Consider the following 72,089-nt stretch of genomic DNA (forward strand, 5'->3'; position numbering starts at 1 on the left):
GTTCAACCAACAGACCCCCATCATCAGAGACAAACAACCTCTCAAACATAGCCCTCAAATCAATTAGAGACTTGCAGCTCAAAGCATCTGCAACTACGTTCCCCTTCCCTGGATGATACTCGATCGCACAATCATAATCTTTTAGTAACTCGATTCAGCGCCTCTATCTCAAGTTCAACTCCTTCTGGGTTAGGAGGTACTTAAGACTCTTATAATTGGTGTATATCACACACCTTTCACTGTACAGATAGTAATGCCAAATCTTAAACGCGAAGACTACGATAGTTAACTTCAAATCATAAGTCAGATAGTTACACTCATGCGGCCTGAACTACCCCGACGTATAAGCAACTATCGTACCTTCATGTATCAACACACAACCTAGTCCCGTATAAAAAGCATCGATGTAGACCACATACTTCTTACTGGATACCAGCTGTGTTTGTAACAGCCCGATATAAGGCCTAGTCAGAATAGTGGACTTGGGACCACAAATCTGGAGTCGAATAAATTATCTTATTATTATTTTAGAGTCATTGCATGTTTATATTAGTGTATGAAAATTTTGGTGAGTTAATTTTGACGTTCTTGAGCTCAATTGGGAAAAAGGACTAAATCGCATAAAATGAAAAAGTCCTAAATTGATAGCTAAAAGTGTCAAATAGCTAAAGAATTAAAATTGGGGGCCTTTAAAGGGAAATTAGACCCTTAGAAATAGGGTGGTCGGTCATAGGGGACAATGAATTAAAAAATTTCAATGTTAGGTAATTGATTTTTTTTTGACTTTTTGACTAAAGTAGAAATCAAATAATCGAAGGATGATATCACCCCTTTTCACCTCTCTTTTTTCACCGATTTTACCAGTAAAGAAATGGGGTTTTAAGAGCTTGAAAATTCAACAACTTTAAGCCTTCACAAGTAAGTGGTTTTTATGGCTTTTCTTGAATATTTTTGTACTTTTGAAGCATAAGCTTTCAAATGAGGATACTATTTTGCAAAATAATCAAGAGTGTAGGGTTTTTCCATGAAAGGGTTTGTAATGTTTACTGAGTTTTTATGGAATAAAATAAGTCTTGGGTGTGTTATAAACAACTTTTGTGAAAGGTGTTAGCATGAAAACACCTAAAAGGACCATTTTACATAAGTTATAAAATAGATGATAAATGTGTGAAGTAGTGGGAATTTTGAGTTTCTATAAGAGTAGAAAGTGTTCAGCTAGGCTTAATATATGATGAAATTCGATAAAAATCAATTTTTTGGGCCTAGGGGTAAAATGGTCATTTTACCAAAGATATGGATTTTCGATGCTTAATTTTATTTATTGACTAAATAAGTGCATTTTTGCGATTATAGACCAAGAATTGCCAAATCTGAACTTAAACTAGGGGAAAGCCAAGCAAATCGATTAAATCGACTAGTCGCCACATTTTGTAATCCGAGGTAAGTTGCATGTAAATAATACAACTACAATGTTAATGTATGTGTTGAATGGTACTTGAATTTAATATAGCATGAATTTCTTGATTGTGGAATTGAGAAAGCATGATAGTAATAGAAATAGTAGAGTTTCCGTTTGAACCTAAGAAATAAATCGGATATTCATGCCATAACATATGGTTATCGTGAGCTAGTGTAAGACATGTCTAGGACATGCATCGGTCTTGAGACATAAGCCAGTGTAAGACATGTCTGGGACATGCATCAGCTATGAGATGTGTTAGTGTAAGACCATGTCTGGGACATGGCATCAGCACAGATATGCTAGAACTTGTGTAAGACTATGTCTGGGACATGGCATCAGCACCTGACCCCATGTTTGAGGTGAAATGAGTATTCGATTATGTTCCAAATGGTCTAACGGTGAAAGTATGATTTCAAGTTAAAAAGGAAAGTATAACCGTGTTATGAGTGGTACAGGTACCTATATGGTATATATCAAATGTGAGCTCAATATATGTTAAATAAGGTGTATTGAATATTGATAAGTAAGTTTTGCTTATGCCACTTGTGTATTATGGTACTTGTTGATGAATGGTAAAGTTATGTTGTATATTTATTTATATGCAACTTACTAAGCTTTACTCCCTCTCCTTTTCTGTTTTCTTATAGTGCCACTTATCTAGCTCAAGGACCAACGAAAGTTAGAGATATCGATCACACTATCAATCGAGTATTCGGTATAGTTTTATTTATATTTTTGAATATAGCATGTATAAGGAACTAGACTTGTGTTATGTGTTATTATTAATTTGGCCAAATGTGTTGGCATGGGATAAATCCCTCATTTTGTATTAAGCCTTGAACGATGGCTAATATTCATTTATATATATATATATGCAAAGATGTTATTTTCATGGATGAGTAAAATGCACAAATGGAATATTATTTATTGTGGCTGATTTGGTTGCATGAGATAACCTTATATTGGTTTTGGTTACCATTGTGTAGGTTGTGTAAATAAGGGTGGCTAAGAGGCTTGGTAAATAGCCTTATATTGTCCACACGGGTAGACATACGAGCGTGTCTAGGTCATGTGTGACCCACGGTCTGTCCTATGGGTATGTGGTCCGGCCTTGTGTCCCCTGCACGTAAAAATTTCAAGTCAATATGCATGATAGTAAACACACAGGTAGAGACACGACCGTGTGTCTTAGCCGTGTGAGGGACATGGCCTAGCACACAGGCATGTGCCTTGGCCATGTGACATTTTGGGGATACTGACGTTAGAAACAAAATGTTCATGTTTTTGCACACGGGCTAGCACACAGGCGTGTCGTGGCTATGTGAAAGACACGGGCCAGGCACACAGGCGTGTGCCAGGCCGTGTGAAAACCCGTGTGAAAACCCTTATAGGTGTGCATTTAGAATTAATTCTATACGGGTGGAGGACACGGGCGTGTCCCTATATTGCTTAGGCCGTGTGAGCCATACGGGTCATCAGCACGACCATGTTGACATGGCCACACGAGCGTGTTACCCTTCTACACGGGCGTGTGCCCTGTTTCAAAGTCAAATTTTCTATAGATGGTTTAAGAACTCAGATTGATACCGAATAGTTTTCTATGCTCGATTTGGAGCTCATAAGCCCATAATAAGAAGTTTAAAGTAGAAATTGAAAAAGTTCAAATTTGGACCAAGTCTTGGTGACTTGGAGAACGTTTGTGTGCATGAGATCGAGTTAGGTAATGCCTCATATTCTGCTCCGGTGTAGGTTACGGGTATGGGGTGTTACAGTGTCAATACAGGCACTTCGATCAAAATCGACTTCAGCTTCTCAAAACACTGCTGCCTCTCATCAGTCCACTCAAAGGCAGTGTTCTTTTGAAGCAACTTCGTCAAAAGAGCAACAATGCTGGAAAACCCCTCAACAAAGCAACAGTAATAACTAACTAACCCCAAGAAACTTTTGACTTCAGAGGTAGTCCTCGACGGCTTCCAATCCAAAATCGCCTCAACCTTCTTCGGATCAACTTGAATACCCTTAGTTGAAATGACATGACTAAAAAAAGCCACTTCACGAAGCCAAAACTCACACTTGCTCAACTTCACATGCAACTGCTTCTCCTAAAAAACTTGTAAAACCACTTTCAGGTGCTCATCTTGCTCATTCTCTGATCGAGAATACACAAATATATCATCTATGAAAACCATTATGAACCAATCCAGGTAGGAATGGAATACTTGATTCATCATGTCTATAAATGTGGCAGGCGCATTCTTCAACCCGAATAGAATGACAAGAAACTCGTAATAACCATATCGAGTCTTGAAAGTAGTCTTCATCACATCCAAATCCTTAACCTTCAACTGATAATATCAAACCTCAGATCAATCTTCGAGAAAACTGAAGCTCCTCAAACTAGTCAAATAGATCATCAATCCTCGGTAGTAGATATTTATGCTTGATAGTCAACTTATTCAGCATGAAAAAATCGATGTACAACCTCAAAGTCTCATCCTTCTTATTCACAAACAACACTGGTGCTCCCCACAAAGACACACTAGAATGACAGAAATGTGCAAGTGTATATAATCGCAACAAGTAATAAAGTGACAAGTAGGGGTGAGCAAAATTCGATTCGATTAGAAAAAATAGAAAAAAATTTGAATTTCGAATTATTCGAATCGAGTTAATCGAGTTAATCGAATCAACGCGAATTTTTTTTCGAATTCCGAGTTCGAGTCAAGTTGAATTTTCGAATTCGAATAACTCGAATAATTCGAATAAACCGAATATAAACTATTTTTTTATTTTTTTAAAATATTAACCTTTTAATTCTTTAACCATTCCCCTAAGCCCATGCCCATCAGCCCAAAATTTTTTTCCCCCAAAATCCAAATTAAATCCCCAACCGGTCAACCCCCACCCAAATTCTAAAATTCTGTCGGTATTTTTGAAACCCCAAACCCCACATTCAATTTTTTCTTTCTGTTCTCTCCTCCAAGTCTCCACTCCACTTTCCAATCTCTATTTTTATTTTGAAACCCTAAATCTATCTTTCTCAAAAAGCCTGAAATAAACGCTCTTCTTCTTCTTCTTCTTCTTCTTCTTCTTCTTCTTCTTCTTCTTCTTCTTCTTCTTCTTCTTCTTCACATCAAAATCTTTACCTTCAAAAATCGAGTTGCTGTTGTTCTCTTCTATTTTAAACTCCAATTTGTTTCATTTTAAGGTAAGATTTATCTTGAAACTTCTTCCTTTGAATTCCTCATCTGCTTGAGTGCTTGACTGCCTCTACTTCTTAGTAATTTATTACACCCATTTTTAGTAATTTTTAAGTTTAATTCTTGTTGTTTATTGGAAGTGTTTAGTAATTTTAATATAACTATCATATTGCTTTGACGATTAATTTGGTACTTTATAACTTGAATATTTTAAATTTTAGAATTAGAAAAATCTTAAATATTATAAATTCTTAATTCCAACGTGCTAAACTCTAAAGAACCCAAAGGTTATTCTGCTGCTGCAAGAAATAATCCAATGGTAATAAAAATTAATTTTAAAGCCTACTGATCCAACATGAAACAGATTGCTAACACCAACATATGCATGCATTTCATAGCTATATCACTCAAGTTGGTAATGCATTTCATTGTAATTTTAAAGATGACTGCTAAGTAGTACTGATTAAGGTCTAGATATTTTATTTTAAGTTTTTCCTGTCTGATGCTTATTTTCACATGGATGCTTCATTCAAGAGTCAGTATAAAATTTTAAGTTAAATTAATTTCCATGGTTCCAAGTTGGATTGGCGGTATAAAAAAGTCACTCTATTCTCAATCGGTCTTTGCAAGTTGCAACTTGCTAAATATCGATATCCCTGTTTGTTTAGATTTAGATATAAGTAACGAATTTTGTTATCCGAAACTCAAATATAAACAATCAATGTAATTTATAAGTATATTCTTTTATTTTTAAACAAATCTATTATGTGCTTTGAATATTTTTAAATAGATAGGAGAATATTTAATTTATTCTACTGTACTATTATATTAATTAATTTTTAATTTAACCGATTTATTAGGTTTGATTTTAAATCAATTATTGGTCATGGTTAGTGATTGCAACAAATGTTTACTTGTAGATGAGTGATCCAAAGCGAGATGGTTCAACTCAAAGTTCACAAAATTCTTCCCCAAGTAAAGATGATCAAACAACAACCAATGAAAATGTTCGAAAAAAGATTACTCCAAAAGCATCTTATTGGAACCATTTCACCAAATTTGTGACTAAAGAGGGGGAGAAGAGAGCAAGGTGCAATACATGTGATGTTACTTACACCATGGAATCAACTTCGGGTTCTACAACGAATTTGAATAACCATTTGAAAATATGCCTAAAAAGACCTCAAGGTAATACTTCTAATCCGAAGCAATCAGAATTAGCAATTGTGAAGGTTAGCCAAGAAACAACGGATTTATCAACTTGGGTGTTTGATAAAGATGTTGTTAGAAAAGCATTAGTTCGTATGATAATTGTGGATGAACTACCTTTTAAAATTGTAGAGAGAGAGGGTTTCAAATACTTTCTTTCTATAGCCCGCCCACGGTTTAGTCTTCCATCTCGTTGGACAATTAGAAGGGATTGTCTTGATTTATTTAACTCCATGAAGAGTGTGATGAAGAACTATTTTGAAAAAGATATAAGTAGAGTTTGTTTGACTACAGACACTTCGACTTCATTGCAGATGATATCTTATATGGTTTTAACAGCACATTGGGTGGATGATGAGTAGAGGTTGCAAAAAAGGATGATAAATTTTTGCCCAATATCCGCTCATAGAGGTGAAAGCATAGGTCAAGCCATTGAAAAATGTCTTTGAGATTGGGGGATTGAGAGGGTCTTCACTATTACAGTTGATAATGCATCTGCCAATAGTGTTGCCATTGAATATTTGAGAAAGAAATTCAATCACCGAAATGCTTCTGCTGCAAATGGAAAATTTATTCATATGAGATGTGTTGCACTCATTCTTAATCTCCTTGTGCAATACGGTATTAAGGATGCTTCTGTGTCTATGGATCGAGTTAGAGGTGCTGTGAGGTATATAAGAGCATTACCATCGAGGTTGACAAAATTCAACCAACGGGTAAAAGAAGAAATGATAGATAGTAAGGCTCAATTGTGTTTAGATGTGCCTACTAGATGGAACTCAACATATATGATGTTAAAGGTGGCTGAAAAATATGAGCGTGCATTTGAATCATATGTACGTGATGACCATAATTTTTTCTTGATCTTACTGCTGGAGATGGAGTTCCTACATTTGATGATTGGGAAATTGTTCGAAAAGTTATAAAAGTATTGGAGCCTTTTTATCATCTTACATTGAAGGTGTCCAGATCTTTGCATGTTACCTCTCATTCACTTTTTGAAGTATTGACGGATGTGTATTGCCTTTTTGATGGGTGGCAAGATTGTGGAGATCTAGACATAATTTCTATGACTTCCAAAATGAGAGAGAAATATAATAAGTATTGGGGTGAAAGAAACAAGATCAACATGCTAGTTTACTTGGCAGTCATCTTTGATCTGCGATGTAAAATGAGTTTTTTGGACTTTGGAGTCAACTTGCTTTTTCCTAATGTTGCTAATGACATTATGAAAATGATTGATAAAGAATTGCATTGCTTGTTCAATGAGTATTCTTCTAATGCCGGGAGAATTCAATTGTTTGAAGGTAGATCTAGTTCTTTGACAAATCTTTGTAGTTCAATGGAAATAGATCAGTCAGAAATGAAAACGGGCTTAGCCAAACAAAAACACCTTAAAAAGAAGAAACAAGTTGGATTAGAAAGCAAATCTGAGTTGGATAGATATTTGGGTGAGGATGAAGAAGTAAACAATTCAAGTTCATTTGATTTACTGTTGTGGTGGAAAATGAACAGTCCTAGATTCCCTATTCTTGCACAAATGGCTCGAGATATTCTTGCTACTCCTATTTCAACGGTTGCCTCAGAAAGTGTATTTAGCACGGTGGACGTGTTCTCGATAGTTTTAGAAGTTCTCTAACTCATCTCATGGTCGAGGCTTTGGTTTGCACACAAGATTGGCTTCGAAAATCTAATGATGCCATCAATCTTGAAGATTATGTTGATGAACTTCAAACCATGGAAGATGGTAATACATAAATTTTCATTTATAAAATAAGCTTTTGTGTTATTTATATTAGTAATCATTCCCATAATTTAACTAATACTTTTGTATTTAAATTTGCTAGACTTATCCAAAATACCCGAAGAACAAGAAGGTAATATACTTAGTATTAGTTTATAAAGTTAAACGTTTATTTAATTTATTTTTGTGAACATTTTTCATCATTTAACTAACTCATTCAATACTTTTACTAGATGTTTCAAGATTATCAATGCCATTGTCAACGATGTTTGAAGCACAAGAAGAAACTTAAACTATTTTATAATGGTTCTTGAACTGATGTGTTATTGTTATTAGTTTAGTTTGGTTTGTTATTTTTGTTGGTTAATTGGACTTTTGTTGTGTTCTTTTTTGTTTACTTGTTTGGACTGGTGTAGGTTTCTATTATATTTTGGACTTCTACTTATGTTTTTTTTTATTATAATGTTGTTGTTTAGTTCGACTCATGTTTTTTACTTCGACTTTTACTTATGTTTTTATAATAATCTTGTTGTATTGTTTTTGTTGTTTATTTGGACTCATGTTGGTTATTTAGGTTGATGTTGTGTTGTTTTTATTTATTCACTTATTTATTTCAATTTCTGGTTGTATGATCATGTTTAGAAATTTTAAAGAAAATTGTTTTTTTTGAAAAATTTTAAAGAAAATCATTTTTTAAAAAATTAACTCGAACAAATATATTCGATTCGAATTTCATCTCACTCGACTCGATTCGAGAAAATTTCAAATAAAGTTAGGATGATAAAATTAGATTCGAAAACTCGATTAACTCGAAAATTTTTGAGTCGATTCGACTCGATTCAATCGAATGCTCACCCCTAGTGACAAGTAAATGTCGAGTTATTCTACCCACAGGGACTGTGAAAAGAATTATTTATGAATGCAATTTAAAACACTCTGGTGAAGAAAAATATTTTGATTTGAGGAGGTGATTAAAAACTAGGATTTTTAACTAAGTAAAATAAATAAATAGAAAATAAAAGTTCCAATGCACGAGTTCAAAAGATAATTTTAATTAAGATTGTGTTAGATTAATTACATTTCTTAACTTAGAATTATTAAACTCATGTTTATGTTGTTACGAACAAACTCATGGCAACTTGGTAATTTGCTAACTTATGAACATACTTACCTATCAAAATCCATTTATCTCTTGACTATATCTCTATGTAAATTCAACCGATTAAACAAATTTTATAAGCAAATGTGTTAATGCGCATACATACTTATGAAATTAAAATAATCTCTTGTACATATATCTATGCCAATTGAAACAATTAATTCAATCTCATAAGCACATAAAAGATTACATGAGGTAACAATATATTTCTACCTTGAAACAGTTTAATGACAATAATCTTGCAATTTATGCAAGGCTAATGTATCGTTAGATATCGTTGCTAATTTAATCCTCAGCTACCTTAGATGATTAAACATGCACTGATTAAGTATCGTGTCAATTAATTAGAATTTCAATCCGTTTAAATAATTAATTCATTAGTTACCTTACAATTGTAATGCAAGAATAAGTTAGTCATGGATTTACTTAATCAAACATCTTACCGAGACCTATAACGACACAAACACAATTTTAATAACTCAAGTAGTCAAAATGCAATCAACCTAACACGAATTCAATTTAAGCCATATTAATTAAATTAAACAATTCAACATCTCAAATATTCATAGACATGTTCATCATAACAACAAAATTAAAAGGATAGGGAACAAGAATCAAATTTGATGTTTTCTCCGTAGTTTGACTAGTTTGCTCCACTCTTCCTTCTCCGCTTGTTCTTGTCGAATCGAGGCTTCTACGAACACTTGAATGTTGCTCCAAATGGTGGTTGATTGAATCTTTTTCAAGAGGTGAAATTGGCAAGGGAATAGGGGAAGAAAATGAAGAAAAACGGAAAGGAATGAAGAGAGAGAAATGAGAGAAAATGGAAGAGATGAGAAGGGTTGAGATGTGTGTGAAGTGAGCAGCCAAGGGGGGTATTTATAGGTTGAGAAGGCTGCTAAAAATATCCAAAATCAGTAGCCAAAGACTCCCCCCATTGCCGGCCACACATGTGGCATGTTTGAAGATTTCAAATATGCTATTTTAAAGTAGGGGAAATCTAAAAAGGCATAAATAGTAGAGGGATTTGAATGCAATTTGAAGGAGCCAAATAATCAGAAAAGAAAGCTAATTGGGTTAGCATTTGGGATGGCTTTGGGCTGCCCAGTGCTCGGTTGGATCGGTTTTCTCAGTTCAGCTCAACTGGGCCCCTTTTCATAATTAATTAACAATAAATTATTTAACCTAAATTAAATTGGATTAAAATTAAAATTAATTATATTATGAATTAATGCACATAATTTGGACTGTCTTAGGCTGAAAAAATTAATTTGCCTTGATGCTTCAAAATTGCTTTTCGATTTTGTGTTTCTAATAGTGTCTACTGAACCATTTTTCGCCATTTGTGCAAATCTGTTGAAAATAATCAAAATTAATCAAGATTTGATATAAAATTAATTAAAATTCAACATGTTCATAATTTGGGTACAATTTAATTATTTTATAAATATTGTTTATTTTTCGACACAAATTTTACTAAAACTGCATGAATTTAAGTTAAAAAGAGCATGAAAAGTGTGTACATTTTCGTGTTTCTACACACTTGAACGAATGAACCCACGATCCAACAACTCTTGCAACTGAAGTTTCAACTCTATCAGTTCCTTAGGTCCCATGCAATCAGCGCAACAGACACTGGAGGAGTACCAAGATAGAGCTCAATACCGAAGTCAATTTCTTTATCCGGCAGCATACCAAGCAACTCCTCAGAAAACACATCCAAAAAATCATAGACAGCCAGAATATCATCCAACCTCATCTCCTTACTATCGACATTTAGGATATATGCTAGATAAGCTTCGCAACCTTTCTAGACCAACTTATCAACACGAAGTGAAAAAATCACATCCGAAAATAACTCAAATTTCTTACCACCAAAAATAACTTCTGAACCGCCAGCACTACACAGAGTCACCAACTTCGCTCGCAATCCACCTTAGCCCGATGCTCAGACAACCAATTTATACCCAGAATGATGTCGAAACCCTAAAATAGCAACTCAACTAGATTAATTGGAAACACATGTCCCTAAACCATCAGAACACAACAACGATATACTCAATCCACCACTACATTATCACCTAAAGGGATCTTCACCATAACACTCGATCTAGATGTTCCTATAACAATCCCTAACTCTCTAGCTACGTTTCTTAGGATAAACGACCTCGTCACACCAGAATCAACTAAAGCTAGCAGAGAAAAAGACTGTAGTGTGAAAGTACCCACGGTAACATCAGTGGCCTCTCTAGTTTAGGGCTCCCTCATTACATAAACTTTGGCTAGACCACCATTACCACCTTGAGCAGCACCCGCTGACAAACACCTCTACCACCATCACTTTTGCCACAACTTCTCCCTCGAGCTGGAGTAGGTGTAGCAGCAACAACAGCGATAAATTGATTGCGTACAATAACGGCTCTCCTCGAATAGTTACTCACACGGTGCTCCATCGAACCACAGATAAGATAAGCATCCGTCATCCTCCAATACTCACCACGATGACGTCGACTACAATGCTCACATATCAGTCATAGAGCAGCCCCCTGATCAGCAGGGCCAGCCTAAACTCTCGTAGCATGTCTATCTTGACCATGACTACTAACAACACGCCATCTAAATATATCGAAATAACTTCTCTTACCCTTACGACCAGAACCACTAGCAGCCTCAGTTGACCTCTTAACAAGTCAAGACGAAGCAACTTAAGGCTCTTCCCCCAAAGTCTCCTCTAACGTATAAGCCTTCTCAACTAACTCATCGAAGACCTCAATATTCTAAGCAACCAAGTAGAGCTTAATCTCACGATTCAACCCAAACCTAAGCCTCTTACAACGGTTCATGTAACAGCCCATTTTTAGTAAAATTGGAACGGTGGTTTTGAGACTACAAATCTAATGTAAAAATATTTATTTTATTATTATTTTAATGTCTACGGTATGCTAGTAGTGTCGTATAAAAATTTCGTTAAGAAATTTTATCATTTGCATGCTTAATTAAGTAAAAATGACTAAATCATAAAAGATGCAAAATTAGAGTTCTATAAGTTAAAAGTACCAAATGGCTATGAAATTAAATGGTTAAGGGATTTATATGGTAATTAGACCATTAAGTTAAATAGTGGACAAAGATGGACATTAAATGGGTGAATTTTTAAGTATTAAACAAAGGTGAAAAAAGTAATTTAATAAATTAGTTAATTAAAAATAATTTAGCCAAAAGCTATCATCTTTGTTTTGTCCATCTTCCATAAAAAATTAGGGTGAAAAACACCATTGGATAGTCTTGAAGATTCGGCCAAGTCTTCTTTATGCATGTGAATGAATTTTCATCTCGTTCTTAATGATTTTTATGTTTTAGAAGTCGTTGTAGCTTAGTCTAGTTAGCCCAGGGACTAATTTGCAAAAATGCTAAAAGGTTAAGGTTTTGCCATGATTTTTTTCATTTGATTTTTGATGTTTGATTGAGGGAAATGAATCTTTGATGATCTATAAACAACTTTTGTAAAGTGATTTTTGTTGAAAATGTTAATTAGGGATTTATTTGTAAAATGTGTAAAATTCATGGTGAAATTGAGAAATAATGATTTGTATGAGTTTCCATAGGTTTATAGTGAATTTGGGTAGCTTAGTATGTGATGAAATTGCATGAATTTCAATTTACGGGCTTAAGGACTAAATTGTAAAGAAGTTAAAATATTATGGGTAAAAGTGTAAATTGCAAAAGTATGTATTTGGACTAAATTGAATAGAATGAATATTTAATGGATTGAATTTTCTTATTTACATCAAGTTAAGCCTCGTACGAATCTAGATTGAGGGAAAGATAAAGTATCGGTTTAGTAGATCCTATTTCGTTGTTTTTGTGATCGAGGTAAGTTCCTATGTTTAAATAGCGTTTTAATGTATTTAATTTAAATGTTGTTATGTTATTCATTATATCATGTCACAACAGAAATCCAACAATGTTACGACGAATATCGTGTCCCATTTGAACCTTAGGAATATATAGTGTACCCCTGTATGTGTTGTAACATTGACGAAAGTGGCCCTAAGTCCCAAAATTTCAAGGTGTGTCACGACATTGCACCTCAATGTCGCGACATTGGCACATTACTAGGGTGTCATAACACGGAACCCCTGTGTCGCGACATCAATGCAAATTTTTTCAAGGTTAACCTAACCCATTACATAAACCCGACAGCCAAACCCTTATTTTAACCGATTTCTAACCTAAAAACACCACTTTTAGTCAAATTTAAACACTCTAACCCTATTTTTAAACAACCTTTAACTGCAAAACATCTCAAAAACCTTTCAAATTCTTTTAACTTTAAAATCCCCCATTCTCCTCATCTTTTCTCATTATTCTTGCTTCAATCTCTATTTCTTTCTTTGTTTTCTTTTCTTTTGCATGTACAAGCTCTACATTAACTGTCGATTTGCAATGTAATTATACAAGGGACAATGAGCATTTGATATAATAAGGTTAAGGGTTCCTTTTAAAGTTCTACTATTACATTACATTATTGATTTAGGGAATATATGGCTTGAATCTTTAGTTCACTAGTCGAATATCTTTGAAAAGTGTCTAATAGGAAAACTAAATGAACTAATGAATAACAGGCACCGGTGGTTGCAAATCCCTCTAACTTTCCAAACCCAAATATCAAAATTTTTTTCTTAGAACTTCAAAGGAAGATATTCATACAACAAAGGGGTTTAAAACCATTGATGGTATTGTGTAAGGAGATATTGGCATTGGTTTGATGCCATATGTGAGAGCATTTTTCTGTAACCTCCAAAGAACTTATTGTAATCCCAGTAGTACAAGAATTTTATGTATCATTTAGGGATAGAGAGTCTAGAAGACCATACGAAGCTGTTTGGGGAAAGGTACCCATACAGGGCATAGATGTGCATGTCACCCCTAGGGAAATTTGTGAATTTTATAATGCTCCGTATTATGAATCCGATTTTGTCAAAAATAGTAATTTAGAATATTTTAAAGATATTAATATGGATAACTTTATAAACTACCTAAGAAGGGGTAGGGGTGATTGGAAGCACCACCCTAACATTGATATTCCCACTTCCTTTACTCAAACAATAACGTTTCCTATCCCAAAAATGTGGATGCAATTTTTATGCAATAGAATTGCATCTTGTAACGCCTCTTACCCATATCCAACGTCGGAATAGGGTACGAGGCATTATCGGACTTAAACTCAAACAACATTCAAAACCGAGACATGAATTTCCACTCAAATTTAAAACTTTTCGAAAACATTCATATTGTCTCTTAAACAAGCCTACAAGGCCCAAAACATGCATTAGGAGTGGCTCGGGACTAAACTGAGAACTTTAGAAAACTTCCCAACACTTAGAAAAATTTTCACCAAAATAGAGGTCACACGCCCGTGTGGCTTTGGGACACGCCTGTGTAGGTAGGCCATGTGGACACACACGCCCGTGTCCCTAACCCGTGTAACTCTCTGTTTATGACGTCATCAACAAATTGAAGTCACATGGCAAAATCACACGCCCATGTGATAGGCTATGTGGCAAATTTAATTTTCAAATTTTTTCATAAAATAGGTGCAGACTTCGCACGCCATGGGCACACGCCCATGTCCCTAGGCCGTGTCTATCACACGGCTGAGACACACGGCCGTGTCTCTGCCTATGTGGACAAAATAAGGCTATTTACAAAGCCATTTTGCCACCCTTACTTACACCAATCTACATAAAAAAAGCAACACCAATCCAAGCATATACATATAACCAAATCAACCACAAACAAGATATCAATACATCATTTACACATACCAACAACTATCATGCATAAACATCACATATTTTCCTTTCCATTCATGCCAATTTCATATTCATGATAAGCATCATCACATAAACATTCCAATAACCAATAAGAATAATATTAGCCAACTTCCAATGGCCATATATAAAATGAATCATTAACCATTACAATGCCAACACACTTGGCTAAACCAATATGACATGTAACAAAATGACCAAGTCCCTATACATGCCATACTCAAAATATTGAAACCAATTATCCCCAAAACAATCATTTGATAGTGTGAATTGAGCTCCGACGTCCCTCGATCTTTGAGCTAGCTTGGCGACACTATAAGGAATAGAAGGGAAAAAGGGAGTAAGCTTTTAATGCTTAGAAAGTTTGCTTTTAATGCTTAGTAAGTTTGCATGCAAATAATAAGCAACATAATCATACATTATTCATATAATTACTAAACATAAATTAGAAAAATTATCATCAAGTATTTTAGGCTTAGCTTACTCATTAGCACTCTTACCAAGAGTTCATCTCATACTAAAGTCTAGGGGTGAGCAAAATTCGATTCGATTCGATTCGAAAAAATCGAAAAAAAATCGAATTTCGAATTATTCGAATTGAGTTAATCGAGTTAATCGAATTAATTGAATCAACTCGAATTTTTTTCGAATTTCTAGTTCGAGTCGAGTTGAATTCCTGAATTCAAATAACTCGAATAATTCGAATCAACAGAATATAAACTATATTTTTAAAATTTTTAGGCTTTTACTAATTACTAAACCTAATTACCCTTAAGCCCAAATATTTTATTTTATCCCATTTTTCCCCACCCCAACCACAAGCCCGTTTGCCCAAAAATTTATTTTCCCAAAACCCAAACCCAATTCCTCCCCTAAGTCAATTCAAACCCCCAGGCCCCATGCCATGCTCTAGTAGCCAATTCCAATTAATTTTCTTATTCTCTCCAGACTTTATTTTTCACGAAACCATAAAATTAAACACTGTTATTCAAACCCCCCATTTCCACGAAACCTTACTCTATTTTGCTAAAAAAAAACCCTAAAATTAAAATCCTTCTTCTTCTTTTAGTTCATTCCAACCTTCAAATTAAAATCTTTACCTCCAAATCGAGTTGTTGTTCCTTCTGACTGAGGCACTTTGTTCGCTTCCATTTTAAGCTCAAGTTTTTGCATCTTTAAGGTTTGTCTTGACTCTTGAAACATTTTTGAATTATTGAAGACTTTATTTTGATTCAATGGTTAAATTATTGAAGACTTTGTTTTGAAGTATTAAAGACTTTGTTCCTTCTGACTGTTATAAATATAATGTGTTATTAAGTGTTATCTATTTCCTAGGGGTTTACTAATTTATAAGATTTTTTTAAAAACTTAGTTAATTAATTTTGTATTACTGGTTCAAGTTGTAATTATTAGATTCTCGTATGATTTTTATCCTTATGAATTAACTAATTTTTCTTCAATGATTGAAGAAGAAAAAACCTACAGCAGTGGGCAATGATAGGGGGTTTAAGGGATTTTAGCTTTATCCACTATTCCACTTAATGTACAATAACCCTTAACAAATATGAATTAGTATCCTTAGAATGTGTTATTAAGTGTTATCTATTTCCTAGGAGTTTACTAATTTATAAGAATTTTTTAAAACTTAGTTAATTAATTTTTATTATTGGTTCAAGTTGTAATAATTAATTAATTTTTTTATTACTGGTTCAAGTTGTAATTAGTAAATTCTCGTATGATTTTTATCCTTATGAATTAGCTAATTTTTCTTCAATGATTGAAGAAGAAAAAACCTATAGCAGTGGGCGATGGGGATTCAGGGGATTTTAGCTTTATCCACTTGATGTACAATAACCCTTAACAAATATGAATTAGTATCCTTATAAATTAGCTAATTTACTAATTACAACCCCAATAGATTTTATTAATTACCAAAAACAAAAATTGAACTAGTAACTGCCAATTAACCAGAAAATAGATGTTCATAAAATAATTTGAAAATGAAAAATCTATGTTCGGTAGATATAGAATTATAGATTATAGATATCTAGTAAGAAATTGGGCTACCTAACTAGGGGTGACCTATTGATAGGGTTTACTTTTCTAAAAGTAACAAGACACATTTTTAACTAAAATTTCCATCTTATTCTTTTTTTTTGTTTGTTTAATTTATGCTATTGTACTATTATATTAATTAATTTTTAATTTAACCGATTTATTAGGTTTGATTTTAAATCAATTATTGGTCATGGTTAGTGATTGCAACAAATATTTACTTGTAGATGAGTGATCCAAAGCGAGATGGTTCAACTCAAAGTTCACAAAATTCTTCCCCAAGTAAAGATAATCAAACAACAACCAATGAAAATGTTCGAAAAAATATTACTCCAAGAGCATCTTATTGGAACCATTTCACCAAATTTGTGACTAAAAAGGAGGAGAAGAGAGTAAGGTGCAATACATGTGATGTTACTTACACCATGGAATCAACTTCGGGTTCTACAACGAATTTGAATAACCATTTGAAAACATGCCTAAAAAGACCTCGAGGTAATACTTCTAATCCGAAGTAATCAGAATTAGCATTTGTGAAGGTTAGCCAAGAAACAACGGATTTATCAACTTGGGTGTTTGATAAAGATGTTGTTAGAAAAGCATTAGTTCGTATGATAATTGTAGATGAACTACCTTTTAAAATTGTAGAGGGAGAGGGTTTCAAATACTTTCTTTCTATAGCCTGCCCACGGTTTAGTCTTCCATTTCGTTGGACAATTAGAAGGGATTGTCTTGATTTATTTAACTCCATGAAGAGTGTGATGAAGAACTATTTTGAAAAAGATATAAGTAGAGTTTGTTTGACTATAGACACTTCAACTTCATTGCAGAGGATATCTTATATGGTTTTAACAGCACATTGGGTGGATGATGAGTGGAAGTTGCAAAAAAGGATGATAAATTTTTGCCCAATATCCACTCATAGAGGTGAAAGCATAGGTCAAGCCATTGAAAAATGTCTTTGAGATTGGGGGATTGAGAGGGTCTTCACTATTAAGGTTGATAATGCATCCGCCAATAGTGTTGCCATTGAATATTTTAGAAAGAATTCAATCATCGAAATGCTTCTGCTGCAAATGGAAAATTTATTCATATGAGATGTGTTGCACTTATTCTTAATCTCCTTGTGCAATACGGTATTAAGGATGCTTCTGTGTCTGTGGATCGAGTTAGAGGTGCTGTGAGGTATATAAGAGCATCACCATCGAGGTTGACAAAATTCAACCAACGGGTAAAAGAAGAAATGATAGATAGTAAGGCTCAATTGTGTTTAGATGTGCCTACTAGATGGAACTCAACATATATGATGTTAAAGGTGGCTGAAAAATATGAGCGTGCATTTGAATCATATGTACTTGTTGACCATAATTTTTTTCTTGATCTTACTGCTGGAGATGGAGTTCCTACATTTGATGATTGGGAAATTGTTCGAAGAGTTATAAAAGTATTGGAGCCTTTTTATCATCTTACATTGAAGGTGTCCGGATCTTTGCATGTTACCTCTCATTCACTTTTTGAAGTATTGACGGATGTACATTGCCTTTTTGATGGGTGGCAAGATTGTGGAGATCTAGACATAATTTCTATGACTTCCAAAATGAGAGAGAAATATAATAAGTATTGGGGTGAAGGAAACAAGATCAACATGCTAGTTTACTTGGCAGTCATCTTTGATCTACGATGTAAAATGAGTTTTTTGGACTTTGGAGTCAACTTGCTTTTTCCTAATGTTGCTAATGACATTATGAAAATGATTGATAAAGAATTGCATTGCTTGTTCAATGAGTATTCTTCTAATGCCGGGAGAATTGAATTGTTTGAAGGTAGATTTAGTTCTTCAACTAATCTTTGCAGTTCAATGGAAATAGATCAGTCAGAAATGAAAACGGGCTTGGCCAAACAAAAATACCTTAAGAAGAAAAAACAAGTTGGATTAGAAAGCAAATCTGAGTTGGATAGATATTTGGGTAAGGATGAAAAAGTAAACAATTCAAGTTCATTTGATTTACTATTATGGTGGAAAATGAACAGTCCTAGATTCCCTATTCTTGCACAAATGGCTCGAGATATTCTTGCTAGTCCTATCTCAATAGTTGCCTCGGAAAGTGCATTTAGCAAGGGTGGACGTGTTCTCGATAGTTTTAGAAGTTCTCTAACTCCTCTCATGGTCGAGGCTTTAGTTTGCACACAAGGTTGGCTTTGGAAATCTAGTGATGCCATCAATCTTGAAGATTATGTTGATGAACTTCAAATCATGGAAGACGGTAATATAAAAATTTTAATTTATAAAATAAGTTTTTGTATTATTTATATTAGTAAGCATCCCCATAATTTAACTAACACTTTTGTTTTTAAATTTGCTAGATTTATTCAAAATACCCGAAGATCAAGAAGGTAATATACTTAACATTAGTTTATAAAGTTAAATGTTTATTTAATTTATTTTTGAAAACATTTTTTATCATTTAACTAACTCAATCAATACTTTTACTAGATGTTTCAAGATTATCAACGGTGATTGAAGCACAAGAAGAAAGTTAAACTATTCTATAATGGTTTTTGAACTGATGTTAGTTTGGTTTGGTTTGTTATTGTTGTTGGATAATTGAGCTTTTGTTGTGTTCTTTTTTTTTTTTTGGACTGGTGTAGGTTTTTATTGTATTTTAGACTTTTGCTTATGTTTTTTTTATTACAATGTTGTTGTATTGTTTTTGTTGTTTATTTGGACTCATGAAGAAACTTAAACTATTCTATAATGGTTTTTGAACTGATATGTTATTGTTATTAGTTTGGTTTGGTTTGTTATTGTTGTTGGTTAATTGAACTTTCATTGTGTTCTTTTTTTTTGTTTGTTTGGAGTGGTGTAGGTTTCTATTGTATTTTGAACTTTTGCTCATGTTTTTTTATTTATAATATTGTTGTTTACTTCAACTCATGCTGTTTACTTTAACTTTTACTTATGTTTTTTATTATAATCTTGTTGTATTTTTTGTTGTTTTTTGGACTAATGTTGTTTATTTGGATTGATGTTGTGTTGCTTGTATTTATTCACTTATTTACTTTAATTTTTTGTTATATGATCATGTTTAAAAACTTTAAAGAAAATTATTTTTTTGAAAAATTACATAAAAATAAATAACGCTAGAGTAATTTTTTTTTAAACTTAACTCGAATAAATATATTCGATTCGATTCGATTCAATTCGAATTCCATCTCACTCGACTAGATTCGAGAAAATTTCAAATAAATTTAAGATGATAAAATAAGATTCGAAAACTCGATTAACTCGAAAATTTTTGATTCGAAAACTCGATTAACTCGAAAATTTTCGATTCAATTCGATCGAATGCTCACCCCTACTAAAGTCCATACTCATGAGTTTTATGTACATACCTATACCAACTCATAACATAGTTGCACACATTGTCATCTTTGAAATACTCTTCGGATTACTCGTTGAACACTTGGAATACTATCGGACACACGAAAGTCTTGCACATAAGTGCCACATATATAGCCAATGCTACCTCATATTTCATAACACATAGGGCTCACACTTGAGCTAATCACAGGCTTGCTCACACAAGTTGTCAGTCAAGATGTAGCTACATGGACTGCTCACACAAGCTGTCAGGTATCTACAACACGTGCCGGACTACCCAGCCATTGGTAGGACGTACATGACCAGCACCCGGATTCACATAAATCACATAACTCGTGGTTTCCTAGTGACATGTCACTTGTATCCTAAACTATTCCCAAGGTTCAACCGAGATTTTTCTCATCGTCAAAACTTTGTTGAATATTTCCATAGAAGCAATCATACAATTTATGCAATATTAAGCATTAAATACATAATATAACACTGCATTATTTACACCCAAACTTACCTCGGTACAAAATGGTAGGAAATGGACCTAATCGTCAATAACCTTGTTCTTCCCCCGATTAAGGTCTGAACTTCATTTTTCTTGATTTATAATAGCAAATTTAACTTATTTAATTATCATATTACTTAATGCTGTCCAAAAATTAACTTATGGCAAAATTATATTTTTACTCCTAAACTTTGACATATTTATAAATTAGTCCTTAGCTCGTAAAATGAAATGTATCAATTTTCTTTGTTACCCAAGCCTAGCCAAACTTAAATCATGCTCATAACAGCTCACATTTTTCATCAAGTCATATTGCTACTACCCATTTTTACAACTTTTACAAATAAGTCATTTTTATGCATTTTCACTAAAAATCACTTAGTAAAAGTTGTTTATCACACCTTAAACATACAATATCTTCCATCAAACATCAAAATACATGCATGTCACATATGGGTAAATTTTTAAACATGAACCCTACTTCAAAATAATTGTAGAAATAGATAAATCGGGTTACGAGGACTTCAAAAATATAAAGAACATTAAAAACGGGGCTAGGATGTACTTACAATCAAGCTTGAAAGATGACAAAACCCTAGCTATGGACTCCTTAAAAAATTCGGCCAAGGTGAAGAAGATGGACACCAATTTTGACTTGATTTTCCCTTTTTTATTCTTTTATTTACCAAATGACCAAAATGCCCTTTTTGCCAAACTTTAAAATTTTATCTCACCATGTCCATTTTTGTCCACTAACTTAAAAAATGGTCTAATTGTCATATAAGGACCTCTAATTTAAAATTTCATAGCAATTGGACACCTTTAACAAGTAGAACTCAACTTTGGCACTTTTTATGATTTAGTCCTTTTGACTAAATTGAGTGCCCAAACATCAAAAATTTTTGAATGATATTTTCACAGAATAGTTCCATAAAATTGTAGACCATAAAAATATAATAAAAATGGATTTTTCTATGTCAGATTTGTGGTCCTAAAACTACTGTTTCGACTAGCGCTAAAATCGAGCTGTTACACACCTACTCTAAATGTCTCTAATGTAAGTACTTTTTGAGCGGTGTTGTATGCAATCTTGAAGAAAAAACATGTATGTATCGATACGTGAATCTACCACTATATGAAGAGGTGCATCAATGGCCAGAAAGTTGGGGTCTTCTTCCCTCACTTAGTGACGGCCCTATATAGAAAGTCGGAGTTCCAATGACCGCAATAGAACAATCCATGAAGCGACCTAAAAGTGCAATTGGAGATTCGATGTACACATGGTATACAGAGATTCAGAGAAAATAAATATGAGATTAGAACAAACGTCAAAAAGAAAGGATGGTCGTCCCAACTTCATTAAAACAAAAAACAACATCAACATCGTGGAGAGACATAGAGGGAAGTTAGATTTTCGTTAAATATTTAACAGTATGAAGATTAAAAATAATATGATAAAATTAAAAAAAAAATAAGAAGATAAAAGTGGAGTGATTGGAGTATATAGGTAATATACTCAAGGCCCAAATTCAAAAAGATCCAATAGCCCATACTACAACAATATCCATTACAATCAATTGGAATCCGAATCAAAGAAGAATTGGGAAGGAAGATAAAAATAAAAATAAAAGGTGAAAATAAAACCGAACATAGGGTTCCGCTTCTCTTCTCTTCTATTAACAGAGATTGCCGTTGAAGACTTAAAAAAAAAAAAATTCAATAATGGCGAACTCAATGGCAAGGTCGTTCCTTCAGGTTGCGGCAACGGAGGAGGTTGCTTCCCCTCTTCGAGTTGTTCAAATCGAAGGCCTGGTGCTCTTTCATTCCCTCTTCTAATTTATTTTTAACCTAATTTTCTTTTGATTTCGATTATCTTATCAGTAAATGTTTTTGAAAAACTAGGTGATATTAAAAATAATCAAACATTGCAAGGAGTTTTCACCTGCACTGGTTACAGGCCAGCTTCTTGGATTAGATGTTGGCAGTGTTCTTGAAGTTACTAACTGTTTTCCTTTCCCGGTAATCTGGCAAATCTCCTTTTGTTTTTGAGAATTTTTTTTATTTGAATTAGGAAGTCTCATGTTTTATTCGTTGAGGCAGATCCGCGAGGAAGACGAGGAGATTGAAGCTGATGGAGCTAATTATCAGCTTGAGATGATGAGATGTCTAAGGGAGGTTAATGTTGATAACAACACTGTTGGATGGTAATGTCTTTCTGCTTTATTTAATTTTTTGGTTGTTTGATTTTTACTTTTGTTAATTGTTTTTACTTGGTACTTTGAATTCAAGTATCAGCGTCGTATTTGTACTTTGTCATGTAAATTTTTAATCATGTTTAATGAGTTCTCTTATTTGATATGTGAATAATTTGTATTATATCGATTTTGAGGCATTTGTGTGTTTCTTGTATTCATGTTATTTTTCTGCGTGTTATGTTTGTGTGGTGTCTAGTATTTCCAAGTTTGGTAGTGGGTAAAAGTTAAATTCGAATTTGATTGAATCAATGGTCTATGATAATGAACATCCAAACATAATCTTTAATACTATTGCAGCTATTCATTGAAGGTAACTTTTTGTTTTTTGATTTCTTTGAATACTGGTGTTTGTTTTTCTGTAGTTTTTTTCTTTTGGAAACAGATAACAAACACTACATCAAGCTCAGCCTAACATTGTGTAGTATTTGATGGATGCGTTTTTAGATTTATGAAATTGGGCTTGGGTGTGAGTGTTGGATACTGGTATTTCCCAAGATGGGGGGGGGGGGGTATGTTCTATTTTTTAGGTTTTTCCATGTATTTGGAGGGTTCTTGGAGGATCATATCTCTATACCCATATCTGATTATGTATTAGACATGAGTGCATCAAGAAAAATGCGGAGTCGGAGCAACATAGTCTTATATGCTAATGGAGTTAGGAATAACAGAACTGTATATATGATTTCTGAGTCCTAATAGCTCCAGTAAGTTAAGAATTAATTGTGAATTCATAATACCATTATGGCAGCATCCATTGTATTAATCTACCTTAAGTTATGCTTATATTATGAGCCTTTCTGCTTTTATTTCATGGTGTGATCTTTTCCTTGTATATTTTCAGGTACCAATCAACAATTTTGGGTTCATACCAAACGGTGGAGTTGATTGAGACCTTTACGAATTATCAGGTATTTTTGAATTTTAGAGTGCCTCTTCACCTTTGTGTTATTTCCACTCAATGTGGGGAAATCTTTGCTTCAGATTAATGAGCCTTCCGTCCCTGCTTCTTTTAACTCAGCAAGAACAGCAGAGCTAGAATTAAAATGTAACATGGCAGACATGTCATTGCCTGTTAAAAGGAACATGTCCGGTTGTCCCTGCTTTAACATGAACTGGAGTAAATGAAACATCCTTGTCACCTAAGTTGACTTTTTATTTTCCTTCAACTATCCCTATCAGACATATTTCGACATGCCAAATATTTGGAAGAACTTTTTAAAAAGTAAAGTATGGCCATGTCATGCACATCTTTATTTGACCCTCTTCCTTGAATTTGAGCAACATAGCCTGATTGACTTGTTCCATGCTAGAAATAATTTTGGGAAATCTTTTGATAACATGGATTCCTATTTCTTTGTGATGTTCTGTGGTCAAGAATATTGGCTGATTCTCGTGAAACCATTACATTCATTCAACACCAATTCTTTTTATCCATTAACGTTTTAGAGGATTTCACAAAACCATTATTATTTAGTTTTCAACTTTGTTTCTTGAAACTCTTGAATTTTGTATAAAATTGTGCCTAATGTTGAGCATGACATTTTTCTTCAAGCATGGATAAAATTTTAAAATAAAAGCAAATGGTGAGGCTCTATGCCTTTTCTTTGAACTTGCAACTTTGTGTTGCTTTCCATTTAAATTCACTTGTCAACTATAATTTCATTATTTTATTTGTATTTTGGAGTATTTATTTATCTGCTTATTTATTAACCCATGCAGGAGAATATTAGGAGGTGTGTGTGCATTATCTATGACCCTTCAAGGTCAAATCAAGGTGTCTTGGCTCTCAAGGCTTTGAAGCTATCTGATTCTTTTATGGAACTTTACCGAGCTAATAACTTCACTGGAGAGAAGTATGGTTTCTCCTTGCTATCAAAAGCTATAAATATCAAATTCATATTGTCTGATATTAGTAATGGCCTCTTTGCTGTTATAGGTTGCGGGAGAAAAACTTATCATGGGTCGATATTTTTGAGGAAATTCCTGTAAGCTTCTAGGGCTTCAACTATTTACTATTTCATTGAAATAATGCAATTGATTGTAGAGCTTCCATATCCATTAGCATTATCTTTTATTAAATAACCATGATGCTCAGGATTCAAATAAGAGATGCATTCCTGATAACTATTCTGCATATGACGAATGACTGATTCTTTCAGCAGAACTAAAATATGCTGCAAGTAGGGATAGCAGCATTTGATATATGCATTTTTTGTAATATCTGAATCCGAATCTTCATAATTGCCATAAAATGTGTTTGAGAATCCTTGAGGTTATCATAACTTATTTTATTACACTCAGAATGGCATTGATATGTAAAATTGATTGGATGAGTTGGTAGATTAGGATTTCTTTACGTTCACCCAAAATAGTGTATTTTGCAAATGTAATAAACATGGTTCCCACTTTTATGTTAATGTCTGTGCTGCTTTTTTTTGTTCTTTGGACAGATCAAAGTCTCAAATTCTGCACTTATCAGTGCCTTTATGACTGAGCTGGAATCTGATACACCGGTCACACAGGTGAAATATATATTGTTGATTGAATAATTTTCTGTAGTGCTGTTGTAAAAGAGTTTGTACTGTATCTTATTCGTACTTTGGGGTGGGCGTTGAATATTGGTGTCTGAGATGGGTATGATATATATTTCTAAGTTTTCCTATATATTTGGAAGATTATCCTCCTATATATATGTTTGAATATGTGTCGGGCATAAATGTCAGATATGGATACTTGGGGAACATGAAGAACTGAACTAATATACTTTGTACATGTGAAATTCGCTTTCTTTTGACAGTAATTCTCTGTTTTAGTGTGATTATGACCGTCTGCAATTGTCAACTAAACCATATATGGAGAGGAATGTGGAATTTTTGATCGAATGCATGGATGATTTGTCAATGGAACAACAGAAGGTATGCATTTGGCATTCCCCTTTATCTGACATTGTACTTCTACCGTTAGTTGTAATTTTATGATTTAACATAATTGCCTTTTATTTTATTTGATTATACTTTTTTCTCGTTTTGCAGTTTCAATTTTACTATAGGAGTCTGTCACGACAGCAAGCCCAGCAACAGGCATGGCTTCAGAAAAGAAGGTAGTATACTTAAGCTATCCATGTTATTCAAACAAACTCTTCTAACCTTTTAAATGATTTTCCTGGGAAGAGGGGGGAAATGTAGAACAAAATCGTCTAGTAAATTTAAAGGAATTGTTATCTAATTTCTGCTCTCGAATTTTCTGGGGCTCAAAGCTTTCAAGTCGAATTAGTTGAAGAGTGTTCTTTTTTTAGGATTTTGTGGACCATAATTATTAAAAGTCAGAAAGATTAAAGTTCTCACCTCTCTTTTACGTATTATATGGTCAGGCATTTCTTAGAAAATAAATTTTGTTATGCATGTTTGTTTTGTATCTATAGGACAGAGAACATGGCTCGAAAAGCTGCTGGGGAGGAGCCTCTGCCAGAGGAGGACCCCTCAAATCCGATCTTCAAGCCAATCCCTGAACCATCACGTTTGGAGAGCTTTCTCGTAACAAATCAAATTGCTAATTACTGCAACCAAATCAACGGGTATGTTTGTGTATTTTTGGCTGGTATTGTCTTTTAGGATAGCCTGACATCTCTAAAGCTCCAAGGCTTAAAAAAATGGATTAGCAGTTGAACCGGTGAGATCATCAGTTGAGTTCTAGATTCAGCTGGTTCAAATTTCATACCTGAAGAAAATGAGTAGAAATGATGTAATCTAGGTTTTTTGCAGGGTTGCCGGGCAAAACTTCAACAGATTGTATTTAATGAAGTCCTTGCAGGATAATTGATGGGGAATCAATCTTTTGAAGCATTTTGCAATTCGAGTAGAATTTTTAATTCATGACTAGCTGTAATATTCCTTTTTATGGATGAACAAGATAATTACTTTTGGTTTTTTCTTAAATCACTTTTTTTGTTATCACTATTTGTTTAGCTTTTACATACTAATGTAGGTGTTCATGGCTAGGCTTGTTTCGTCTGTATTATTACATTTCGGCCTATAATATTAGATTAAACATTTTAACATTTTGATCATATAATAGAGGAATAATCTATTCATTAAATAATTTTTGATTACTGGTGTAATCTTAAATTTTGGACTATTTTTTCCTTAATTAAAGTTTAGATTAATTAAAAACAAAAATATTTTTTCCTTATCAGTGAACTCCTACATTATAATTATAATCATGGTATTTTATTTAATAATTTATATATTCGTTAATTATAACTATATTTATAGTAGTAATCACTTTTCAAAAATTCTTACAATTAATTTATTTAAATAATATATAAATTTTAATAATAAGAAATAATTGTAATAATTTTGTTTAAAACTTTTTTTTATTATTATAGCAAGGAAAATTAAGTGAAATGCAGACCTGCCTATGGGTTGGGTTACCTGACTTGGCTCGAAGACTTATTCGAAAAGTGGGAGGGTTTGGGTAAAAATATAGGTCTGAAAATAAGTTTGGGTAAAAAAAAAAGGCCTATTTAGAAAATGGGCTAGGCCTTGGGTAAAACTTTTTTGGTCCGATCTCGGCCCAAATATACAAAAAATTGCTTTTTTTTTTATTGTTCTTGCTTTTTTTGTTTTTTATTATTTCACTATTTTGCTACAATTTCACTACAATATTGCTACTATTTTATTGTTATTGTTTGGATATTTTATAACTTTTGTTTTATTGATAATTTTGTTACTATTTTAGATGCATTTGCTTATTAAGTTGCACTTATCTTAGTATTATTTAAGTATACATATTATTTTTTAATTTGTTGGGAAATATTTATTTTAATTTTTTTAGTATTTTTTTATGTATTCTATATGTTTTAAAAAAACATAAATAAATAAAAATCAATACTGGTCCGCCTAGGTTTCAACATTTTTATCCGGGCTAGACTCGGGCTTAATAAACGGGCTTAAAATTTTGGTTGGCCTAGCCTGAACCCAGTCCGACTTATGGACACCTCTAGTGAAATGTGCTTCTAGATAATATTATGTTCTGTCAACTAAACACCTAAATCTTACATTCTAACCAAATGAACCAAGTAAAATAATCTCACATTCCACTTATAATGTTATATTCCCTTAATCTTACTACGGAATGTAATATTATATTCAATGAACCAAACATCCCATTAGGATGTATTTGGCTCAGAGGAAAAACGGAAGGATGGAAAAATGGAAAGAAAATAAATTGAGCGATTCTACGTGGTAGGAAAGAAAAGTGAAGAAAAAAAATGAGAGGGATATGTTCAAACTAATATAAATTTTTAAAATTTCTAGTTTTAACTTTACCAAGCAATTGAAAAAGAATTTTTTTTTTCTTTTAGTTTTTCATCTTTTATATCAAACACATCTATGGAAAGAAATAAAAAGAATTATTTTCTATATTTTTATATTTCAATCCTTCAAAATTTTCATCTTTCTAATTTTTTTCACTCTTCCAAGCGAGGTCTTAATAGTTTTTTTTTTAATAAAATTAGGCGTTTGACATATTAATGAAATGGATCATTTTAAGGGTTTATTTTAACAACATTTGTAATAACTAGACCTATTCATGGGTCAAACTACCTACCCAGGTCTAAAGGCTCGCTCGTAATTTGAGAGGGTTTGGATAAAAATATTAGATTTGAAAAATGGGCTTAGGTAAAAAATAAGGCTTATTTAAAATAAGGGTCGGGCTCAGAATTGAACATTAAAGGATAATGGGGCTGATTGGGTTATGGTGGATGATGCTGTATCAGTGTCGAGCAATGATGGCTTTGGAGATGGGAGTAATAGATCCTATAACCAAAATTGTCCTAAGTTTGATGGGCATGATTTTTGGATTTGATGGTCTAAGATGGAACAATATTTTGAAGGGGAAGCAATGCCTGATATTGCTAAGGTTCAAATAATGATGCTTAAGCAAGAGAGGAAGATGTTGGATCGATATCATTTTTCACACAATAGAGGGGTGGATTTCACATGTTGGAGTGAGATTCATACCTGCAGCAATTGAATGAATGATTTAGATCTAACTTTTCTCAATAGAGGGGGTCAGTTGAGCACTACAGTGATGAGTTTGTTAGTATTCTTCATCAGTTGCAACTATTAGAGTCATATGCTCTTAGCATATTTTCTAGCAATTTGAAGAGATTTTTTAATATTTGTGTTTATTTAAGCCTAAGATATTGATTAAGGGTTTTCTTATGGCTAGACAAGTGGAAAGTATCTTGATTAGTAACTAGAGAAGAATTTTCCCTTATATTTCTTCTTCCTATGCTAGAACTAGTACTTTATTTTCTAATGCTCCATCTACTCAAAAGTGCTCTAATGGTTTTAGTGCTTTACTACTAATCTAGGTTCAATATCCTTTAAATTTAGGTTTGGTGGGCATAAAGCTAATACCAAATTACCTTCACATTTTGACATTGAAGAGAGGAAGAAGAAGGGCTTATGTTTTTGGTATAGAGCCAAGTTTGTTCCAAGGCATAATAAATGAACTAACTCTCAATTGTATCAGATTTTGATTGAGACCCATCATGAAGGGGATAAGAGGGGAGTTGCAAGAATGTGATGAACATTTAGATAGTAGTCAATAAGATAATGGGGAAGATGAGTTACCTATTTTTTATTCATATGCGATGCAAATGTCCCATGGAAATGACACAGTGGGACTTACAACCAAAATTGGTTCCAATTAGGTGTTCGTGTTGGTGGATTCAATGAGCACTCATAACTTTGTTGATGGAGCACTAGTTTGAACTTTGGGGTGTCCAGTTTGGAAGCAATATTAGTTGAAGGTGGTAGTTGCAGATGGAGCTTTATATACACTGGAAGCTTGTGCAAAAAAGTGAATTAGGAAACACAAGGTACTCAGTTTGTCATAGACTTCTTAGTGCTATGCTTGAAAGGATGATATGTAGTTGTAAGCATACAATGGTTATTGACCTGCCGCCAATTATGGTGGTAGTTTTAGTACATTTCGGCACTTAACAAGCTTATTTTCTAACCATTTTATAATTATTTATTGCATTTTTAACTTTCATAGTTTAAATTTAATTATTTGCAAAATAAGCGTTTTTATGCATTTTTTTAAATATTTTAATGACCCGTAAGGCCAACTTGGGCCTCGGGAACAACTAATGAGCTATTTGAGTGTGTAGGGTGCCAATTCATGCCCAAGAATGCAAAGGATGATGGTCGTGTCGCGACTCAGGGACTTCCGTGTCATAACGTAGGACTTCAAATAAAACTACTCTTAAATTAACCCTTTTACAAAACAATCCTCTTTTTAAAATTGGATTTCTTTTCCACATTATTTTCATAAATTGATTTAATTTTCTAAAAGCCATAGACATTTCCAGTTTACCATGATTCGAATTTCCGAACATTATTTTGATCTAAGATCTATAAATTACCCTCAAAACTTCTAGGCCCAATTTTGGGTTGTGACAACTCTTCCCCTCTAAAAAGCATTTCGTCCTCGAAATTCCCTGCTGACAAGTCACTTGCTTAATCACAAAATATGTTATTTCTACTTTTAAACCAACCTTTAAACCAACCACTACACTTTCGTTACGCAACTCTAATTCCTATTCTCTTTAACTTCCTACAGCTTCTCTTAAAGATCCTATTCAGTACCACAGACTATTCTACGGTAACTTCTCTAACAATTTCCTCTATTCTGTAACACCCCTAACCCGTATCCATCACCAGACTAGGGTTATGAGGCATTACTGAACATATCAAAACATTTTATAATCAATTCACAAATATCATCCACACATTATGGCATCATAGTCAAACATCATCACAAAGTCCATTTCTAAGGTCAACGAGACCTTAAACATGCATTAGGAAGGGGTTGGGGCTAATCCAAGCACATACAAAATTTCTCAAAACTAAACAAATTTTCAAAGTTATAAATGTCACATGCCCGCGTGTCTAGGCCGTGGCGGAACAGGGTCTACATTCTGACTTCTCTACAAGGCCACAAGACACGCTCGTGTGCCAGGCCGTGTGAAAATTAGGGAGGCTACTAACTTGGCCACACGGCCTAGCACACGCTCGTGTGTGCGACCATGTGGTCTGCCCAGGCTCACTTCGAAGTGGCCCTCGAGCGACATGGCAGAGACACACACCCATGTCCTTGCTCGTGTGGGCAAAAATAAGCCATTTACAAGGCCAATATGCCACCCATTTTGGGTCCTCCCTATAAGCATCAATTAAGCATCAATTGCACCATAATTTCAACCAATTTCAATCACAAAACATTCATCATTCATGTCATATAATCACCAACCAATTTCATCCTTATTATCCAAACCAAAACATACCAAAGTCACATACTAAACTCATTCATTTATACATGTCATTATCCCAATTTTTCACATCCATTCTCATATCAAAATCATACCATTTCCATAACTAATTCACATAACTAACTTACCAAATTGACCATTTCTCACTAGGCTATTTATGCACATCAAAACGTACTATTTCTTAACACAACTTTTATAACAAAAACCAAACCAAATAGCAACTTTAATCTAGCCATATCACATTGCATGATATACACTTCACAAATCATAATCAAATACTTCTAGCCTATACATGCTATACTTCGATATTCACATTTTCAAAAGGTACCAAAATAGAGCTCGATAGTGTGGTGATGATCCCCGAGCTTCCGGTAGCTTCGATAATCTATAAAACAATTGAAAAACACGCAAAGTAAGGTTTCAAAAACTTAGTAAGCCATATACAAATTAAGTTATCACATAACACAATTCTAAACCAATTCATTCATATAGCTCATGGAAAAATACAATCACATATCCATGTCTTATATAGCTCATTTGATCATAATTCACTCACATATAACATATGTCCACAAATGTACATATATTTACCTTTCATTCTCAAACAAGATATACATTTCAAATGTATCTGAATTGGCTATACATTCACATAGTCATTCGTTCCTCGGAATACCCGTTAAACCGTACAGAATCAAATAGGATATGCGGATAACTCGAAAAACCCGTATAATGCCAATGTCCCAGACGTGGTCTTACATGTAATCAAATATCGATGCCACTATTCCAGATAAGGTCTTACACGAAATCAAATACGATACCGATGTCCCATACATGGTCTTACACCTAAATCTCAAATCGATGCCAATGTTCCAGACATGGTCTCACACAATAACACACCTCTGAATCCTATGCCATGACATATGTATCCTAACTATTCCTATGGTTCGTACAGGACTTTTCGGACGTCATCACCTTAATATTCAACTCAAATAGCCATTCATCATTATTCAATAGCATATAAGCAATAATAATTCAATTCAAAACACATTTATTTGTATATCGACTTACCTCGTACAGGAATGAACGGAAACGAACGGTTATTCAACTACTTTTGACTTTCCCCAATCTAATTCTGTTTTCTTTGGTTTTTGATCTATACACATTCAAATTTAACTCTTTTATTCAAAAAATCATTCAATTCAATCCATATGCACATATTTAAGGCATTTTACAAATTAGCCCTCATATTTTCACATTTTACCACTTTAGTCCCTAATTCATAAAATCAAAAAATACACATAATTTCATATTACACATCTAGGCCAAATTTTCCTCTAGCCTATATAAGCCCATATATTTTATTTTTTTACATTTTAGTCCCTCAAAGTATCATTTTCACAATTTAGCCCAAATTACTCAAATTCATCAAAAATTCAAATACAAAACACATTAATCTAACACATGTCTTTCATTTTTCATCAATTAACATCACAAAGCTCATAATTTCATCAATGGATCAACTCAAAATCTTCATAAATTTCAAAAATTCAAGCATGGGCTAGCTAGAGAACTAAGCAATAATAACAAAAACATAGAAATAATAAAAAACCGAGTCAAAACCATACCTTAATCAAGCTTCTAAGTTGTCGAGCCCTAAAAACACATCCATGGCTTTCTTTCTTTTGTATTTTTGGCAAACAAGATGATAATATGACTAAAATTTGATTTTGTTTTATTTTATTAACCTTTATTAACACAATTACAAAAGTGTCCTTGATTAATAACCTTTAACACATAATAATTCATGTCCATGAAAGTCCATTAACATTAATCATGGCATATTCACATCATAAAAACTTTAATTAATAAGCCATAACGATTAGGCACTTTAACAAATAGCATGCTACTTTTGCATTTTACGCGATTAAGTCATTTTATCAAATCCATCACACAAACGATAAAATTAAATCACAGAATTTTCACACATATCAATTCACATATTATAAGCACGGAAAATAATATAAAAATATTTTTTTGACTCAGACTTGTGGTCCCAAAACCACTATTCTGACTAGGGTCTAAACCGGGCTGTTACATATTCACTACGACATTTTCATCTAAAGAACTCATAACTGTTTTCCCTAATCTAATAGTCTTTATTAGGATTTTTCACTTATTACCTAAATCGCTTAAAATTTACGAAGGCGTAGAACCTAAGTCTACTAGCGAGAATAAATGATTTATTACAAGACAAAAATACCTGCAATCTCGATAGTCGAATTTTGATTTTGCTGCTCCCTAACAGCATATACCTGAGCTAGACTTCCTGACTCAATCCTGAGTAGAAATAGTATGAGCAACAACTCACTGCCCAACTTGTCTCTAATTACCACCTCTACCTTAGCCACGACCTTTAGTAGGCACAGGTGCAGCTGTAAAACTCTGGGTCTGTAAAACCTAAACTCTGTTCGAACAATCCCTCAACAAGTGTTCCGTAAAGCCACACTTGAAACATCAACTTGTTAGTTTTTGACACTTTCCAGGATGCCTACGCTCACAGTTTCCATAAAGCGGCCATCAAAAACCACCCAATGATCCACCAGTACAACTACAACACTGTTCTACTGGCTAGATTGACTTGTTCAAAACTCATATCGTGCACTTCTATCAGAACCTTAGTATCACACCTTCTCTTAGACAATCATCCAGATACATTAGAACTAGCAGAAATTATCTTTCCCGATTCAATCACCACAGAGCACGACGGCTCAGCCAAATTTTCCTTCACAACTTTGACTTTCTCGACGAACTCAGCAAACAACTCCGTGTTCTAAGCTACCAAGTAAACCCGAATCTCAGATTAAGTCCCAAACGAAACCTTTTACAAAGGTCCCTCTTAGTAAGAATTATATAAGAAACATACTGACTAAGTCGTACGAACTCCGACTCATACTCAGCCATGGTCAAATTACCTTAAACTAAGTCCAAAAACTCTCGTTTACGAGCTTCCATAAACTGCTCACCTATAAACTTTCTCTTAAAAACCTCAAAAAAGTAATCTCAAGTCAACCAGTCTGTATTAGTACCTCACTTCACAGTATTCCATGAACGATGAGCCTCATCGTCAGGTAGGGACACAATACAACCCAATTTCTCCTCGTTAGAACATGATATTTGCTCGAGGATCCTTTCAACTCCTTCAAGCCAGTACTCAGCTAAAGTTGGATCGGTCCCTTTCACTCCAATAAACTCCTTACCACCCAACACCTGCAGACCTTCAAGTGGCAATCCTCAATTAACAAGTATAGAGTTGGCAGGTGCGAGGGTAGGGTTAGCACCAACAATCCTTTTGTGTGTTGTGGTGGAGCAATCGGAACATATACGAACATACAAAAATTCAAAGATGAGAAATATTTAGTTATTGACTAAAAACCAATTATAATGGGGAGTATTTATAACTTATTGGCTTAATGCATACAACACGTAAATCAACATAATCTCATGTTGAAATAGGAATTTTAGTTCTCATAAGTAATGGTTTAGACATTAATCAGGTGCGTTCAATCAATAATTTCTCTAAACTATTATATGCATAAATAACAACTTTTATAAAAGTTTTTCAAACTCAATCAATAAAAGACTGAGATATAAACTCATTAGTATTAGCAAGATGAATTGTTTTAATTGCATAATCTAAAATTAATTATTTAAACAAGAAATCTTGCAAACGACATGTTGCAAGTTGATAATGCATATGTGATTATTTTATAAATGTATCTACCAAAATCAAATAATATCAAAACCATCCACATGGTGGATGAATTGGCCCATATTCTTTTTAAAAATGCAAGACATTAAATCTCAACTTTAGCTAATGAGTTTCTAATAAGCAAATTTCATTGAGAACAAGAAACAAATGAGAATTCTCTAAATTAAAGAATCTTTTGGTTTTTTAATAAATGTCCATATGAATTCTCAATTAATTTTCGCATCATGTATGATCCAGAATGGTCTAACTGGTCATGCCAAGTAGTAAATGCATTTGTATCAGTAAACTTTTGGTTTATTTTAACATATATTTCAATTGTACTAATAATGTCAATACAAATTGTGACAAATTGAAAATTTTACTCCTATTCCTTTTACATATAAGTGCTATAATGATATTTACTACTAAAAATGTCTAAATCAATGTGAAGTTTATAATACTACTAAGTCAACAAAATAAATATAATTTCTAAACAATTATATGCAATATTCGCTTCAGGGAATATAACGCTCTGACTTATTTATTTTTGTTTCTGTAAATATCTGACACAAATATGTATCTGCTTCAGCGGTTAAGTGTTATGGGTGTGTGTTCCTGAAATGCAGAAAATCGAGCTTCAACGAAAGCTGAAAAACTACACTGTCGACGCCACACAAGCGTGTGCCTGGTCGTGTGGTTGGCCGTGTGCAAGACACTACCACGTGTTTGGCGAGAACATAGCCGTGTGATGGTGTAGGTGTGGTCGTGTGGGCCACACAGGTTAGGCCAAGTTGGGCGTGTAGGTTTTGGGCCCTGCCATGTGGGCCACACGGATAAGGCCAATCTGGGCATGTGGGCCCACACAGGCATGTAGGCCCAAAATTTTGAAAATTTCCCTAGATTGCACGGTTTGTTCGATTAAGCCCTGTAGGGTCGATAAGGGCTAACCAAACCCTAAACTATGAGATCTCATATTCTGATAATATGCCTTGTGTAGGATATTTATGAGTATATCTGTTCTGATTATGTATATATATTATCTCTGTTTATGAGCATGTTATGCATGATATTACTGTAACTGTTATTTCTATATATGTGACTGGGGTGGGTTTTGTATATGTGAAGGAAGTGATTTGTACGGTGACACTTCGCCTATATTCTGGCAGCTTGACTGCATATTATCTGTAATCTATCGCATCCTTACTATATTGTGTGTAGGGATGGGTGCGTGTTTTTAACCTCACATGGTGTGATGGGATAGTCAGAGATGGTGTGTAGAGGATGGGGGTAGGATTCTGCATATCAGTACTGCTTATCTGATTCTGTTATCTACATCTAAAATGGACATAAGTTTGAATATGTATTGGACTGTATATGAGATTTTTGTATGTATTGCATGTCTATTTCTGTTGGGTTACACACTGAGTTTCTGAAAACTCATATTTATTTTTTCGTTCTGCTCAAGTAATCCACAGACTTAAGGGGATCGGTGAGACAGAGCCTCACGGTAACCACAAGTTCGTACTGCTTAAGATCATGATATTTACTTATTTAATTAAGGAATATTTTTTTGGGAGTTTTGTAATTTATTGACTCTCCGGACTATTTGATTTTATTTTGGGATTTGGATTTAGACTTGACTTTTTATTTGCGTCGATAGGCTAAAAACATGGTTTTTACAAAATAATGATTTTCTGAAAATACGAATAGGATTATTAATTATAAGGATTTCTAAGACTTCTTCCATAAATTATGTTTTGACAATGAATTACTTAAATGACTTCTTTCAATAATAGTTTTTAACAAATAAAGGTTATAAAGATTTATCAAAATAACTCTATTTTTAAAACCTTCTTTGTGACATCTCCAGATTCGACCATTATGTCTAGACCGAGTTTGGGGTGTTACATTTAGTGGTATCAGAGTCAGGTTGCAAAACTCGAGCTGTGAAATTTTGGGTTCCAAAATTCTGTTTCAAAAAGAACTGATTTCCAAATAATTTGGATAATTTTCAGAAAGTATGTACTACACCGAGTCTCCGGCGCTGATTGTGTAAGTATTTCTAAACTTAGATAGAATATTCTAGAAACATTATAGTTAGTAATTTCTGAAACTATACTGAGTTGGTTAGAAACTGAAACCTCTGAAAATATTTCTGAACTTTTGATAACTTAAATAATAAAATACCTGCTAAGAAATACATGAACTGATGCAGAAAATTTTATAATGTAGATAAAAATTTGAAATATACGATGAGCGCTCGTAAAACTCACTTTCGTCGTATTCGTGGGCACAGTAGAGGCCGTAGGGGGCTCCCGCTGAGTCTTTATCTTTGGGCAATATGCCAACTTAGACACGAGTGAGACATCAGTTTCACCTGCTACTGAGACTAGGTCTCAAAGCCGTTCGGCTAGGGATGACACACTATACTAAGCCATGTTGAGGGTGTTGGAGAGAGTCGCTGGACCCTATTCTAGATCTATGGGCTGTGAGTTGGTAACTGAACCACTCCAGTCTAATAGAGGGTGTCATTAGAGTTGCCCCTACTGTGTCCGAGTATTGGTTGGAGGCCACCGAAAGGATTATGAATGATATAGACTGTACTCCTGAGCAGAAACTTAAGGGTTCAGTTTCCTTGCTTCGCGATAAGGCATATCAGTGGTGGTTATAGGTTAGGGAAGGTACTCAACTGGATCGTCTGAACTAGGATTTCTTTAAGACTGCTTTCTAGAGGAAGTATGTGGGCACGGGCTATGTAGATGCTCATAGGCGTGAGTTCATGAATCTCACACAAGGTGATAGACCTGTGGTCGAGTATGAAGCCGAGTTTCTGAGGTTGAGTCGCTATGCTCGAGGCATAGTGGAGTCTAAGTATGAGAAATGTGTTCACTTTGAGGATGATTTGAGAGACAGTTTGAGGGTTCTAATTGCTCCGCAAAGGGAGCGTGAGTTTTTTATTCTTGTGGATAATGCGAAGATCGCCGAAGAGGTTAAAGGCGTAGAGCGCCAAAATAGGGACTAAGAGAAGCAATAATAAGAGGGATTCAGAGTCCTCTAGTTCTGTCTAGAGACCTAAGAAATGGGTCGAACCTAATTGACCTATTAGAGTGGGGTTTCCTGTTGCTCCTACAAGGATTTAGCCTTGTGAGGATTGTAGTAGGAGTCAATCGGGTGAGTGTTGGAGGAGGTCAGGGGCTTGTTTGAGGTGTAGATCTTTGAAGCGTCGTATCAGAGAATATCCACAATGGGTTGATCAGATGCATGCTTCAAGATTGGGTTCTGTACAGCCTTAGAGGGTAGTTCAGTAGCCACCTAGAGGCTATAAACCGGTTAAGGGTGGTAATGGTATGGGTCGAGGACAGAGAGCACCAAGCAGAGGTGCTAGTCAAACTGAAGCGAGGTAGCCTATGTTGGTTTATACTTCTCGACGCCGAGAGGATAGAAATGCTCATGATGTTAGCACGGGTACATTCTTTATTTTTGATGTACCTTATACTACTATAATAGACATAGGTTTTACACACTCTTATGTAGCTAATACTGTTTTTGAAAACCCGGAGATTTCTGTTGAGAGCACTTCTAGTGATATTACTGCACTGAGTCCGTTGGGGTAGTCTGTTCAGGTTAATAAACTTTATAAGAATGTTCTATTAGAAGTACAAGGGGTCGTATTTCTGGCAAATTTGATAGAGCTTCTGTTTGGAGAGTTCAATTTAATTCTGGGTATGGACTGGTTGGTTGAGCACTGAGTTAGTTTGGATTGCGCGACTAAGAGGGTCATTCTGAGGACCAAAGATGATAAAGAGGTGGTTGAGATCGGTGAGTGTTAAGATTATCTATCCAATATAATCTCTGCTCTTGTGGTTGAGAAATTAGTTCATAAAATATGTGAGACGTATTTGACTTATGTCAGTGTTTCTATTTCTCGGAACTCTTCTATCGAGGGTATCAGAACAATGAGAGATTTTTTAGATATTTTTCTTGAGGAGCTACCGGGTTTACTTCTGAATCGGGAATTTGAGTTTGGCATTGAGCTTCTACTGAGTACAGCTCCAGTGTCCATCGTTCCCTACTGTATAGCACTGAATGAGCTTACAGAGCTCAAGGCTCAACTTCAAGAGCTTTTGGATCATGGCTTCATTTGCCTTAGTGTGTCTCTGTAGGGGGCACCGATTTTATTCATAAAGAAAAAAGATGGTACCATGAGGATATGTATTGACTATCGGCAGTTGAATAAACTGACGGTGAAGAATAAATAGTATCCACTTCCGAGGATCGACGATTTGTTTAATTAGTTCTAAGGGGCTTCAATGGTCTCAAAAATAGATCTCCAATCTGGGTATCATCAGCTTAGAGTTAAGGAAGTTGATATTCATAAAATAATGTTTAGAACTCATTACGGGCACTACGAGTTCCTAGTTATGCACTTTGGTCTGGCGAATGCCCCGGTTGCATTCATGAATTGATAACTGAGTCTTTCAGCCGTATCTAGATCAGTTCATCATAGTCTTCATCGATGATATTCTGGTTACTCTAAGACTAAGAACGAGCATGATGAGCATCTTAGAGTAGTGCTTCAGATACTCCGAGAGAAGTAACTCTACACTAAGTTGAGCAAGTGTGAGTTGTGGTTGTGAAAGGTAACTTTTCTGGGTAACGTGGTTTCTGATGGGAGGATTTGAGTTGATCTTAGAAACATTGAGGCTGTGCTTAATTGGAAATAGCCTAAGAACGTATTTGAGATCAGCAGTTTTCTGGGTCTTGCGGGATACTATGTGCAGTTTGTTTAGAAGTTTTCTCTAATTGCAACTCATTTGACTAAGCTTTTGCTTAAGGGTGTTCCTTTTTTTTGGTCTGATGCGCAACAATCGAGCTTTGAAAAGCTCAAGTCTGTTCTGACTTAGGCTCCTGTTCTGATATAGCCTGAATCTGGTAAAGAGTTTTGTAGTCTATTGTGATGCATCACACGTCGGTTTGGGATGTGTATTGATGCAAGACGATAAGGTCGTTGCTCATGCGTCTCGACAACTTAAGACTCACGAAAGGAATTATCTAATCCATGATCTAGAGTTGGCTATTGTCATTTTTATGTTGAAGATCTGGAGGCATTATCTATATCGTGAGAGGTGTATTATCTACACTGATCATAAAAGCCTCAAGTACCTTCTTACTCAGAAGGAGTTGAATCTTAGATAGTGTCGATGGATTGAGATGCTCAAAGATTATGACTACACGTTTGAGTATCATTCTGGTAAAGTCAATGTGGTGGCCGACGCTCTCAAGTGTAGAGCGATGACTGATTTGAGAGTGATGTTCTCACACCTTAGTCTATTTGATGATGGAGGTTTGTTAGCTGAGTTGTAAGTTAAGCTAACTTGGATTGATCAGATTTAGGATAAACAGTTAGGGGATGAGTCTTTGAGTTTACGGTTTCGTCAAATTGAGAGTGGCAGTACTTCTGATTTTGGGATGAATAAAGATGGGGTCCTGTGTTTTCGAAGTCGAATTTGTGTGCCGAATGACTCTGATCTAAGGCAGTCGATTCTAAGGGAGGCACATAATAGCCCTTATGCTATGCATCCAAGTGGAAATAAGATGTATTGGGATCTCCGTGAATTGTACTGGTAGTCGGGTTTGAAACATAGGCTTATAGATTTTGTTGCTCGTTGTTTGACGTGCCAGCAAGTTAAGGCTGAGAACCAGTTGCCTTCAGGTTTGCTACAACCCGTTAAGATTCTCTTATAGAAAATGGGAATGAGTGACGATGGACTTCGTTAGTGGGTTGCCTTTAACATTCATTAAGAAGGATTCTATTTGGGTCATCATGGATCGATTGACCAAGTCGGCTCATTTTATTCCGGTTCGTATAGACTACTCTCTACAAAAGTTAGCAAAGCTCTATATCTCCGAGATTATAAGACTACATGGGGTTCCTGTTTCGATAATTTCTGTTAGAGATCTTCGCTTCACTTCTTAGTTCTGAAAGAAATTGCACGAGGCACTAGGTTCGAGATTGGATTTCAGTACTACGTTCTGTCCTCAGACTGATGGTCAATCTAAGAGGATGATTTAGATACTAGAGGATATGCTTCGAAGTTGTGTAATTGATTTCTGAGGTAGTTGGGAAGATTTCCTGCCACTAGCTGAGTTCGCCTATAATAACAATTTCCAGTCTAGTATCCAAATAGAACCTTACGAGGCTTTGTATGGTCATAAGTGACGTGCTCCGCTATGTTGGACTGAGTTAGGTGAGCATCGGGTTTTAGGTCTTGAGTTGGTTTTCGAGACTGAAGATAAGGTTAGACTAATTTAGGATCGTCTGAAGGCGACTTCTGATAGACAGAAGTCTTATATAGATCTGAAGAGGAGAGATATTAAACATTCTGTGTTTCTCCGTAGAAGAAAGTTCTGAGATTCAGTCGTAAGGGCAAGTTGAGCCTTAGGTTTATTGGGTCGTATCAGATTCTGAAGCGTATGGGACCGGTTACTTATCAGTTAGAATTACGTTTAGAGTTGGACTGTATCCATGATATGTTCCACGTTTTGATGTTGAGGTGGTACCGGCTTGATCCATCTTACGTTGTCGCTATTAAAGAGATCGATGTTAGATCGAACTTGACTTTTGAGGAAGAGCTGGTTCAGATTTTGGATTGTGATGTTAAGGTTCTGAGGAGGAAATCCATATTATTAATGAAGGTTCTATGGCAGAATCATGGAACTGAGGAAGCCACGTGGGAACCTGAGAACTCGATGTGTCAGCAGTATCCTCATCTGTTCAGATCAGCTAAATTTCAAGGTTGAAATTTCTTTTAGGAGGTAGAGTTGTAACGCCCTGACTTATTTATTTCTATTTCTGTAAATATCTGACACAAATATGTATCTGCTTCAATAGTTAAGTGTTCTGGGTGTGTGTTCCCAAAAATAGAAAATCAAGCTTTGGCGAAAGCTGAAAAACAACACTGTCGATGCCACACGGGCGTGTGCCTAGCTGTGAGCCGTGTGTTTAACGAGGGCATGACCATGTGCAAGACACGACCGTGTGATGGTGTGGGTGTGGCCGTATGGGCCACACGGACTAGGCTAAGTAGGCGTGTGGGCCACACGAGCATGTGGGTTTTGGGCCAGGCCGTGTGGTCCACACGAGTAAGGCCAATCTAGGCGTGTGGGCCTACACAAGCAAGCCACACAGGCATGTGTGGCCAAAATTCTGAAATTTTCCCTAGGGTTGCACAGCTCGTTCCTATCGACTGTGGGCCTATTGTAGCGTCGGTAAGGGCTAACCAAACACTAAACTATAAGATCTGATATTCTGGTAATCTGTCTTGTGTAGGATATTGATGAGTATATTGTTCTGATTATGTATGTATATGATATCTGTTTATAAGCATGTTATGCATAATATTACTGTAACTGCTATTTCTGTATCTGTGACTGGGGTGGGTTTTGTATATGTGAAGGAAGTGATTTGTACAGCGACACTTCGCCTATATTCTGGCAGTTTGACTGCATATTATCTGTAATGTGTCGCATCGACACTATATGATGTGTAGGGATGGGTAGGTGTTTTTAACCCCACATGGTGTGATGGGATAGTCAGAGATGGTGTGTAGAGGATGGGGGTAGGATTCTGTATATCTATACTGTTTATCTGATTCTGTTATCTGCATCTAAAATGGACATAAGTCCGAATCTGTACATGACTGTATATGAGATTTCTATATATATTGCATGTCTATTTCTATTGGGTTACACACTGAGTTTACGAAAACTCACATCTATTTATCCGTTCTGTTCAGGTAATCCACAAACTTAAGCGGATCGGTAAGACGGAGCCTCATGGTAACCACGAGTTCGTACTGCTTAAGATCATAATATTTACTTATTTAATTAAGGAATATTTTCTGGAAGTTTTGTAACTTATGGACTTTCCGGACTGTTTGATTTTATTTTGGGATTTGGATTTGGACTTGACTTTTATTTGCATCGGTAAGCTAAAAACATGGTTTTAACTAAAATAATGGTTTTCTAAAAATACAAACGAGATTATTAATTATAACGATTTCTAAGATTCTGCCATAAATTATGTTTTGACAATGAATTGCTTAAATAACATTTTTCAATAATAGTTTTTAACAAATAAAGGTTACAAAGCTTTATCGAAATAACTCTGTTTTCAAAACCCTTCTTTGTGACATCTCCAGATTTGGTCATAACGTCTAGGCCGGGTTTGGTGTGTTATAGGGAATATACCAAAATCTTCAAATATAAAAAAAGTATTAATAGCTAACTTTGAGAGTGAATCTTATTTTCTAGGTGTACAATAGGTACATAACCAATGACTTTTCATACATAAGTTTTCTCTCTTGCAAGTTCTCATTAGTAATATTTTTCCACGTAGTTTTAATTGAGAACTTATTCTAAATACTATAGAATTATACTCACAGTTTTTTTTTAAAAAAAACTTGCTACTTCATATGCATCCAACCATAACGAGCTTGAGATATAATTATCATATTTTATTGCTCATAAGTAGATCTTTCACAGTCAAATATTTTATTTTCAATCCCTTAATGGAGATGATGACAAAAGAAGATCACAAAAATAGTCACAATCAATTCAATTTAATAACAAGAGTAATCAATAATTTAATCCTCCTTTTTTTCATCTTTTCAAAATAGATATTTATAACAATAGTGATTCATATGAAATATAATCATTTCTTCATTCACAATCCCAATATAATATCTATTATAATGAATATCTTTTAAAACTAATGTATTAACCATCGCAAATTTTATACTTTTTAGATATTGATATATTAGCTCTTCCGGAGCTTTCAACTAATTTTGTACTACCAAATATTAGAATAATATTGATTTTTATTTTCTTTTGTGCTTGAGTTCACTTCAGGGAATGCAATAGATTTACTAGATTGATCTTATAAACGTCTTAATAGATTTTTTATTTCATAATCACCATTGCAAACATGCGTAGATTTCAAATCAAAATCTATCTATTCATGTTGTCATCAGTAATCTCCAATTATAATAAACATGATATAATAAATAAATCATAATAAAATATACCTGAAGATCTGAGTGGTTGAAAGCTTTAATGATACCTATAATGCGCAAGCCTCAATTGAAGACTGAAATTGCAATAGCTCTAAAAGGCAATCGACAACAACTTAAGCAGCGAATTTGGAGTGACTATATTATAAAATAAAAGAGAATCGTGCTGATAACGTGTTATAAAATAAAAATACAGAAAATAAAGAACAAAGAAAATAGGAAAGCAAAAAAGAGAGTGTATTTTATTGATCAATGGGAATAATTACAAAACTTTTCCAAACTCTCTATTTATAAGCATAAGAAGTATAAATGAAGTAGAGATCTACTTCTAATGACTATTAGAATTTAAAGTACATCAAAACTTATCTTGATCTTGAAGGACATCAACTTAATAAGATATTCATAACACTCCCCCTTTGATGTTCATTAGTAGATAATGTACATCATTAAAACTGTACTAAGATAGAAACTTGTGGGAAAAAAATTTAAAGTACATCAAAATTTATTTTGATCTTGATGGACATCCACTTAATAAAATATTTATAACAAAAATAAATTAAAAATAAATATGTATACTTAAATAACACTAAGATAAGTGCAACTTAACAAGTAAATGCCTCTAAAATAGTAACAAAATTAATAATAAAACAAAAGCTATATAATATCCAAATAATCACAACAAAATAATAGCAACATAATAGTGAAATGCTTGCAAAATAGTAAAAAATAACAAGAAAATAGTAAAAAACATTAAAAAAAAATAGCAAGGTAAAACAACAGTTATTTTTGCATATTCGGGCCGGGCCCGGATGAAAAATGCCTTACCCAAAACTCAACCTATTTTTAAGCGATCCTTATTTTTTTGTCTAAGTTTATTTTTCGAGTCTATATTTTTACTCAAACCTCCTACTTTTCGAGCGGGACTTCGTGTGGGAGAACATGGGCAAGTCTAGTTGGCTCTCATGACAAAATTAACAAAGGAGTGAAAGTTTAGCTTTTATATTTAGAGTTAATGGAGAAATTGCAAGACAAGTCTCTCGGTGTTTTCCTATTATTATCGTAAGGCCTTCTGCCTATTTTAATTACAACCTAGGTCCTTCCTGTTTTATATTTATTTGAAACTTTGAAATTTCAGCATAATTAATTGCAGCATTTGACCCTTCTGTTTTTGAAGATAATTTTCAAGAGTTTTCGTTTGTAAATTTATAAGTTTAGTCCTGCAAGGTTTTAAAAGCTTTAGAATTTTGAAATCATGGCTTGATTGTTTGCTAATAAGTCCTTCTGTCTCCACAGTTATTATAAAATTTGAAATTTAGCTTCTTCTTTTCTTTTTTCTTTTTTTTTTTTTCCAATATTCATTATTTCAAACAAGTTTTAGGTTTTCCTTTACTTACTTTTTAAAATATATTCGCAACCATATAATATTTTTTAATCTAAAATGTTGAAAACTAATTTTAAAAAATAAAATTGAAATATCACTTTATTAATAATATTAAAACTAAATTGTTTTTTAAATGTTTTAAAATAAAATTTCTACATTCATTTAAAAATGATTTTAAAATTATTAAACTATTTACAAAAATAATTAAATACCATATAAGAAATATTTTATAAAAATTGCATTTTAAAGTTTCAAATTTGAAACACTACTTTTAAAATAATTTAGAAAGCTTTTAAAGTTCCAAATATTGTTTATACAATTTTCTAATAAATATTTTAAAATTAAAATTAAAAATTTACATAAGTTTAAAACATTTTTTTTATGATTGTGGCTATTAAATTAAATATTTAAATAATAAAAATTTATAAAACAGACCAACAATTAAAGCATTACAGGATAAAAACTAGTATATATATTATAGCAAGGTTTGAGCCCAAATTAGACAATTTTCAGTTTTAGGAAGTTCACAAGCCACAAGATGCCACCAAAAAAGATTTGATAGAATGCAAAATGCATAAATTAAGTATAGATGTTGTGTATTATTGGATATATATATTTTTACTTCACAATTTATGGCAATGTATATGTTGTTTAATGGTATTGGTAAGTTTTGGGTAATAGGTTTAATTGTTATAAATATATATAATTATTATTTAATATATATAATTAATATAATTATTTTTATAATATAATATATTTGGCCCAAACAAAAAAATCTTATTTTAACATTGTACCTTAATTCAAAGGGTTAATAATTAATTTGGCCCTTAAGCTATAGTTAAAAAATCATTTTGATTTTTTAAAATTTTCTTAATAATAATTGTAATTTTTTATAAAAATATGGAAAATAAATAAATAAATTATATAAAAATAATAAATAAATAATTGTAAATTTTGCAGTTAATTTTTCCACATCCAATCTCATAAAAACCAGTCTTTGAATTTTCATAAAAATTAAAAATAGAAAACATTAAATACCAATTCACTTTGATCCTATTTGTTTTTTCATTTGCTTTGTTGTTTTACACTCTCTTTATTTTCATCTTTCTTTGCATTTTTGTCCTCCTTTTCATGCGTATTGACAGTGACTCCACTCTTCCCAAATAATTAAAAATAATATATATGTTTTATATATAGCTGAAAGTTTGAAATTTTATATATTTGTTTTATTTATAGCTAAAAGTATAATTATTTATATAATAAAAATTGCAATAAATGTTAGTTTCAAAGATTTTTATTTTTAATTTTAAGATTTTTTATATTTATACATATTTAAATAAAATTGTATTTTTAAAGAATTGTGAATTTTAATTATTTTTATAGATTTTTAAATAACTTTTAGCCTAAAATTTTTAAATTATTTTTACAATTATTGCTGAGAAAATTTTAAAAATATGAAAATAATTTTTAAACTATAGCTCTAGGACCAAATTAACTATTAACCCTTTGAAATAAGGCGTAAGTTTACTTTTTTTTTTTAATAAAAGTTAATAGTAGAGTGACAAAAATATAACAATTTAATAATGTTTATGACTATTATGTAATTTTTAAAAGAAAGGAAAAATTGTTATAATCAAACCGAAATGAAAAAGTAAGGATTAATGTTATGATAATGTAAAATATTTCTAAGTATTAAAATGATGAAACATAATTTTAGGTTATTTTTATTTGATGATTTAAAGTAGTTGAATTACGAAAATTGAAAAGAGCAAAAGCACCTGCCTGCTCGGTTTCCCTCCTGCCTTGACTTGTTTTTATTTAAAGTGGGGTTGATATGGGTACAGGCGTACAGCACCGACCACTCCATTAGGATCAGAAGCATGCCTATTTTGATCAACTTCTTTCTCAAGCGTCTCAATTATCTGATTCTGTCCAGCAATGGTGTCCAAAAGCCTTGAATTCTCAACTCGGAGTGCTTCAAACTGGCAAACGATTGCTTCAATCTGTGCTTCAATGGCTTCATCACTCAACTCCAAAGCACTTTCCACCACCCTCACTACCCTCCATAAACTCACTACCACAAGCAACCCTCCGCCTTTCGCCTCCCAAACTGTTTCCAGAACCAACGCCCCGATGACAACCACGCCGTCAACAACATAGCCTGGCCTTCTTAAGAACCCACCGATGCCAAGCGCCACCGCTAGAGCCGCAATCTTAGTTGAAAGCAACGTCAGGATCGAAATCCCCACCCAATGAAACCAAGATTTCTCTATGGTTTTACTACAAGAAACTAATGTTGATGATAGTTCAAGAGTTGTGACAATGAGGTCGAAAAGAAGCAATGATATTGCGAGAATCCGGATTTGAACCGATTCAAGGAATTTGGCTAAGTGATTTCTCCAGGGTGCTTTGCTTGATGGTGATGATGATCTTGGGTTGAAAATGTGTTGCCATTGCTGCCTTTTGTACCAGTTTTTAATGAGATTTTGAACTGATATTTCAACGGATTCAATGGCGATTGATTGATGAGAGGGGCCATTGGTGCAATTATTTGGGTTCATTAGCAGGAATTTTTAAGCAGCGGAAATGGGTTTATAGGATACATTATAAAATCAATGATTATTATATAATTTGGTGGGAGGAAGATGACAATTGCCATAGATGTTTGGCTTGTATCACAAGGCAAGTTAGGTTTTTCGGTATTGTTTGCTTTGGAGTCACGTCGATAGCCACTTAATTGTTTATATATATATATATATATATACATGTGGTCATTGAAGTTAAAGCTTCAAGTAAAATCAGACTGCCAAGCGACTTAAACTATGGCGACTCCTTATGCTCTATGGACGTCCAAATCGCACCCAAAATCTCGATAAAATGATGCGTCAAGCATTATAAAGCTACACTTTCCAACATTTCAGTTATAAACTTATGCGGTGGGAAGCTTTTTTTTTTTTTTTTTCTAAATGTAAAATTCTATAATTTATAGTACTCGGAGTGTCAAGCGCGGGTTTTGATGGGCTGGCAGAAGTGAGGATTGAGGGTGGGTTATTCTTGCATGGGAGATTATGCGCAAGCCAAAAATGCATGGGAGGACTTTGGCTTCCAAGACATCAAACTATTTAACTTGGCCGAAGACACTTAACAAACCGTCGTTGATTTGGATGAGGTTGCGTATGGCTATAAGGAGGTTGACGCCAGACTTCGATTGAAAAATTGGAGATAAGGCGAATGTGGGGATTTGGGATGATAGTGGGACTCAAGTGATATTGATTGGTCGGCTTTATCTTTTAATGGGAGATTGCTGGGGTGCAAATGTTGACAAGTGCGGATGGAAAAGAGTGGGATTTGGGTTTCTTGGATCTAGTATTCGTTTTGTTTATTTATATTTTTCGAATAAATCGATTTAATAAAAATATTTAATAATTACATGAATACTTTTTGTGTATTGTCTTCAATGTTTTGCATGCAAAGTAAAATCGAAGCAAATATTGACTCGCTGGTGATACGCACTCGCCTTGGTTAAAATTTGAGTCGTAACGTTTGCCCGATCGTAAATCAAGTAAGTTAAGGTTCTTTCAAGAATGGTTGTATAGAAAAGGAAGAACTAGGCTCAAAATGGTTCAATGTGGTTATTGGATAGTTTGAAATGGTGGATGGGGTTCGGTAAGGGTTCAAGTATGAACTAACACAATATTGGTGTGTTAATCCGTAACTTATGAGAACACCTAAGTCGGAAATGCGATGAAAGGATATTGGATAGTTAATGAAGACCTCGATCTGCTATCAAAGATGATAGGAACCTCGGTATAATTTGAACGCCACACTTTGTTCCCAAAGTGATAAGTTCGAACAAAGACGGGTTGACGCCACAACGATTACTTAATAAGTCAGACAAGTCTTTGGAGAACAATGAGAGTTGAAAACAAACTCACAAAGTAAGCAAAATTAATAAAATTTTCATTAGCCTTTTCAAGTAAAATGAACTACATATTTATAGTCTAAAATAGGAGCTAGCCGAATAGGCACTTAAGGGACTTAAATGGACAACAACTTAACACTTAAGGAAGTGGAAACTTCCTTGAGGCTTCCTAACACTTTCCATGAAGCTTCCTTGGACTTGGGGACGTCAATGGATACACTTGGGAGATCTCAATCAGCTGAAAATAATTAGAACAATTTAATGGGCTGAATAACATGGGCAGATTCTGCCAAGGTGATTTAAGGCTGCTTGGAGGCTTCTTTAATGTGCTGCTTAGTTGAGCTAAAAAGTCTTGACTTTAATGAGCATTTTGGGGCACTCCAATGGCCGTGAAACCCGAATATGAGTGGTCCTTTGGTGTGAATGCACGAAAATGAATGGCCATTCCATGTGAAAAGATACTGCAGCAAAGTGAAAGCTCCAAGATGCTGCTTTGGAGAGCTGGACGGCCAGCCTTGAAGAGAGGAAACATCAGCTCACTTGGCCCTTGGTGTCCACGAAGAGGTGCTGAAAAATGAGCACTTATGAGCTGCCCAAATTCATGTTGTCCTATGCATGTTCCTAGACAAATTAAATGGAACAAATTGATTAGTTTAGGACATCTTTAATTCAGCTGAACTAAGACAACTTAAATATGCAGCAACTAAGACAAATTAAATACTTAGATTTGGCTGGAAAAATTAAATAGCTACAGGTAATAAATTTGTCCCAACTAAGACACATTAAATTGATGCATGAACTAAGGCACATTTAATACTTTAATTTATTATGTCCAGATTTTGACACATTTATATGATCTTAAATATTTTAATAAGTTAATAAATTTATTCCAACAACATTAATGTATAAAATTAAATAAAAATGAAACAAAGCTAATTGAGCTAGCATCAAGACGCCATGAGCTCCTTGGAGCTGAAACGAGCTAAATCATCTTGCACAATATTGCAAATTGAGCTGCTTGAGCTGGTCACTTGATGTTCGGCCATTCCTTCTATCCCAAATCGAGAAATGTAACTTGACAAAGCTTCTTGAAACCTCTTGGCACCAGCTCGAGTGATTGGTCCCAATGGCAGCTCCATAGGTTCGACATTTAACTCCTTGGCCGAGCTCGCATCAGCTTGTTATCTAACGTTTAGCTAATACTAAGCGATATTATGTGGTCAGATCATAATAGAGAAAGACAACTTTTAGTAGTACATGAACTTAAACATGTCTTTAGTCTAATCGGAAATGAACAAGTCAATTGAAAGACTAATATATCGCCGATCAACATAGTGGAATTCATAGCCCAACTAATGGGTAAATTGATATTCTCTCATCGACATTACATGATAGATGAAAATTAAATTTGGCCATGGGTCGTTTGTCTTTGTAACCATTAAAGTAACCATGTCAAGTCGGTGTTGTGACACCCTATGGCCTATGTCGTGACACTAATGACAGTTTACTCCTAAAGGCGTATGTTCAGGGCTATGTAGTGACACTAATGGTAGATTGCTCCACTAGTACTCTATTTGCTATGTTGCAACATTGATGACAGTATACTGTCTTTGTGCCTACAAATAATGTCCTGCACACTCACCGAACATATTAGTCGACCTGTAGGCCTACATTGGCCCACAAGGTCATATGAATCACCGAATTTGATCATTTTATTGCCTAAGTGTTATCGGTAAAAAGTAAATGAAAACATAAAAAGAAAATTTGCTTTCCTACGAGCTCAGTAAGTACAAAAAGTAGTTTAATATTCTACAATTAATTACGACAGATCATAAACGTAATTGAAAAATAAGATCTAATGAACCTGCAGCATGGACCCATGTGCAATATAACGGATTTGGGGAAAGGAAGGTTTGAAATATATCTTTGGTTGATTTGCATAGACAAAAAATCGTGTTAATTGGAGCTTCGTAAGGAAAGTCTAATTGTAGCTGCAACAACTTTGCTCTGACTTCTAATATATCAACCAAGCGACAACGATTAGAATTCTTATGAACTATTGATAAATTTATTTCAAAGTCACTTTTGTATTAGACTAAGTATTTTGAGTAATGTGAATCAAAGAAGGAAACAAATGATTCTTTTATAATAGACCTGCAAATAATCAACAACATAGGGATTGTCATCGTAGTGGGAGAGTTTCCAGGAAATCGAATTTCTTCATGTATAATGGTAGTGCTTATAACACAAAAACTGTTGAATAAAAAGACAATGATTTGTTCACCTACAATGATGCTATGCAAGATATTGGTTCCAAGCTATGTAACATCTCTAAAATTTCCCAAGTCATAGGTAGTGTTATTTCAGAAATATGCGAGTAGGGTTTTTAGAGTAAATAAAATATGATTTATCAGTGATAGATAGTTGGATATTGGAGGAAGTTGAAAATAATGATATGTTGAGAAATATTAATTTAGGGTATGGACTAAATTGTAAAGTTATGAACAGTGTAGGGTCAAAGTGTGAAATTTAAAATATGAAATGATATTAAATTAATAAGAAAAAGTAAAAGGATTAGAAGTATAATTTTATCTAAAGTGAATAGTGATTCAAAGGGTGGATTGTAAAGATTTTTAAAGGGCAAAAAAAAAAATCCTTTCGAAAATGGATAATTATGGAATTATTAAAATAAGAAAATTAGGAATATGTTGGCATGATTTTTAGCTAATGGATTTGTCGAGAAATTGAGATTAAATCCTAGCCATTGGATTTAAATTATTATAACTAGATTTTTATATAAATTATATTATATTATTATTAAACTAATTAGATATTTTTATGGAAAGATAGAGAAACTCTCCAACATGCTTCATTCATACTCGAACTATAGAAAGAAAGAAGAGAAGTTTTATTTTTCTTACAATTTCATCCCTTTCCTCCATTAATGTCAAATCCTAGCCAAAAACCTTTGAATTTTCATTAAAATCCTTAGTAAAATTAAACTTCTAGCAACCTAGCAAGCTTGGTTTATTGGTAGAAATGAGAGAAGATGAAATTAGCATGAGACACGATGGAGACAATGTACGGATTTCACCATCATGTTTATTTCAATTAGTAATGCATGAAAGTGTCTTAATTATGTTAATAAGGAGAAAGACTAAGAAGTGAAAGAAGGTAAAGAAAGCTAGGAAGCATATTCAAACCCTTCTTACCATAAATAAAGAAATTAAGAAATTGTAACCTCCCAAATTTCCAATTAGACACGTGATACTTTTTTAGTAATAAATCTAGTGAACTTTCGAGAAAATATATGTAAAGGTGAATTTTTATGAAAATAAGTGATTTTGGATATGAGAATTAATGGAAAGATTTTTAGAAGTGAAAATGTGATGAAATGACCAAACTGTAAATTTTAAAAAGTTCAAAGACTAAAATACAAATTTAACCGAAATAGGAAAAATGAATTATTATTGATTACTTGGCATGGAAACATATTAGATTGGTTTTTTTAGTGATGAAAATCACCTTTGGACTAAATTAAAAGAAATTTAAAAGTATAGAGACTAAATTATAAATTTCTCATTTTTTACGAGAGGAGAAAAATATAATATTTAGTAATCAAGGATGCGTATTAAGTATTAAATGAAACTTATAATTTGGGTTGTTTAATAAATATTTGTTGTGAAAAATTAAGTTTAAAGGCATAAAGGGACAAAAAAATTATTTTGCCCCGAAATGATATTTTGATCAATTTTCAAAAATTTTATGATAAAATTATTATTTATATGAAATATTTGGTTGGAAAATATACCTGTACAACCCAATTTTCTACCCGGGCCCATTAAAACCCAAACTTAAATCAAATCAGCTAAACTCAACAGACCCAACCTAACTAAACTAAAACCCAAAACCTATCAGTCCAAACCAAACCAAACCCAACAAACCTCAAATCAAAATCAAACCCAAACCCAATTAAAAACCACCGGCCCAATAACAGAAAAAAAAAATGAAACCCTAGCCCCTAGGTTTTCTTATCAGCCGCCATCACCACCCTAGCCACTGCAAAGCGCCGCTGCTGCCACCGCCACTGTCGCGTCGCCACCACCCTCGCCACTTGCACCTGCAAAGATAAAAAGCAGAAATGACAGCATACAAAATAATAAGATTTAAACTTTGTAAATGACTATAAAAAGCCAACAAAATATATTGTAAGGTGGGAATATATTGAATACAATAAAAAAAGATTCAAATATAAAAAAAAATCTACATACAGATTCAGAGAAAAAAACCAAGTTATACAAGGGTACTTTTTTTCTTTGTCTTTCTTTTTTCTTTATTTTCTTTTTATCTACTTACATGAATACATAGATATTCTCTATTTTTCTTTAAAATCAGTTATATATATAAATATATAAAAGAAAATAAAAAATAAAAATATACCTTTTTAGAATTCTAACCATCATCTTGTTGTGTGTGGCGACATGACCGACGCTGGCTTGGTTGTGGCGGTGGTCGGCCGACTTCTTGGGCAAAATCTGGGCTAACCCAGAGAGAAGAGAGGAGTTCTCTTCTGTTTTTTTTTTAAACTTTGGTAAAAATGATTTTAAAAAAAAAATAGGCTTTTATAGAAGACTAAAACGACGTCGTTTTGGTTGGCCTCCCCAGACGCCAAAACGACGTCGTTTTGGGGAGGCCGACCTGCTCCAAAGGGAGGATCCGCGTGTTTTTTAAAAATGGGCTATTAGCGCATTTGGCCCTTCCGCTTTTTTTTAGTTTTGTAATAAAGTTTTTTTATTTTAATTTTACCCCGTAAATTTATTTCGATTTTCATTTTGGTCCATATTTAAACAACGCCGTTTTGGAGGGTAGGGATTATTGCCCTTTTGGACCCTCCTTATTATCCGCGCGTTCAAATTGGCCCATTTCCTCTTTGTTTATTTTGGATTTTCCCCAAAACTTTGTTTTTAAATTCAATTTAGTCCTTTTCGTTACTTTTGTTGTTTTATTATATTATTACTATTATTATTATACTTGTATTTATATTTATTTTATTTTAATACCATTATTATTACTACTTCTATTATTTTTTACTATTATTATTTTTCATATATATATATATATATTATTATTTATATTATTGTTATCATTACTATTATTAATATTCTTATTATTGCTATTATTATTTTTACTATTATTACTATTTTTATTTACTTTTATTATTATTAATATTATTATTATCATCTTATTTTATTACTATTATCATTTTTGTAATTACTATTACTATTTTTTTAAACTACTACTACTACTATTATTATTATTATTATTATTATTAGTATTATTATTATTATTATATTTTTTGTTTTACTTATACATTATTATTACTAAATTAATTAATTTTACATTATCATTTCTATTATTTTTATATCTATTTATCTAATATCTTTAAATACATTTATTTCATTTTATCTCATCATTTTGTTATTTATTTATCCATACACTTTTATAATTATAAACTTTAGATTGTTCATAATTTCTTTTATTATTAATATCATTATTAACACAATTTTTATTTATTTATTTTACACAATATCTATTTGCTCATTCGTTTAATATTTTTTTAGTTTCAAGTTTTAAGTTGACTTATCATTTTTCCTTTTATTTTCGGCTTGTTTGTTTATTTTATTTTCGATCTTATATATTGTCATTTATATTAACGCATTTATCATGTTATGCATGTTAGCACCGTAATTTATTTTTACATTTTACCACCAAATTGTGTTACATCTTATCCGACACATTAAATTTTGTTTTTAAAATAATCGATATTCCGTGTTTCGAAATTCAAAAAAGTCGTTCCCTAACTTATGGAGTTTCGATTTTCTCAATAAATCCGAATACACGATCCCCTTTTTTAAACATAAGTTTTTTTAAATAATCTCGGGAATTAAGAAAATATCGTCTTCTAACTTATGGATATGATCTCTTTCTAAAACCGAGATAATCTAACATCTTCCAAAATAAATAATTTTTGGTGTTTGTCCTCGTTTCGGGGATTTAAGATATTGTGTCCTAACTTACGGGACATAATTCTTTTCCTCGATTAATGTGAAAAACGCCATTTTCTCAAAAAAATTTAAATAATATTTTAACAAAGGATCGTACTTTTAAAATCTTCAAAGTTCTCAAATTTTCGACATTAAGAAATTAATTAATCAACTAGGTACCAATTTTGGGCATATCGAGGGTGCTAACCTTTCCTCGTGCGTAACCGACTCCTGAACCTATTTTCTGGATTTTGAAGACCAAAAATCATCGTTTTAATAAATTTAAATTTTTGTTAAAACGACTGAATTACCAGGTGATCCAATCACACTTAAATAAAAAGGATTTGTGGCGACTCCCACTTTTCGTTTTCAAAATCAAAGTCAATCTCGTTTTTTTTCAAAAAAATGGTTTCGACAATACCTTTCCAAAATTATTTACGAAAATAGGTCGTTTCTAAAAATAATTACGAGTATGGACCAAAAACCCAAAAACGTGCTGGCGTGGACGCATTTTCAGGGGATAAACCAGAAAAATGGTTCCACATTAGCACTTTTTTCCTTGTGTCAAGCAAAAGTGTGCTAACGTGGATACACTTTTGCCCGTGATCGGACTAATAAAAAAATGTCATTTTTTTTTAATATTACAAAAAATAGACCAATTTTTTAAAAATTTACGATAATAAGCCTTTATAAAGACCCAAAGTGGCAGCACTATTTTTTTTTTGATGCCACCAATTAATATGAAAATAAAACTTACAAAACAGATCTTTATATATACCCAAAGTCTCATTTCCTTTGTTTTGTTAAACAATATGAGATGTGAGATATGTGTATATATAGACTCATGAATAGGTTTGTAGCTTGTTCCTAGACAATGTGAGATTCCTTCTTCTTTTAACTAACAACATAAGATTAGAGGCTACACTATATTTTATATATTTTATTTACTTATAGAGTTTAAATTTTTTTACAAAAGTTAACATTTGTTACATTATAAATAAAATTTTTAAACTCTATAAGTACAAAAATTATAAAATATAAAATGATGCGGGATTTGGTTTCGTCTTGTTTGAAGATGACCAAATGGGTTTGAAATAAAGGTGTTTGGAGGATGTGTGGAAGATTATATAGTATTTGCCATTAATGCAATCTTGTTTTGTTGCAATTGTTTTTTTAAAAGCAATTTCATTTTATATACTATAATATCAATATTATTAGATATCCGCTAAAAAGATTATATAGATTTATTTACTGAACACTAAAATTTGATGCAAACAATCAATATAATGTGTAGGTATGAAACTATTAACAAATCAATTCATATATATTTGTTTTCTTTTCAAATGAATGAAAGTTATATTGAAACAAAATCATACACGTATAAAAGAACTTTATACATATGTAATATAAAAATTGATTATGAAGTTGTCTATTCTTATGTATTTAAGGTAATTTTTTTATCACTTAATTATAAAAGGTTATAAAATAGTCATTTAATTATTTTTTTGAACCATTTGTTTATGAAAAGTTACAAAATTGTCATTCAGCTATTCAAATTTGTCTTCTTCTTTTTTTTGTTACATACCTTAAAATTCAAGATAATTGGGTGACCCAAAAAAATTACTAATAGTTGAGTGATCATTTCAGAAATTTTTATAATTTGATAGCCAAAAATCATAGTTAAATGACTATTAATGTAATTTAATCTAGATATAAAAATATAAAAATAATTATTATATTTTATGTATATTATATATTTCTATAAAAAGAACTTATTTAACATAATCAGATACTATGTTTAAATAGATTATCTATCTAGTCAAAATGCATCTGAAATAAATTCATCAAGATTCATTAGGTGATGAAAATTAAATTAAAATTAGGATTAAAAATTAATGAGTATAGTAAAATATTTAAAAAAGAGATATCAATTTTTAAAATTACAAAAAAAATATTATCTCGAGTACCAAATACTCACCATTTTTATTAATCAAACATTCATAATATAAAATAAAATAAATAATAAAAATATTAAAAGTATAACTTCTAAATTGAAATAATGGAAAATTATTTTAAAAATTAGAATTGCAAGGATATTAACTTCAAACATTTAAAATTGAATAGAAGATTACTGTATGTACAAGTTACATATGTACAATTTGTTCTATTTTTTTAATGGTCCTTTGTATATGTTAACAATTCTAAAATGCAACAAAATTAAATATCTCAAAACATAATTTTATAATATGAGAAAATATTAAAAAATATAAAAAAATAGAAATTGTTTTGTACAAAATTATAAAATATAGTGTAGCCTTTAATCTTATGTTGTTAGTTAAAATAGGAATGAATCCCACATTGTCTAGGAACAAACTGCAAATCTATTCATGAATCTATATATACACATATCTCACATCTCACATTATTTCAGAAAGAAATAAGAATTTTAGTTTATATAAAGATCTGTTTTGTAAGATTTGTTTTCACATTAATTGGTGGCACCAAAAAAACAATTAGTGCTGCCATTTTGGGTCTATATAAAAGTTTATTCTTGTAAATTTTCAAAAAATTGGTCTATTTTTACAATGTTTTAAAAAATGACCTTTTTTAAAAATTTAGTTCAAGTACGGGCAAAAGTACATCCATGTCATCACAAGCTTCTGCCTGACACAAGGAAAAAAAGGTTGATGTGGAAGCGTTTTTCTGATTTATCCCTTGAAAACGAGTCTATGTCAATGCATATTTGAGTTTTTGGTCCATACCTATAATTATTTTTAGAAATAGTCCATTTATGTAAATAATTCCAGAAATGAACCTTTATTGGTATATTGCCGTATTTAGTTTAAGTAATAAATTTGGATACTTAATATTTGAATGATGCTAATGGGTCACAATATTCAAAACTATGGGCTTGGAATTTGTTGGAATTGGGCCTTTGGACCCACTTGTGTAATTTTAAAGAGGAAGAATGGATGAAGCCAGCCCCTCCTGCCCTTGCTGCTGCCGTTTCCCCCCACTTCCATGGCTTCCCTCTTCTTTCTCTTTGCTAAAATGTCTTAGGAAACAACCTCCATGCTAGTTTTCCACCATCATCTCCTCAAATTTTAGTAGGGGTTTTTCCGGAGTTAGAGGGACAAAATGAAAGCTAGAGGGGCTAAATTCGAAAAGTAAAATTAAATTTTTAAAAATAAAAATATGAATTAAATTTCAAATATAGGAAAAGCAAAATAACTTTGATTATATTGTAACATTTAAAGTTTTACTCTTTAATTTAGCCAAATAACCCAAGACAAAGCTAGATGAGAATTATGTAGTGCCTATAAATGGATTGCTCCATCTAAAATCTAAAAGCAAAGTGAAAATAACAAGAAAAAAAATACCTGTGATCTGGATGAGAAGGGGAAGATATATAAATCATTCATTCAAAGAATCAGAATTTGATTACAAAAACCAACCAAGATACAGTGGTCCCCCTTGATTGGCAAGAACTGTTGTATCCAGATTAACAACAAAAGAAAGCTACGACTTTGGACCTACATGACACAACTTCTATATGAAATAGTACGTGCGTATACATACATACGTAAATACATACATACACTGTTGCTGCAGTTAAAGGTGATCTATATATTGCATCGATCATATCCAAAGAACCATGATGAGTTTTCTGCAAGTTTTGATGATAACTCACCATCCTCACCGTTATAGAATGGTTCAAATTCTTCTCGCCATCGCTGGTCACCTGCATCATATTTGGCAATATCAATCTTGTCATAAGAAGGTCGTTTGGCTTCTTTAGGTAGACGCGATTCTGCTAGCAGTTCTTTAAGAGTGCTAATCTCATATTCATGTTTTCGCTTTAATTTATCAATCTTTTTGTGAGCCTTATCAGTTTCTTGTTCTGCTTCCATTGCTCGCTTCTGCAATTATTTTAGAACAGAAGGAAATGAGAACAGTCTAAAGGCTTCGAATACCATCAAAGATTACTTTCACTGCCCGCTGGGAAATCATATAGATTCCAAGCTCATCCCAAAGCAAAAAAATTAAAATTTATGAGCTTTGCTAGTAAAGGTCAACAAATGGGAAAATTTTAACCAGAAGCCCTAAAGACTTCTTGGGCAAGCATACTAAAGGAAATTTTTTTAGGAGAAAGGAGAATATAAAATACAGAAGAAGCTTACTACTTACTAGGTCTAACAAGTCTAACTGCAGTGTTATTTAATATTCTCTGATTTCAAAGTACAAGCATTCCATCTGGAAAGTATCTTATATATCATCCACATTTACTTGGAAAATCAATAAATTGAAAGACAATGTTACTTGTTACTCTTCCAGCAAAAAAGCATTTAAAATCAATAAATTAGAAGACTGAACAGACACTACAACATCTAAAATCAAATATGAAAGCTATCTTAGTTACCAGTTATGGCCTTAAGCTCAAAACTGAATATGTAGCAACAATCATAAGCAAGCAGTGAAGTTAAAGTGCATGAAAACATATCAATAAGTTAGCTTACTTGAGCAGCTGCTACAGCTTCCTCTGCTTCTTTTAGCCGTACAAGCAATTCGCCTGCAGCCTGGACTGCTTCAGCAGTATCCCTCAGTTGAGCCTGGAGTCCTTTATTTTCATCCCTAAGATATAGTCTCTCCTTTTCCGTTTGCTCTTTCAATGCAGAAATTTCAGCAGCAAGTGCATTTATGAACTTAGATTCAGCACCCCTGACTCCTGCCCTAGCAGCTGCCTTTTTAACGTCATCTATTCCCTCTCGAATTCGTCTATGCCTTGCAAGCAATTGAATATGTTTTTCCTCAAGATCTGCATACTGTTCAAGCATTCTTGCATGTCCCTCCATAGCCATCTGCATTGCTTCCTTTAATTCTTCTGCACATTTTTTCTCCATATCTAATTCCTGCTTCCTTCTTTCAGCCAGCAACCTGGCTGCATCAAGTTCAGTCCTCAATTCTTCTGCAAGAGAAATCCATTTGCTTTCTGCCTCAGTCCACCGAATTCTCTCTTGTTCAAATTTTGCTTCAGCACTAACCTCACTTGTCCCTGATATTGCACTAAGAGGTGGTTGCACATTTGGATCACATGAATAAGTCAACTGCAGTAGAGAATTTTGTCTTCGAGCTAATGTGGAAGAAGAGTCTATATAATACCGTAGCTGGTTTCTTAAATCCTGAATTTCCTCTAATAGTACTTCCCTCTCACCCAAATCATGAAAATTTCGAAACTGCTCCAACTCATCCTGAACTCTTTTTAACTCAATCTTCGTTCTTAAAACCTCAGGATGATTATCATATTTCTCCTTCAAGAGCTGAAGGCAAATAGGTAAGTCATAGATGCATAAAAGATGTTTAACTAAGAAACGCTTAAAGCCCAAGCATATACCTTGTGCTCATGTGCGAGGGAAGCTAGCTCTGCTCCCAAGAATTCCTCAGTAGGTAAAACACCATCCATAAGGCTCTCAAGGCGAAGAATTTTATCTTCTCTTGTCTGCCCAATAATAGCATTGCATTCTCTTTCATGTTTGTACTGTTGCACCTGTAAATAATAGCCCAGTAAATATAACATCAATAGTTGACAATGAAGATGGCCACAGTTAGCTGCTAGTACAATTACAAAGGAACCTACCAAACGGTTTAACTGCATTATCTCGGAAGCTTGTTTGGCACAGAACTCTTCAAGAGCCATTTCTCTCCTGATAGATCCAGCCAAAACCTTCTCCACAGCCTGTGCAACAGAAAAGTAAGAAATGTCAATTATGCTGAAGATCTGAATCTGCAATGCCATAACCTGGACCTCTTACCTTTGGAACTTGCTTCTTGGTTTTCTCAGAAGACTCTGATTCATCAACAGCGACTAACTGCAAGTTTGAGCTTTCATTGTTCTCTTTGCCCTCCAGATTTGTTCTCTCTTTACAATTAGTACAAAGAAATACTAGTGGTTCTTCTCCTAGAATCTCGTAACCTTGAGGGAAAGTTTGAATTCCAACATCAACTTTGAAAGCAGCAATGGTTGGCTGGGAATCAGCAGGTTTTAATGAAAAATGATATGATCTCCTCAATGCTAAACTCCGACCAATAATCTCAAGACCTCGATGAAGGCTAGCTGCCAAGTGTTCTGTTGGTGTGATAGCCTCTGAGCCATCATTCTTAAGACCTTTCTGCGAAGCAGTGATCACTGATGATGTCCTCAAACTCTTTGTACTCTGGTTAACTTTAGGTGAGACACTTGATGTTGGGGATTTAAGAATCCCAGGGGAATTTCCATCAGTTGTTTCAATAGTTAGACAGTCTGGATTCTCTTGGACACTTTCATGAGCAGGAATAATGTTTGGGGGTGTTGTAGCAGGTTCAACACAATCAACAGTCATAATTTCAGAGGTTTTAGGCTCTTCAGATATTTCTTCTTCAATGTGAGCATCAGTATCCTCAACATTTCGTGCTTTGCCATATTCAGATGCATTAGGCCCTCGATCACTAGCACATCCTATCTCGGACGTGGGATTTCTGGAATCTGATTCAATTATCTCTAGTTTGGTCACTTCATTTGAATGGTTATATATATCAGATGATCGCAAATCTATTTGAGCACAAAGATTCTCAACAGCTTCCTCATCTATTTCCATCTCCTCGTCGCCATCTTCGTCAACATGAGGTAATACCCTTGGATGATTGAGGCTAAATTTTAACAAATTCAAGCTTCTGCGGGCATTCCATCCAGTTGAGTAACCTGCATTTGGATCAGCTTGATTGTTACCGTTAGCTTTCATTCGATGGAGTTCATCCTGTATGGTTCCATCACCATTTGTTAGATTCACATTTATTGCATAACCTTTTTTTTTTTGGGGGGGGGGGGGGAGGATTATGAGAATATACCTTGAGCTCTCGAATCACCTCACGTAGAAATTTTACATCATCCTGCATTACTTCATTAACAACTGCCTTGTTCTTGATTGCCTTTGCACGCTGAGCAAACCGTAGTGTGCTGAATGTTTCACTTTTACCGCTGCATTATTACTTGCGTAAACTTCCCTTCCAAAAAGTAAAAAGACTAAGGGGGGAACTTAAGTAAAATAGGATGTCTTCTTATTTACCTTTGAGCTGGAGAAATTGCACAGACCATTGCTAATTTTGCATTTCCACCAAGAGATTCCTGCAATAAAAATGTCAACTTGGAGTCTCTGTAGGGGATATGCCTTTGTTTTCCAGTTTGGGAAACTTCAGCAAGAATGTTTATCAAGTTCCTGAACTCCAAATATTATGTAAAATTAGCAAAAGGTGCTAGCTTGTAACACAATTAAAATAACTGTTGTATGCTTTTCAGTGTAACTGGAAACCTACATCAGTAAAGATGACATGTTCAGTACTATGTTTTGCCAACTCTGTCAAATAAGAATTGATCCAGAGACTAGAGTTTCAAGTAAGGACGCTAGGAAGGAAAGGATGAAAAAAGCATACCCAAGCTGTGAGAGTGAACGGTTAATATTGCCTGCCTCCTTTAAGCGCTCCCCTGCGGCACCGGTTAACTTTTGTCGCTCTGAGCCAGCTAGATCAACAAAATTTATCCGGCTTGTTTTAAAACTACTTACACCGTCAGCCACACTCTGTAACAATAAATAGTACTTCTGAATCCCTCAAGTATAATTGAGAGAGGAAACCCAAAAATAGGATATATTTTTCAATTGTTGTGCAGATCATTAGATCCTTGTATGTTTATTATTTACAGAAATTAGAAAATAAACAATGCCATTGTACTTGAGAAAATTTCTCTTTGTAGAGCTGCAAAATTAGAAATTTGATGCCACCAATTCGTGACTGGAAGAGTTATATTTGATCAAACAAGCATTAGAAACACAAAATTAACCACATGAAATTCAAAGCATTATTACCTTGCACCGAGATTCAACAACACAAGTAAAAACACTATGTGAACGAGAACTTTCAGCATTGATACTAGTCGCACCTGTTCTTCTATTCGATAATCCCTACATTCAAGAGCAGCTTGTAATTTTAACACCTTAAAAATTGGCCTATTCAAATAGTCATGCTTCCAATTCACTTTTATCTACTGGAATAAATCGATCAAGCTGATCGGAAAATTAAATCATACATAAAAAGAAAAAGTTGAACATTGGCATTCTAAACATAAAAATTGAAGATTTTCTTCATGAGCGTCTATAAGCAAGAAAGCACTGAAAAATAAGAATCTGAAACAGAAAAAAAAAAAAAACCTTTAGCAATAGCTTAGTCACATCCCTCATCGAATTTACATACTCTTCTGTCAAATTCTCAACATAGACGCCAGATTTTACATCTTCTCTGATCTGGATGAAAATGATAGAACATTATAAGAAAACCCAATCTTTTCGCCTGGTAAGAAAATGGCAATTGAAAAGTTAAATAACTATCCATTCTACCTGCAGGTTTCCTTGATTTGGATCCAATAAATCTGTTATTTGCTCATTATATATCTGCAAAAGGAAATTGGGAATCAAGTGATAAGGAACAAGAATAATACAACTCTAAGCAGTTCAATTATGTCAAAACTAGGAATCACAATAAGTCATTTAACTGTACCTCAAGAAAAGAACAGCGACACTGATACTTAAGCTGTTTATCAGCATGCTTAATTTGCTCCTATAGAATAAAAAAGGTCAAAACACAAACTATTGAAAATGGTTCCATCTTAAAATAATAATAAAAAAACCAGCAAATTCACTGATGAACATAAATTCAAAAATTTTACCTCATTGATGCGAGCAAACAGTCGCTGAAACACACGAGGAGTTAAGCCCTGTTGATCACTTGATAAATTTTCTTCTAACAAGGCATTGGCTGGACCCCAAATCGTATAAGTCTTTCCACTTCCAGTCTAATGAAATCATATCATTCAGATCCAGAAATTGAGAAAGGTTATAAAGCAAATAATAAAGTAATTCAAACATAAAAATCAAAGAAAATGAAGAAGCAAGTACCTGACCATAAGCAAACACGGAGCTGTTGAACCCTGCAAGACAATTTTCGACAACAGGCGCTCCTATGAGCTGGAAGATATCTAGCTGCAGTAAAATTTTAAAAATTCCAAAAATTAGGCCATTTCAGAAACAATTGAACATACGGAAATTAATAATATAAGCTTATTAGTGCCTGAGTTGCATCCGAGTTGGCGACTGAGTCAAACGTGAAGGTCTGTCCACTGATGCTCAAAGAATCACCGGTAATTTTCTGGACAATCGTTTCCCCTTCTTCCTCTTCTTTAATAGGTGGTCGCATCCGTATAATCACCTTGAAAGAAAATTAGTTAAGTTTTTTTTTTTTTTAGATTTTTTGAACCTAATAATCAAATAATTCAAAATTATGAAAAGGAAATACCTTGACACCGGAATCGGAAGCTCCCGAGGCGGAGTTTTCGGAGAGGGTTTCAGTGAAAAGTTTGCGTTTGAGAGGGTTGGAGGAGGGGGGACGGGGGGGCAGTGGACACTTGCTCTTAGTCATTGAGATGGCGGAGGCGGGGGAAAGTTGGGAGTTGGGATCTTGAGGCGGAGTGTTCTCTTTGGAAGATTTTTTATGTTTTCGCTTGGATTTGGGAGGGGTAGGATTTGGGGAAGAAGAATTCTCCATCGGATCTCTCAAGTTTGTGTTTCTTGGTAACATGAAATGCTTCATTTTTTGCTATTTTCTTTCTGTTGTTATGGCTTGAAAAGAAAAAAGAGAAAGAGAAAGGTGATGCAGTGAGGGAAAAATAGCCGTTCATAAAAGAGAGAATTTGAATTGGGGATTTGAAATTACATGTTGGATCTGGAGCGTGGCTCTGTTTACAAGACTGGCGAGTCGGGTTGGCCCAAACTTTTCTTTTAATTTTTCTTTTTCTTTCTCTTTTAAATTTTGGTTGAATATTTTATTTGGTACCTGAACTTCATACGTTTTTCTAATTTGGTACTTGAACTTAACATTTTTTTCCCTAATTTGATACATGAAGTTGAAACTTTTTCTTAATTTGGTACTTAATCTTTTTTTAGTCTAATTTGATAACTGATCTCTTTTTTTTTTTTCCTGATTTGCTATATGAGCTTGTCAAACATTATACAAATTACTCTACTATATTAACAATGTTATTTTTTATGAGGTAGCAAAAATAAATAAGGTATGATCGACATGCGACAAAAGAAATGGTTTTTCTTTTTTATATTTTAAATGTTTAATTAATTTTTGTTTTATTTATTTATTTCATTTTATTAATTTAAAATAATAAATTTCTTTTGTTTTGGGTTTTCAAAATTCTTTTTTCTTATTCACAATCAGTTCATTAAGCATAGCTCAATGCATACTTTTTTTTAACACAAATTTCATCTAACACATGATATTTTTGTAGCATAACACAAATTTTTTAACACCGTTTTGTGTTTTGGGTAATTTGTATAACATTTAACTTAAGTACCAATTTGTATATAAAAAAAAGCTTAGATATCAAATGTAATTTATATAACATTTAATAAGTTTAGGTACCAAATTGAACCTAAAAAAAGCTTAGATACCACATTAGAAAAAGAAATTTTAAGTTCAAATACCAAATTGGACCTAAAAAAAACTTAGGTACCAAATTAGAAAAAAAAATCAAGGTTAGGTACTAAACTAGGCCAAAAAGGTTTAAGTACCGAATTAATAAAAAATGTCAAGTTTAGATACCAAATGTTATAAACCGTAAATTTTTATTTGCTTAGACTGACTTGTCCACATGCAACTGCCTCAATTTCTTGTTGGGTAAACTTTATAAATAGTTGCCAACTATTAGATTACTTTTGTTTTGATCATTTAGGTTTAAAGTTTTCTATTTTAGTCACTAACATTATCAAAATTTAACATTTCGGTCACTATTTGTTAAATCACAAATAGATTGTTGACGCGGCCTTTTTATTGGTGGTATAATAACAAATTTAGCCTATAATATTTACAGATTATATCAGCTTGGTCCTAATTCTAAAAATTCAACGAATATAACCTTATTTAACATTACACATTATGTCATAGTCTTGATTCTTAAAATTTTAAAATTAAAAATAAAAAATTAACAAAATTATTTAAACGTTCATTTTCGATAAAACATAAATACAAAATTATAAAAATATTTATAAATAAATGAATACAAATTTTCTCATTTTTCTAACATGACATTTATTTATTAAAATAATAATTCTATAAGTAAGACAATCTAAAGGGGGAAATCATGAAAAGACTTAAGCATATTCAACTTTTTCATTTTTCAACATTAACAACTATCATGTTTAGATTTTGTCAAAAACTACAGCCTGATGTCAAATGCGATAAGAATTGATGTCTTTAGGTTCACCCAAAATGAGTTTGTTACATTTGAGATTGTGTTTGAGGGCGCGCATATTATTGGGGATATATAGGTGAAGATGAGATATGGGAGACCCAACAGGTGGAAGGCCATGTCGGCAACTCCACAATTGATTTCTAGCTTAATAGCACAATGACAGAGTATATGGAAATCAAGGAGTTCAAAGTAAAGGTTATTGGTGATGATGGTTGTGGGCAAAGACGATGTCAAGCGCTCGACAAATTTAATGAGGACTAAGTAATAAGGCCAAATGTAAAATAAATAAATTATTATTTATAAAATAAAACTAAAAGAGAGAGAGAGAAAAGTTTAAATATGGCTTAAGTCTTGTTTGTGGGTTTTAAAATAAATTATTATTTATAAAATTAAATTAAAAAAAGAAAAGTTTGAATATGATTTAAATCTTGTTTGTGGATTTTTAAAATATTTTATTTGTAAAATCATTATTTTAATAAAAATTTCATGTTAGAAAAACAGAAATGGATATTCATTTATTTATAATTTTGAATGTATTTTTATCGAAAAAGGACTTTTAAACATATTTTTATTTTATTAAGTTTGTTCCATTTTATTTTTGAATTTTTAAGAATCAAGGCTAAATTGACATAATGTGTAAAATTGAAGGTTAAATATATTGAATTTTTTAGAATTAGAACCAAATTGATAGAATCTGCGAACATAAGAGGACTAAACTTGTTATTATGACAATGAAAAACAACCACATCAACACTTCGTTAGTAATTCAACGGATGAGTGACCAAAATATTAATTTTCAATAACATTAGTGATTAAAATAGAAAATTTGAAACTTTGGTGACTAAAACAGAATCACGCTAATAATTGGTATTTTTTTTTTACTTCTTTTAGCTATTTTTTAATTATGTCATGTTCTTTGTTGATCACTTTTTGTCTCAATTAGTATTTACTTTTGACTTTTTGTATTTTTTACCGACAACTTATTAAATCTTTTTGTAATGAATCATTTTTTAGAAATGTCGAAAACTTCGGTTTAGAGGCGAAACAACCTAAGTCAAGTTAGTTCAAAAAATTTTAATTGCATAATTAAGAATATAATTAGTTTGTAATTAATTAAACACATTAATTAGAATAATATAAGGACTAAGTTGTAAGTGACTTCAACTAATAAAATTAGATTAGGAATCTTATCAAGCTCTTAATGTGCAATTAAACCAACGATCAAAAGGGTAATTTACTCATATTTAAATATGGTTAATGGCTTAAATAAATCAAAGACATCATTCTCCACTATCTTAAGACTATGGAGATAATGGTTATTGATTAATGGCGTTATTATTATATTATATTAACAAGGAACAATATATGAGATAATGGAAAGATAATAGCATTTTCTATCATCTTTCTCCCATAGCCGAAAGTTGAGTACAAGAAAAAGGTTAAGCTCATCCTCCGTAGTTGGCCAAAAATGATCAAGGTATATAAACTTATATTTTAAAAATTTCATGGATTTCTAATCTATTTAGCTTAGTAAAGTTGATCTATAAGCTAGATTGTTCAATTGTTAAAAGTGATTCAAGTTACCATTAAAAGGAGTAGAAGGATTAAGTTAAAATTATGAATTACTTAGTTGATTGAATTTAAGTTAAGTGAAAATCATGTTAGAAGTGTAGATTAAGTTAATTTGGATAATTGTTAAAGAAACTTTTGCTGTATTACTAGGGACTTAATTGTAACAGATGAAAATTATAGAACTAATTAGTATACAATGATAGTTTGAGACCCCAAGAAAAAAATTATGGAATCGGATTTCAACTTGATTGAGAGAATTGAAAGATATGGGAGTTTCGGATATTAAGGTCCAAAGGATTATTAGAAGACTTTGCATTCCATGACATTATCATAAATTCATGATATTGATTATAGATTTGTATGAATTATTAGAGAAAGTATGGGAGGTTATTTGAGCAAGTAGAGGACAGGACAAAGAAATCTACTCATTTTGTGTTTTGAAAGGTAAGTTCTCATGGAACTCACCATCCTTCCTTATTAGCTATGTGTACTTGTATGTACCATTATGTTTATAATGTTACTAGCTCTTTAACATGTTTGTTATTCAATGAGCTTAATATTCTTGGCAGGAAGATACTAATGAATGAGATAAGTGGAGTGAATATCATTTGATTTGTGAAAGGGAAATCATGTTTATATGCAAAGTTATATACTTATTATAATGAGCCAAAAATAAATGACTAATGATTTATTAAGAGTTACATGAGAAATGTGTATTTTGTATTAAGCTATGACTTGTAATCTATGAATTATGGGATAAGACACATAATTTTCAAAACTTGTATATGTTTATGAGTGTTAAATGCCCATGTAAACTTAGTAGAAAGGCTAGGATACAATTGGCATGTCAATAAGGTCATATGCGCATTTTTTTATGGGTTTTGATAGTAATGCGAAGAATATGTTATGCCATTGTAGAATTTAACATTTGTTGTAGATTGTCGAATATGTATTGCCTATATGGAGACCTTGGTATGGTGGAGGGATGTGCTTGCATATGTATATGCATTTGTTGGCTATGGGTTTTGCACTCAAGTGCTTTGGTGTGGTGTAGTTCATGCTTTTTTTAGCTATCTTAGTGTGGTGTAGTTCACCCGTGTGTCTAAATTTGTTTTTACTAAGGTTACATTGGGCAAATGTTAAATTGAAAATGAAATCAAATAATGAAAAATGACTTGATTTGCTATGCTAGGAACTTCAATAAATGTAATTATTATGGTATAGAAGAGTAATTCAATGGAAAGAGTTGAGAATTATATAATAACATAAGAAATGGTATGGTTCCTTAATGCTTATGATTGTGATTATGATTTTTGACACTTGAATATATATATATATATAGACACACACACATATGGTTACCTTGCCTTGTAATGTTATATGCTTCGTTTAGCTACATTGTGGTTAGTTCACTTAGCATTTAATATGCATACCTATGATCAAGATAAGTATAGTGAATCCCATTTGAATTTACTAAGCATTGAGTGCGTACCTGCCATTGTTTCTTTATACGTTTCGAAGCCTGCTAGGGGTGGATGCCACACTATCAATAAGGTGATAAGAGTATGCTTAATTTTGTACGGCATGTACATAGGGTGTCTTTTGTAGGTAATGGTCAAACTTATATGTATTATATAAGTGTTAAGTGAAATCTTGTTATGATGGAACTAGAGAATGTCCAATTCTTTATTATATGTTGTTGATAAAATACTTTTGCTTTTATAAGCCCTATGATTATCTTGTGCTTAGGTTTACATGTTTTGGTATGAAGTTGAAATGTGGTAACTAGTTAATTAGATGATTAGTTTCTTACTTGTCAAGTTAGTTAGTTGGCGAGAAAGTTTAGTATCTATCAAGTATGCGAGTGATTATGGTGAATGTATGTATTGAAATGAGTATGTATAATGTTTTAAATATGATCTTTGAGTCCTATAAGTTATGGTTTTAATTAAGATGTTGTTTGGGGTTATCTTTGACCAAATGGGATTGGTGTTTAGTAATCTTGTAAGAAACAAAACTTGTTTTAGTAAACTATCTTTGCGACAATCCCCTGTTGAAGTCGCGACATCAATCCGTTATCCTCAAAGTTACGATATTTCCTTGCTGAAGTTGTGACATCAAGATATTATTTCCAAAGTCAAGACATTCCTTAGTTAGGTTGTGACACTAGAAGTTAACTGTCTTTAGTGTCTCGACATACATTCTTCAATGTTGTGATTTGACCCTGTTAGATAAAATCTTGTTCCAAATTTTCTTGCACAACGAAAAATATAATGATGAAGGATGAATATATGTAACAGTATGATTGGTGGAGCAAAATAGTAATTAGCATCTAATAGATTTTTTTGATAGATAATTACACGAAAATATGTAGAAAAATATAGAACAAGATGGAGAAATCCATCTATCTTTATATAGCTATTCACATTACCATAATGTTTGCCATTTCAACTTTTCATTTTATTACAAATAGGTACTTTCCACCTTTAATAAGCCAATTAAGCTCAAACCTTCCAATTTCCTTGATGATTAGTGAGTGAAATCAATAGAGAAGTGTAATAATTACTTAAATTTCATGAGAACCCCAACCATAGTTTTTTTAGAGGAGAGAGAAAGTAAAGATTAGTAGAGAATACAAGTAATTGAGAGAAATTGAAGAAAAGTGAGAAATAAAGAAATGAGGAGCTTAAGGAAAAAGAAAACTCAATTTCAAGTTGTACGTACAACTAGTGTATTATTTATTTTAATTGTGTTGTTAATAGTTAGGTTGAATTAAGGGTATAAATGCTTGAATATAATATTTTAAGTATAAGTTTACATGTTACATGAATGAAGAATTAGACATGATGATAATTAAGTATTAAGAATGATTAATTGAATGTCTTTACTAAATAAATTAAAATGAAGAAATAGAAAGAAAAGTGAGGAAACGACTAAAGATGTAAAAATGATTAATTTGTAAAAGATGGAAAATTGATAGGAATATTATTGTTAAAAATAAGTGTATACATGACATAGAATATGTAAAAGATTGATATGAGAAATGCTATAGTAAGGTTATGAATAATACTAATGAAGTATGAATAAGAATCTATTAAGTTGAAAAGTATGTAAAAGTGATGTGTGATAAGTATGATAAGAATTAATAGTGAATTGTGAAGATTTTGCTAAGTAATGTAAAGTGCTATGTGTATTAAAGAAATTGAAATTTTAAAAATTTTATTATTGTTATAAGGACTATATTGTTAAAAAAATGTAAAAGTGACATGAAATATATATGATAAGGATTAGTGAAAAATTATGGAAATTATATTTAGTAATGAAATGTGTTATATGTATTAAAAAGTGATGAAAGTTCTATTAATATCCTAAGGACAAAATTGCAATATGTGTAAAAGTGACATGTGAAATGAGATAGTAAGAAATTATAGTGAATTATGAGAATATTGTTAAGTATTGAAATATGCTACATATATTATTGAAAGTGGAAATTTTTTTCACATGGATTGTGGTAATAAGGACTAAATTGAAATAAATGTAAAGTATATACGTTCTGTTCTGAATTGAGAAAATGCAATTGATATTGATGAGAATACCCAAGTAGACGAGCTAAGAACTAGTAGGATATATATGGTATGCTATGAAGGAATATTTAGCATGACTACCGTATTTTTTATGCACTTTGGTGTTTACCGTTACGAGATTACACTATGTGCTTACCGTTATGTGATTGCATTTCGTGCTTATTGCTACGTGAAATGCATGTTAATACATTACTGTATCAATTCTGTATATCCTATGTGTTCTGTTTAGTCTACTAGGTCTCTGTTGAAAGGTAAAAAGTTTTCTTTATTAAATGTTTAAATACCACATCTG

The 72,089-nt window shown here is 33.0% G+C and overlaps 5 protein-coding genes across 7 annotated transcripts; 2 read left to right on the forward strand and 3 right to left on the reverse strand.

Annotated features, from left to right (window-relative positions):
• Positions 1-3,228: 3,228 nt before the first annotated feature.
• LOC108451141 (uncharacterized mitochondrial protein AtMg00860-like) lies at positions 3,229-3,783 on the reverse strand. The gene is made up of 2 exons (XM_017748870.1): positions 3,682-3,783; positions 3,229-3,564 (listed from the first exon to the last, which is right to left on the reverse strand). Exons 1-2 carry the CDS (start codon positions 3,781-3,783, stop codon positions 3,229-3,231), a joined length of 438 nt encoding a protein of 145 aa, XP_017604359.1.
• A 13,973-nt stretch (positions 3,784-17,756) lies between these two features.
• On the forward strand, positions 17,757-19,204 carry LOC108451142 (zinc finger BED domain-containing protein RICESLEEPER 2-like). Its single transcript, XM_017748872.1, has 3 exons — positions 17,757-18,927; positions 19,028-19,057; positions 19,158-19,204. Exons 1-3 carry the CDS (start codon positions 17,757-17,759, stop codon positions 19,202-19,204), a joined length of 1,248 nt encoding a protein of 415 aa, XP_017604361.1.
• Positions 19,205-22,097: 2,893 nt separating this feature from the next.
• LOC108450060 (eukaryotic translation initiation factor 3 subunit H) lies at positions 22,098-26,894 on the forward strand. Of its 3 annotated transcripts, none has more exons than XR_008283494.1 (11): positions 22,098-22,353; positions 22,444-22,560; positions 22,642-22,745; positions 23,638-23,704; positions 24,516-24,649; positions 24,733-24,781; positions 25,247-25,318; positions 25,610-25,711; positions 25,829-25,896; positions 26,218-26,465; positions 26,547-26,894. XR_008283494.1 is itself a non-coding variant. In XM_053029127.1 (11 exons), the coding sequence occupies exons 1-11, from the start codon at positions 22,264-22,266 to the stop codon at positions 26,590-26,592; spliced, it is 1,002 nt and encodes a 333-aa protein (XP_052885087.1). In that variant the 5' UTR covers positions 22,098-22,263; the 3' UTR covers positions 26,593-26,894. The 3 variants fall into 3 exon arrangements, 2 of the variants coding, with proteins under 2 accessions (XP_052885087.1, XP_017602987.1); XM_053029127.1 differs by having other exon boundaries at positions 26,218-26,370; XM_017747498.2 differs by having other exon boundaries at positions 26,218-26,370; positions 26,558-26,894.
• A 20,104-nt stretch (positions 26,895-46,998) lies between these two features.
• LOC108452471 (uncharacterized) lies at positions 46,999-48,080 on the reverse strand. The gene has a single exon (XM_017750264.2). The coding sequence runs from the start codon at positions 47,893-47,895 to the stop codon at positions 47,149-47,151; it is 747 nt and encodes a 248-aa protein (XP_017605753.1). The 5' UTR covers positions 47,896-48,080; the 3' UTR covers positions 46,999-47,148.
• Positions 48,081-58,706: 10,626 nt separating this feature from the next.
• LOC108450249 (kinesin-like protein KIN-12B) lies at positions 58,707-65,113 on the reverse strand. Its single transcript, XM_017747783.2, has 16 exons — positions 64,679-65,113; positions 64,454-64,591; positions 64,282-64,365; positions 64,053-64,178; positions 63,884-63,943; positions 63,724-63,777; positions 63,538-63,630; positions 63,196-63,291; positions 62,765-62,910; positions 62,401-62,550; positions 62,183-62,312; positions 61,111-62,091; positions 60,936-61,034; positions 60,693-60,845; positions 59,818-60,618; positions 58,707-59,220 (listed from the first exon to the last, which is right to left on the reverse strand). The coding sequence occupies exons 1-16, from the start codon at positions 64,970-64,972 to the stop codon at positions 58,924-58,926; spliced, it is 3,702 nt and encodes a 1,233-aa protein (XP_017603272.1). The 5' UTR covers positions 64,973-65,113; the 3' UTR covers positions 58,707-58,923.
• Between the last annotated feature and the right edge of the window lie 6,976 nt (positions 65,114-72,089).

The sequence above is a fragment of the Gossypium arboreum genome, chromosome 5 (assembly GCF_025698485.1).
Source record: "Gossypium arboreum isolate Shixiya-1 chromosome 5, ASM2569848v2, whole genome shotgun sequence".
NCBI classification, from domain to species: Eukaryota; Viridiplantae; Streptophyta; class Magnoliopsida; order Malvales; family Malvaceae; genus Gossypium; species Gossypium arboreum.

Bases quoted from the DNA above. Each gene is read 5' to 3' on its own strand.
- LOC108451141 (XM_017748870.1), bottom strand. From the start codon at position 3,783: ATGAAGACTACTTTCAAGACTCGATATGGTTATTACGAGTTTCTTGTC. The intron at 3,565-3,681 runs GTATTCCATTCC...CAAGTTTTTTAG, and splicing joins TTATAGACATGATGAATCAA to GAGAAGCAGTTGCATGTGAA.
- LOC108451142 (XM_017748872.1), top strand. From the start codon at position 17,757: ATGAGATGTGTTGCACTTATTCTTAATCTCCTTGTGCAATACGGTATT. The intron at 18,928-19,027 runs GTAATATAAAAA...TAAATTTGCTAG, and splicing joins ACTTCAAATCATGGAAGACG to ATTTATTCAAAATACCCGAA. The intron at 19,058-19,157 runs GTAATATACTTA...TACTTTTACTAG, and splicing joins AATACCCGAAGATCAAGAAG to ATGTTTCAAGATTATCAACG.
- LOC108450060 (XM_017747498.2), top strand. From the start codon at position 22,264: ATGGCGAACTCAATGGCAAGGTCGTTCCTTCAGGTTGCGGCAACGGAG. The intron at 24,650-24,732 runs GTATGGTTTCTC...TTGCTGTTATAG, and splicing joins AATAACTTCACTGGAGAGAA to GTTGCGGGAGAAAAACTTAT. The intron at 24,782-25,246 runs GTAAGCTTCTAG...TTCTTTGGACAG, and splicing joins ATATTTTTGAGGAAATTCCT to ATCAAAGTCTCAAATTCTGC.
- LOC108452471 (XM_017750264.2), bottom strand. From the start codon at position 47,895: ATGAACCCAAATAATTGCACCAATGGCCCCTCTCATCAATCAATCGCC.
- LOC108450249 (XM_017747783.2), bottom strand. From the start codon at position 64,972: ATGAAGCATTTCATGTTACCAAGAAACACAAACTTGAGAGATCCGATG. The intron at 62,313-62,400 runs GTAAATAAGAAG...GTAATAATGCAG, and splicing joins GCAATTTCTCCAGCTCAAAG to CGGTAAAAGTGAAACATTCA. The intron at 60,619-60,692 runs GTATATGCTTGG...ATTTGCCTTCAG, and splicing joins CCCTCGCACATGAGCACAAG to CTCTTGAAGGAGAAATATGA.